At 37.7% G+C, this 68,275-nt stretch overlaps 9 protein-coding genes across 20 annotated transcripts; 5 read left to right on the top strand and 4 right to left on the bottom strand.

The window, feature by feature from the left end:
- The first annotated feature begins 4,688 nt into the window (after positions 1–4,688).
- LOC131301373 (6-phosphogluconate dehydrogenase, decarboxylating 1) lies at positions 4,689–8,341 on the top strand. Of its 2 annotated transcripts, none has more exons than XM_058327618.1 (2): positions 4,689–4,832; positions 6,578–8,341. In XM_058327618.1, exon 2 carries the CDS (start codon positions 6,587–6,589, stop codon positions 8,042–8,044), a length of 1,458 nt encoding a protein of 485 aa, XP_058183601.1. In that variant the 5' UTR covers positions 4,689–4,832; positions 6,578–6,586; the 3' UTR covers positions 8,045–8,341. The 2 variants fall into 2 exon arrangements, with proteins under 2 accessions (XP_058183601.1, XP_058183600.1); XM_058327617.1 differs by having other exon boundaries at positions 4,727–4,924.
- Positions 8,342–10,150: 1,809 nt separating this feature from the next.
- LOC131301374 (protein SOB FIVE-LIKE 4-like) lies at positions 10,151–11,384 on the bottom strand. Its single transcript, XM_058327619.1, has one exon. The coding sequence runs from the start codon at positions 10,884–10,886 to the stop codon at positions 10,431–10,433; it is 456 nt and encodes a 151-aa protein (XP_058183602.1). The 5' UTR covers positions 10,887–11,384; the 3' UTR covers positions 10,151–10,430.
- An 8,753-nt stretch (positions 11,385–20,137) lies between these two features.
- LOC131301372 (ceramide synthase 1 LOH3-like) lies at positions 20,138–26,154 on the top strand. 2 transcript variants are annotated; one of them, XM_058327615.1, is made up of 8 exons: positions 20,138–20,275; positions 20,369–20,516; positions 22,622–22,851; positions 22,942–23,097; positions 23,294–23,479; positions 24,728–24,912; positions 25,401–25,468; positions 25,732–26,154. In XM_058327615.1, the coding sequence occupies exons 2-7, from the start codon at positions 20,379–20,381 to the stop codon at positions 25,430–25,432; spliced, it is 927 nt and encodes a 308-aa protein (XP_058183598.1). In that variant the 5' UTR covers positions 20,138–20,275; positions 20,369–20,378; the 3' UTR covers positions 25,433–25,468; positions 25,732–26,154. The 2 variants fall into 2 exon arrangements, with proteins under 2 accessions (XP_058183598.1, XP_058183597.1); XM_058327614.1 differs by having other exon boundaries at positions 20,156–20,516.
- A 762-nt stretch (positions 26,155–26,916) lies between these two features.
- On the bottom strand, positions 26,917–29,433 carry LOC131301371 (F-box/FBD/LRR-repeat protein At1g13570-like). Its single transcript, XM_058327613.1, has 3 exons — positions 28,451–29,433; positions 27,943–28,101; positions 26,917–27,346 (listed from the first exon to the last, which is right to left on the bottom strand). The coding sequence occupies exons 1-3, from the start codon at positions 29,288–29,290 to the stop codon at positions 27,026–27,028; spliced, it is 1,320 nt and encodes a 439-aa protein (XP_058183596.1). The 5' UTR covers positions 29,291–29,433; the 3' UTR covers positions 26,917–27,025.
- A 4,507-nt stretch (positions 29,434–33,940) lies between these two features.
- On the top strand, positions 33,941–35,579 carry LOC131301369 (uncharacterized). The gene has a single exon (XM_058327612.1). The coding sequence runs from the start codon at positions 34,544–34,546 to the stop codon at positions 35,339–35,341; it is 798 nt and encodes a 265-aa protein (XP_058183595.1). The 5' UTR covers positions 33,941–34,543; the 3' UTR covers positions 35,342–35,579.
- Positions 35,580–41,920: 6,341 nt separating this feature from the next.
- LOC131301365 (F-box/FBD/LRR-repeat protein At1g13570-like) lies at positions 41,921–45,741 on the bottom strand. Its single transcript, XM_058327599.1, has 3 exons — positions 44,728–45,741; positions 44,040–44,201; positions 41,921–42,401 (listed from the first exon to the last, which is right to left on the bottom strand). Exons 1-3 carry the CDS (start codon positions 45,628–45,630, stop codon positions 42,096–42,098), a joined length of 1,371 nt encoding a protein of 456 aa, XP_058183582.1. The 5' UTR covers positions 45,631–45,741; the 3' UTR covers positions 41,921–42,095.
- Positions 45,742–47,963: 2,222 nt separating this feature from the next.
- LOC131301368 (uncharacterized) lies at positions 47,964–54,131 on the bottom strand. Of its 3 annotated transcripts, XM_058327610.1 has the most exons (5): positions 53,946–54,131; positions 51,120–51,346; positions 50,545–50,703; positions 48,785–48,858; positions 47,964–48,668 (listed from the first exon to the last, which is right to left on the bottom strand). In XM_058327610.1, the coding sequence occupies exons 1-4, from the start codon at positions 54,109–54,111 to the stop codon at positions 48,844–48,846; spliced, it is 567 nt and encodes a 188-aa protein (XP_058183593.1). In that variant the 5' UTR covers positions 54,112–54,131; the 3' UTR covers positions 47,964–48,668; positions 48,785–48,843. The 3 variants fall into 3 exon arrangements, with proteins under 3 accessions (XP_058183593.1, XP_058183592.1, XP_058183594.1); XM_058327609.1 differs by lacking the exon at positions 48,785–48,858; XM_058327611.1 differs by lacking the exons at positions 48,785–48,858; positions 53,946–54,131 and adding an exon at positions 52,006–53,511 and having other exon boundaries at positions 51,120–51,830.
- A 2,089-nt stretch (positions 54,132–56,220) lies between these two features.
- Positions 56,221–61,755, top strand: LOC131301366 (F-box/FBD/LRR-repeat protein At1g13570-like). 8 transcript variants are annotated; one of them, XM_058327607.1, is made up of 5 exons: positions 57,563–57,724; positions 60,028–60,162; positions 60,631–60,862; positions 60,960–61,118; positions 61,201–61,755. In XM_058327607.1, exons 2-5 carry the CDS (start codon positions 60,035–60,037, stop codon positions 61,492–61,494), a joined length of 813 nt encoding a protein of 270 aa, XP_058183590.1. In that variant the 5' UTR covers positions 57,563–57,724; positions 60,028–60,034; the 3' UTR covers positions 61,495–61,755. The 8 variants fall into 8 exon arrangements, with proteins under 8 accessions (XP_058183587.1, XP_058183584.1, XP_058183585.1 ...); XM_058327603.1 differs by adding an exon at positions 59,053–59,201 and having other exon boundaries at positions 57,592–57,724; positions 60,028–60,862; XM_058327604.1 differs by lacking the exon at positions 57,563–57,724 and adding an exon at positions 56,221–56,372 and having other exon boundaries at positions 60,028–60,862.
- Positions 61,756–62,973: 1,218 nt separating this feature from the next.
- LOC131301367 (F-box/FBD/LRR-repeat protein At1g13570-like) lies at positions 62,974–65,148 on the top strand. The gene is made up of 5 exons (XM_058327608.1): positions 62,974–63,039; positions 63,598–63,732; positions 64,166–64,433; positions 64,523–64,678; positions 64,754–65,148. Exons 2-5 carry the CDS (start codon positions 63,605–63,607, stop codon positions 65,054–65,056), a joined length of 855 nt encoding a protein of 284 aa, XP_058183591.1. The 5' UTR covers positions 62,974–63,039; positions 63,598–63,604; the 3' UTR covers positions 65,057–65,148.
- Positions 65,149–68,275: the final 3,127 nt, after the last annotated feature.

Raw genomic sequence — 68,275 nt, 5'->3', positions numbered from 1 at the left:
CCCCAAGTACTTCAACAATAATTCAATCCTTGGCCTCACCAAATCCTCACATCCGTCCCAGTCTCTCTTTCTCTGAAAAAGCTTGTGAATGATTGAAATATTGAGTTTTTCAAGTACAAACATACCCTCCCCCACCTTGTTCCCTCTCTCACTCTCTGTATCTCTGATTTTATGATAGCAAAGCAACGCCACAACTTCAACAACAACCAAAAAAAGCAGCAGCAGCAACACCATTTTCATTATCGATAAAAATAATTCATGGCTCTAAACCAAAATTAGCCCGTGGCAAAACTAAAAGTCAAAGTAAATTTTGCGCTTTTATTTGGTTTCCATCTTTCAAAAATATTTTTGATATAATGAATAATAGTGAGTGGATAAAGATAGATAGAGAAAGTTGCATAGCGTAAAATGAGTTTCTCCAAGTTTCACACAAGATTAGCTCTAAGTTTTTGGAGAACCTAGAGTTAATTTTTTCAAATGAGACCCTTAACATACTTCACAAATAAATAATTTAAAAAGATAAAATCAACATAGAAATTGATATTGCAAGTACTTACATATAAAATTTGATCCCAGTGTCATGAATTTCTAGATCCGCCACTGGATACACATCCAAATAAGGGTATGTATGTAGCCTTTCCTGTAGGAGTATATTAAAACTACGGATAACTAACCCATAAAAACCATAAGTAGTAAAAAATCACAAAAGTGTGAAGAATTACAAAGCTAAATTTTGTTTAAAACTTTACGGGAGACTTAAAAATCCATCCTCAAATCTCATTCTACGTAAGTATTCATCCTGCACTTTTTGAACAGTTATGTTTTCATCCTTTCAGATGGTGAATTGCCTATCTTACCATTTTAATAAAATATTCATATATATATATATATATGTATATATTTGCTTCATAAATTAGTGGAATTGTAGCAATTACAATTACCTAAAATTATGGGATCATTAATGGGATAAGAATGAGAGAATTTTGAATTCTCAAATTTTCAAATCCTTAATGAATATATTCTAAACCATTCTCTCTCTTTAATTTTATGAATTTTTCAAATTCTAAATTTTGTGAATTTTTGTAAATCGGTCATATCATATTCTCGACCGATTTCATTCATAGATAATTCATGGTTAATAATCCATTTTTTCATGAAAAAAGATAATTCATGGTTAATAAACCATGAAAATCATGAATAAAATACACAAACCATAATTCATGGTTAATCAGCAAGGAATGGAGCAGGCAGTGTGAGATGGGATGGGCGGTGTGAGGTTGACGGGATGGGTGGGGAGGTCAATGGGTGGAGGGCAATGGGTAATGGTAATGTCGAAATAAGGGAGAGGGGTTTCATCCCCTTCTTGGATATATACAGAAGAAGTTTAATCAGCAAGGAATGGAAGGCATGATTTTGGGGATATGGAAGATCCGAAAATAATGCTAGAGGACTCCTACAACCAAATCCCATTGAATTAGAAAAATAATCCAATTCAATCCTAGTAATTGGAAAAACAATCCAATCTAAAATCCCACTAAATTAAGAAAGCAATATAACATAATATATGTATATCATAGTGAAAAGGGTAAGAAAAGTAATTCATACACTAAGAGGATGAAAACATAAGCATAAAAAAAGAGCAGAATGAATTCTTACATAGCATGTATAAAGAGGATGAATATTTAAATATTCCAAACTTTACTAGCTCAAGATGATCTTAGAAATTAAGAATTACAAAATGTTTACCTATAAAAACTAGTCAAACATTTATAAACTGGTCATGTATTGAATATTTCACTTTAGGAACATCTATGAATCCAAACAAAATTTTCAATATATAGTTAAAATTTTCAACACAATTAAAGATTTTTATATTTTATCCAAATATATGTTTTCTTAATGATAAATTCATTGAGAATAGATAAAATGTAGATTTGCATAATTATCAGAATGATAATCTTTTCAAAATGATGATAAAATTGTCTCTTACATCTATCTGTGAAGTCGTACTAAAAGACACTAAAGCCGAATATTTTTTCAGAGCCGTATGACAACTTTCAACAAAAAACTTGCCGACTCATTGAAAAATCAAAAAGAAAAATGATGGATTATGAGAAAGTGATACATTTACTAGTTTAAGACAATAGAAAATATCAAATACTACTTAAAATCTAAAATAATGTGAAAATTCAAGTGCATCTCTTATTTTACGTTCATACGTTAAAACATTGTCACCACTTGAGAGTTGAGACCAATATTTTGAACTTTGCTTTCTCTGTCCGAAGAAAAAACATTAAACGGTTACTATAATCCTCAAATCTACTCAACTTCATTGATTATTGAACTTTTATTTTCGTCGTTTTTTCGGATGGTGTTTGATCTGAATCTCCTCATCTCCTCAACTATATCTTTGTTGGGATATGGGTTGAGCTACGTCTTCTGACATAGTCCTATAAGGCAGAGAACCACCTTGATCGCCTAATCGGTCAGTGACAACTAGGAAGACACTCCAATGGTTAATCCTTGATCGAGAATGCAAAGTACAGAGCTCTTAGATGAATAGTAACAATAAACCTTTTTAGGTTGTGAGACTGTACTAATATAGCCAATTTTGATATCAAGCCCGACCCATGCCATAACCTTCTGGTGTGATCGATCTCATGGATGACGTACCAAGTCAGGTGCTTATGTTGACATGTCTGAACGGTCTGCCTACAAAATATGCAGTTTGCATAGCTGGTCTGTACCCATCTTGGATTGACTCGGTTCGGATCATAGATCAGGTCGGATAATCGGGGGCGGCGGCCTGATGCCAGCCGATATATCATATGTGGTCAAACACTTAGCCTAATGAACTACATAAGAGATTCAAGCTGGTCCGGACAACTGATTATCAAAAAAAAATATATGAGCTAAGTTGGGGATCCGCTAGGCCTAAAGAGAGCTTGAAATATGTTGTCTTAGGTAACGTGACGACATGTTTTCTTCACCTACCATCCCACCAACCCAGTTGTGCATCTAAAAAAGGTCTCACCTCATTAATCCATTAGATCATCATAGACAAAAACTATTTAAACTTTTCCATCCTGTTTTGACCAAATTAATTAGGCAAATTAATGCGAAAAAGTTAGGCTTCCTTTGCTAGTAGTAAGTATTTGTTATCAAGGCCTCTTAGGTACATTGACTTATTTATACATGGCCTAAATTAAAATTTTCAAAGACAGTCGGTACAATTGATATTTATTTAGTTTTTCATCAAAAAAATTACAATTAAAGGAAAGAAACCGAATATGTAACCCATATAGTAGCATAATTAATCCAATGAGTTCTACTGAGAGATTATTTTTGAGGGAAACTAATATGGTTTAGCCTACCAATGAATGATAGATGAGATGTCGTAAAGGCGATTAGGGAATGTACAAAAATCCACTGGCACAATAATAATACAACGAACGAATTCGGGATCAAGCACCGATCAAAAATAAAAATAGAAGAAATCTGGGATCACATACAGTCATACTAGTAGAAAGTGCTCCTAGAACACAATAATTTTCAGAAGGGAGGAGCTACCGATAAAAGGCGGGTTTGGTATAAGTTTTGCTTATTGAATTGTTTTTTCATAAAATGTTTTTTCTATTCTAAACTTTTACGAGTTTTGGTTTATATTTTTTAATTATTTATTCATTTTGACGAGATAAATTACTTTATAAAACAAATATACGATCCTGTCAGTAAATTTGAACCATTTAAACCACTTTACGAGATGAATATGCGATTATTTTATTGCTTCCTATGTCTACTGAAGTTTTAAATATCGGAGCCGTGTTGTGATATTATTCGCCTCTTCTTTTGAAATTTCGCCAAAACAAAAAAAAATTGCCGTATTTGACCGGAGTGTCTGGGGAGCAGCTTTCAAGACCCATCCCCACCATACCCCTCAAGACCTCATTTTATGGGCTCCACAAGGTCAACAAAAACGATCTGAACCGTTCACCTCGTATATCTTGTTGAGACAAAGTAGGATGAAAGAACTTTAATTTGATGAGGCATAGAAAAACACAGTAACTAATCGTGTCTAGTTTTATAAAATGGACAGTAAATAGAATTTTTAAACTGATGGTCCAATTAGTAACAAAATGACATGAACAATTAACGTACGTAGATCAGATTAATTTCTACATACTTCTTCGTCTCGACGAGACATACAAGGTGAACGATTTGGATCACTATCGTTGAACTTGCGGAGCCCTCGAAGTGGGGTCATGAGGGGTATAGTGGAGGTGAGTGGTCCTGAGGGGAGCTGCTGCAGAGTGTCTGAGAGCATCTCCAATCCATCCAAAATAGAAGATGGATGTAACACATTGAGGGGAGATTTTGTAATTTATTCCATTTTTTCTTCACGTTTTGTACTTTTTGGGAGAATCTTTGAGGGACCCATCGTCCTTTTTAGAGTTTTGGAGGAATTTTGTACTCCAAATTTACTTTTGATCCTCCATTTTTAGAGGACCAAATTTACTTTTAGAAGACCAAACTCTAAAAAAGACGGTGGGTCCCTCAAAAATTTTTCCAAAAATTACAAAAAGTGAAGAAAAAAGAGAATAAATTATAAAATCTCTTCTCAATGTGTTACATCCATCCTCTATTTTAGAGAAATAGAGGTGGATTGGAGATGCTCTGACTCGTGATACATACATATTACATAGAGGGTTCTTTTGTTTTTTGATCCGCACATATATAGAGGGTTAGAAAGACAATTTTCCCACTCTCTCTCTCTTCCCCTCAAAGCAGCCTTTGGTCAGTTGGTGGTACCGTGGTAGGTGTTGAAAAAGAAGGTAATCCTTTATAATCCAACAAATTAGTCTCAACACCCAGATCTCAAAATTGATCTGGGCTTGTATCAGATTCAAGATTCGCAGTTCTGAAAGTATGTTAACATTGAATTGTTTGGATTCCGTTTGTTTTCAGTTTTGTTGATCATTGATTTCACTCATGCTTTCTGTGGTTAAAGTCTGGATTTTTATGAAAGAAAAGTTGTTGTTCTAAGGAATCTGGGGTTCCAAATTATCCCAACTTATATAAGAGAGCAAGCTAAGATATTTGTTAAGCAGTGGTTCTTCGTTGTACACTTAGAAAATTAAACCAGATGATGATCCAACTAAGTGGTAATCAATAACAGTCCCTAATCAATGCATCTATAGTTACTTGATTGTCAGGGCTGGCTCCACTGGCCTTTGTGGGGGGTTCAAGCGAACCCCGTACGTTCAAAAACTGAACTAAAAATTTATGTGATTTTGCATATAATTTGATTTTTCTTGATATTGTCTGCAGTGGATCATTCGTAGAAGTCCGGAGTAAGTGAAAATTCGATTAAATTTGTAAGAACGTAGATCGTATAGCTCAATTAGACAAAGTAAACTAGGCCTGATATGTTTTCAACCAAAATAAAAGTACTTATTTTACACAGTTTTTTTCTACAAAATGTTTTAATACGTTTTGTCACCGCAGAGTTAAAATCATGCGGCCTCCCGTGTTGATTGTTCTTCATTACTGTCATTCTGTTGAAATTCGCCAATCAGTCCTGTTTTCTCTTATCAACTTGGTGCTTTGATGAGTTTGATTCCAGCTGGTTCCATATTCATAAACAGTACTATTACAGGATCTTAAAGTTAGTTTTTTTTTCTTTTTCATTTTGTGTTTCATGACATACCCACTGATTTTCTTGAAGAATCTGCCCCTCTAGGCTCTATGATGTGTTGGCTTAAGATTCAATTGTGTTAATATCCTTGGGATGGGGATGCTACTAGGTTTCCTTTTTGGACCCATTTGATTGGCCGGATTAGGCATGTGATAGAATCACATAATTATGGTGCACTTTGTGGCGTTCAAATGCAAAAAGTTGGTGGAGGTATTGCATATTCACTGGAGTCACTGGACAACCAATCCCACAAAACATGAAAGAATGCCTTGGGGACTTGGTGTTTGTCGATGAATTGGTGGCTTGCTCTTTTATTTCCGTTCTGTAGAATTGGAACTAATTTGGAATCCCAACTTTATATAATAGAGGATTTTCCAGTCCCCATGGAATTGTTTCTGAATTTTTGTGGATCTGTTTTGCGCAGAACTTGAATTGGATTATATTGCAAAGAAATGGCAGTTTCTGAGAATTGTCTCTCAATTAAATTCCAATTCCTTTAGTGTCCTAGTTTGTATCTTCCAAATTGAATGTTCTGCTTCCTGTTGTAAGGGACCAACACTAGAACCTGCTATATGTTGAAGTTTCTGTTAGTTGTAAATGTGTTAAATAACCATGGTGATGCTATGCTATTTATTGATTTGTCCCACTCTCTAAAACCTGTTCTGTTGCCCCTGCCTGTTAAGAAATCTAGTACGTTATGGTCTGCATTACTTGGGTTCATTTGTAAGGGAACCAGCAAATTATTATACCCTTCTAGGATTCGTTCTTTGATGGTAAACAGTATTAGAACACTGCAATTTCGGTGTTTTCAATAGTTATTGTATCGTTATAAAGAAAAAACAGTTATTGTATCTGGCCATTAATATAGTATACATTTCGCAGAGAAAAGAAATGACTACCCCAACAAGAATTGGTCTAGCTGGCCTTGCTGTCATGGGCCAAAACCTCGCTCTCAACATTGCTGAGAAAGGATTCCCTATTTCCGTCTACAACCGGACCACTTCAAAAGTTGACGAGACAGTTGAACGAGCCAAAAAGGAAGGAAACCTTCCCGTTTTCGGCTTTCACGATCCTGAATCCTTTGTTCACTCAATCCAGAAACCCCGTGTCATAATAATGCTGGTTAAGGCCGGTGCACCTGTTGATCAAACCATCAAAACCCTTTCTGTTTACATGGAGAAAGGAGATTGTATCATTGATGGCGGAAATGAATGGTACGAGAACACTGAGAGGAGAGAGAAGGCCATGGCTGAGTTGGGTCTGCTTTATCTTGGAATGGGGGTTTCAGGTGGTGAGGAGGGTGCTCGGAACGGGCCCTCTTTGATGCCTGGTGGTTCCTTTGAGGCATACAAGCACATAGAAGATATCCTTCTTAAGGTAGCTGCCCAGGTTCCAGACAGTGGCCCTTGTGTTACTTACATAGGGAAAGGTGGGTCCGGCAATTTTGTTAAGATGATTCACAACGGGATTGAATATGGAGACATGCAGCTGATTGCGGAGGCCTATGATGTGCTGAAATCAGTTGGAAAGCTCTCTAATGAGGAATTACACAAGGTTTTCTCAGAGTGGAACAAGGGGGAACTGCTGAGCTTCTTGATTGAGATCACCGCGGATATTTTTAAGATTAAGGATGATAAGGGAGATGGTTATTTGGTGGACAAGGTTCTGGATAAAACTGGGATGAAGGGTACTGGCAAATGGACAGTCCAGCAAGCTGCTGAGCTGTCAATTGCTGCACCCACCATTGCTTCGTCTTTGGATTCAAGATTCCTAAGTGGGTTGAAAGAAGAAAGAGTAGAAGCAGCCAAGGTGTTCAAATCTAGTGGGGTGTCTGACATCCTCAGCGATCAAGCCGTTGATAAGCAGAAGTTGGTTGATGATGTGAGACAAGCACTTTATGCATCCAAAATATGTAGTTATGCTCAAGGAATGAATTTAATCCGTGCCAAGAGCGTGGAGAAAGGGTGGGACCTAGAACTTGGGGAGCTAGCTAGGATTTGGAAAGGGGGTTGTATTATCCGCGCTATATTCTTGGACCGCATTAAGAAGGCATACGATAGGAATGCTGGTCTTCCGAACCTTCTTGTGGACCCTGAGTTTGCAACGGAGATAGTTGAGCGACAGTCTGCTTGGCGAAGAGTTGTGTGCCTTGCTATAAACGCTGGCATTAGCACTCCTGGTATGTCTTCCAGTCTTGCTTATTTTGATACGTACAGGAGGGGACGGCTGCCTGCTAATTTGGTCCAAGCTCAACGTGATTACTTTGGTGCTCATACTTATGAGAGGGTTGATGTGTCTGGTGCTTTCCATACTGAATGGTTCAAGCTCGCTAAAAGCTCAAAGATTTGATTTCTGTTTGGTTGTCTTTTACCATCAAATCATTGGTGTTAAAGCTAATAAGGTTCCTTTTTCAGACTGGATATGGATATACTCTAATATATTGTGTGGTTTTGTCTTAGGTTATTTTCAAATTTGGGAATCATTATTATATTTATGTTTCTGTTGGAGGGTCTATTCGGGATATCTTCACAGCTCTTTCTTTCTATAATGGGTTTAATCCTATCAGTGATGTGAACTTCCATATAGACATTCTCCTTGGAGTTGAGGATCTATTAATGTTCATGTAATGATTGTTGAATTACGAAATCTTGGACTTTCTGCTTTTCGTACTTAGGTATTCGTTTTGCTGTCTTTCTATTTTTCAGTTGTGCTGATTGGTTTATATTTTGGACTCTGATAAATTTTAAAATTCTAAATCTTGAAATCTTAATCTGTGATGCTGATTGGTTTTAGACTTTTGATCTGTTGAATTTTTCCTACCTTGCTGTATGAAAATTGTCATTGTTTCTCACCTCCCATGTCCACATTGTCCCATGGCAAGAATTGATACCATAGGAATCTCAGGTGCTAGGTGCCCCTAAAATTTCTCTCATCCAGAGAGAAATGGTCTGGCCATATGCTTGGTGATAGTCCGGTTAGCAGCCTTATTTATTCCAATATGTAATTTCTTGATGTTGATCTTATCCTTTGTATTTTACGTGTTAGGTGAGTAGTAACTTTCCCTCAATGGAGATTTGTGAAGGTTTGAGAGATGACTCTTAAGTTTGGCATTGTTAGGTGAGTTTATTTTTGTGGGTTGTAAAAGCAGTTCTGCCCATAAGAAAAGATGAGGTTTGTGTCGGATTAAGTGATCAGAGTTTCCTAGAAAATATGTTTTGTGGACATAAACTGGTGGTGATGGCGTTGACACCTTCTAAGTGAGATGTGGAAGGAAGGTCATGGGTCTTATGGCTTGGACCCTGATGAGTTATTCATAGACCTTCAGGTTAGGTTTCCTTAAATGAGGGTCAAGCTTTTGTTAGATAGCTTGATATACATTGTTGGGCCCATTTTCTAATAGCTTGCTGTGTTTGGTTTGGATTTTGAAATTTTTTTTGAAAAATTGTAGGGGTAATAAGTGAAGAGAGATAGAGAGAGAAATGTTGGAAGTAGGAGGAATCTAGGGGGAATTTTTTGAAAAAGGGAAGAGAACAAGGCATTAAGCTTTTGGGAGAGTTGGTAACTTAACATGGTATGAGAGCTCAGGTCGCAAGAGGTATTGGGTTCAAGTTTCTCTATTTGCATTTGTTCCCCGTTTGTCTTATGTTTCTCCCCTTTGCGTTGTAACGCGATATGTATGGATGTTTGCATCTCCATGTGCAAGACGGGTTTCACGAGGGAGGGAGGGTGTTAGATAGCTTGATATACATTGTTGGGTCCATTTCCTATCAACTTCAGCTTTTGGGAGAGTTGGTAACTTAACAGCTTTCATCCACCATTCATCCACCAACTCGGCAAGTCCTTTCTATGTCTAGGCAAACTGCTAGCGAGCAAGAGAGGGTGCTATCTATAGGTGGGTTTTCGTTGTTTTAGGTTGGTTCAAATTTTAGTAGAGAGGCATATCTCTTATATCGCCTTCGACTATCTGGGTAAAAACATAGAAACACCAGACTCTGGAAAGTGTAAACTGTAAGATAGTAGGCAAAGAGTTACCACACCAGTGCATAGTTACAAGGAACCAGTTGAATAGGAGGACATTGTTGTAGATCAATGGCATGACTACTTGCAAATTAGTTTCTATTCTCTCTTATAGTTGTGTTCCCTGAAAATGAACATCACAAAAATTGTTGCTTTGGATTTTCAGTTCAAAATAACTTTAAGGACCCTCGGAACATAGAGCGTAGCTAATGTTGTTTCACCGGGACGTGGTGTTCTCATCTGATCAACACTACTATTATGATTAACTGTAAAATTCTGGTTCCCCTCTTGTTTTTTAAGTCTATGCCTTTTATAGAAGTTTTTCGAACCAATTCCACGCGAAGATAACATACCCTGTATCTTCCTCTATTCCATAGCTAATACAGTAATACCCAGTGAGGCTTGTAACAAGTACACATAGTCGCACTGCACGAGTTGTGTTTTGGAGGCATATACACAACAGAATATAATTGATAAGCAAATGTGCGTAATAGAACACATGAAAATACAGTTGTAGGTGCACATTCTTGATGCATAGATGCATGTGCTAACAAACTGTCAAACTACATTTTCTTGATCCAACACGGAAAACTGAGACTTTAGGACCACAGCATGGATGGCCCTTCCTTTTTGTAACCTTTTTCCGATATTGTAGGATGAGATAAAGAAACTATGCAACCAATCTTGGACGATATCCGAATGAAACCTTAGAATCCTTCTATTTTCCCGCCGTTTTGTTGTTTTTTCTCACCTTTGCTTCACCCTGACCATAACTAGCAGCAGCACTATTTGCATTATGGCCTGGCACTTCCTTCTCTCCATTTATCCTCTTTTCATTTCTCTTCTTCTCCACCTTTTTGTTAGGTTTCTTGCTTGAGGAATACTTACTCTGATCTTCACTCACTGAGTGCTTGGAATCACCCAATACACGACTTCCTTTATTACTTAGGTACGGAAGCTCTCGATGGCTCGGACCAGACGAGGCATCTGAAGCCATAGAATCATCGCTTCCATCGTCATCTTCATCTTTGTCATTGTTGTGCACTGTTTTATCGGTGCTGTGGCCATCATTGGCGTCGCTATCATCGTCACCCGGAGAGCCAATATACATTGTCCAACCGGACTCACTGCTGCAACATTCTTCTGAATCTCCAGGAACTTTGGAAGACTCCATTACAAGTAATAGAGAAACAACCCAATACAACTGTGAATATCCCAAGAAAAGACTGGAGGGAACCCTGAGTGGGAGGCTTTAGTTTCTGTTTGTGGACTAGCAAAACCCAATGAATAAACATAGAGCGAAAAGACCCATCTCAAACTGAACATAAATAGCGGATCAAAAAAAAAAAAAAACTGAACATAAATAGCTAGTATCACCACCTGGAGCTCAACTCTCTGGCCTTTCACTATCAGGACAACTAGTGTGTGTGCAAAATACAATCCAAAATAGTTCAGACCGTGCTCTTAAATATGAGTCTGCCTACCAAGAGTTGCTCAGTTGTCGATTAGACCTCACCACCTGAGAATACCCTTGTCATTTTGTTTGTCTTTTTGCTTCATAAATACGAAGCAGCTTTTGAATTTGTAGGACAGGTGAGGCCACCTATGCAAACAGGGAAGAATATCAGACCCCTCGATCTCAAATAGTTAAGGGGAAAGGCCACTTGAGATCCGTCCTTAATTATGAACCACCACCCTTGAATTTCCGTTTGACCAAAAAAAAAATAAAATGAACCACCACCCTTTACTTATCTGTCTTGTCATCAACAAAAAAAAGCAGCTTTTTCTGTGAAATTTTACAGTGGGAAACCAACTGTGTTTTTTGGCGTTTTATATCCCATCGGGTCAGATGGGCATGAGGGGTGGCAAGAGGCCATCTGCTCCTGCCCTACCTTTCTTTGTTAGGTGTTTTCTCTCTCTTCATAAAGCATTCTTGTGTCTTTTGTGTTACTGAGGGTAAAAACAGACAATATGTTCAGTGATTATTTGATCTTTCAAATTAGTCTTACTTGTGCTTCATTAAGGCTCTGTTTGTATAGATGTGAAATTCCAGTGAAAGTGCAGCGTTGAGCTACAGATGAGTTGTAAGAATAGAGTGGAAGATGGAATAGAGGTGAAGAGAAAAAAAGGAGGTTGGAATCCATACAACAAATTATCAAATCAAATCCTTCATTTGAAATGCACGTCCATCCAAACGGAGCTTAACATGAGTATCCATTGTAATTTCATGACTGCATGCCCTACTGCTCAGCCAAGACCTGCCCTATTTTCAGTGGTGATGTGTGCAAGTTTAAAATCTTGTCATCCCTGTATATTGATATTGATTTTTTCCCTCTCTCTATTGGATTTTGTGATGTAGTTGTTGAATAGGGAGTGAGTTCCTCCTTTGAAAATGCTTTGTGCATCATTTTTGTAAGTTGTTTGGTTGTTCCCACTCCTACTCCTTCGCTTTGACTTACTATCTGTTTCTGAACAAGGACAAGATAGGCCACAGCATCATTCTTGGTGCTTAGCCCCTTTGATGATTGCAACTTAATTTGCACATGGTTTTTGGCCTCCATGTGGGACATAAAATGTGATACCCATATCAGAAGCTACATGAGTGATCCGGCTATATATACAAGGAACCATGTACGTTACTACTAGTAACTTGAGTTTAAGTATTTTGGTCCATGTGACTAGGCTTCAACAAGTTATTAGGCCAGTGGACGTGAGGCGTTACAGGTGGTATCAGAGTAAGTTGTGTACGCGATCGTGTGGGTTCAGGCCAAGGAAAGGACTCGTGACATATCGCGGTGACTAGGCCCAGGGTGCATGTGGCCAGTAGGGAAAAGACTCGTAAAATATCATGGTGACTGTAGTTCTCAACCCCTCGTGAGGGCGCGAGACCGTAAAGGTGGGAGATTGTGATACGGTGATACCCCATCTCATTTCGGAAATCTACATGGGTGATTCTGAGTATAGAAAGAATAATGTAAGCTAATACTAGCAATTTAGGCTTGAGTATTTTGGACCATGTGATTAGGCTCAAGTCCGGTGGGGCGCCTTACGTAAAACCTTGAAAGTTCTTTTGGCAATAAACACAAGATTCCCTCAGCTGGAGCCTTGTCTAGTTGCAATTCAAATGGTTATCCACAACCCAATTAAGAAAGAAAAGGCAAATAAGATAACAATGTGTGGGTTTTGAGATTGATCATTCACATGTGCAGTTTGTTTTGTCTCATCAAAGTTCATGTGTGTTTTCGTGGTGCTATATTGGGTCCACCTGAGCTTGTTCCAGTGTATTTCCCCAAATTGAGGTGGCAAGAGAGTCCTCTTCTTTTCCCATCATCTATACCTTCCATCTCAAAGCTTATGAGATTGGGACATATCATATGGAGTTAGGACAGGTAATTTGGTGAAGTGAAAAAAGGACAGCTTTTGTCCTTAAATGTGAAAGCAAAGCCATGTACCTACTAATTCAGCAGAACATGAAAAGTTACTGAAATGGGTACGAGGTTAGTTCACCAGAAAGATGTAAACATATAGTAGTAATTTCTTCACTGTTAAATTCTCTTTTATAGAGGGTGTGATCTTGTAGGATTTGTGAAGCAAATTATTCCTGCTAAAAAGCATGAATTATCAAATGGCATGGTATGAAATGAATATTTTGTATTACTGTCTAAGTTCTAAGACAAAAATAATATTGCATAACTCGCCATCAATTTGAGTTTTTTTTTTTTTTATGGTTAAAACTTAAGAGGGAATTGCGTAAAATTAACATCATAAAACCAGTTCTAGGCAATTTCTTCCATAACGAATCCTCATACACAGACTTTCCAAGACAGTAGCGCAAAGTCGGAAAAATAACTAAGTTGTCTTGCTGCAAATTTAAACTAGCTAACATATCCGCACAAGAATTGGCTTTCCGGAAAACATGTTTCACTTCACTCCCGAGCATTTGAAGCATTGACCTGCAATAAAAATACGATGTTGAGTTCATGATTACCCAGATTCTCATCATGGAGGAGTTGGGTGGTCGCAAAAGAGTCCGTCTCCACCAGAATTCCTTTCATATCTAACGCCATTTTTTCAGGAAGATCTCAGCTCTCAACCACAGTGCTAAAAGTGCAATTTGAGGCTTTCTTTTGATGGACGATATGGCAGAAGGACACCACGCACCTACAAAATGAACTTTACTAATGATAATGGTAGGCCCAAGGTGGGCACAAACTACACCAACTAGAGTTGTACCAAACAAGAAGAAAGGAAACTAAAACCCAGATGATTTGGAAAATTAAAAGGTGGAATTCTATGACACATTTTTTGAATGTTGTAAATTTAAGTACTTGCTAGGTCCGCTTAGCCACATGATTTCATGTACTTGCTCTTGCACATAAACTACAGTTTTTCACAACATTACTTGTTAAAACAACATATTCTCTATTAGTTGGCCCATTAACGAAGTTTTCTTATAAACCACATTATTAGGAGTATCTACTCAGGGTCAGGGCTCCGGGGAAATCACGCGACATTGTTACTTGATGCTCCCAATCAATGAGGCGGCGATGGGTGGAACATGATAAATTCCTTTGTTGAAGAACATGATAAATTCCTTTGTTGAATCATACTCTCTCCTTCCCAAATTGCTTGTCCCTTTTGGAAAATTCAACTTATCTATATTACATTACACAACGGTTTTGCAAAATGTTCCTCTCACAAATGTCCTCCGTGGCATATTGAAGGGCTCTAATTAAATAAATGGTTTGAGGGCTAAAATTCAATCCATCCAAGGGTTATCATTTGTCTGGGTTCGAAATTTGAAAACCCATTATTTTCCTACCTTAATTTCCAATTCTTTCATTTTTCTTTGGCAAAAAATATGGAAATTTGTTTTCTATTACTTCCCCTGCTTGATATTTCATTTCTCTCCCCCTCTCCTCTCCTTTTCTTCTCCTCTATTCTCTCTCAGATTTCTCAGCAACAACAAAGGTTGCTATAATATTGGTATCATTCTTCTTTTTTGTCATAGACTTTTTATTTTTATTATCACAGCCTCTTTACTTTGACTTAATTTGTTTTCTGTTTTTCAATTGCTCAAGCTCGGTCTCATAAGATTCACCAGCTTTTCTCACCTTTCTTGATCGTGACCATCTGCCATAGATGAAATAAGTTTCCTTCTTTTCTTCGTGTTCAACAAAGTCTACTTTTTAAAATCCACAATATCCAAAACCCAAATACTTCTAATTAGACTATTATATATTCATTTTTTATTATATTTTTTTTACATTATTGCTTATGTATTTTTACTAGATGAGAATTGAAGCGTCATTCATTTTTTTATAGGTTGCATTGGCTAACCAATGAGTTAGATACCGAGTTGGTTGGAGCTTGAAGCTTACATTTTTAGATGTTGACATTGCCTATGTATTTTTACATTCTCATGAAGCTTGGTTTATTTTTTTGCCCATAAAGTGTTTTTTTGTGATAACAGTGGTTTTTTGCAATTGTGATCAGTAATTGGTAGCGTGATCAACATACTGTGAATTCAAATGGCTGGCTATAAATACCCCACAAGCACGAACACTACAACTGTTAGTTTGTTTGTTTGTTTGTTTTGTCCTGATTCAAGTTAACCGGTGGATATACTTGAACTATTATTTTTTTGTAGTTGGAATTTTGCGAATGGGGCGTTGGCCTTCAAGAGGTTAGAGAGACAAAACTGGAGAGCCGTACCTTCAGGCACGGGCATGCACTATTAAGTACAGTACATCAATACAATTGCTTTATAATTTACTTTTCTATATTATCCATTCTTTACGGTACAGCGGTACAATTGGTTAACGAGGCAGTTTTCACACAAATATGCTTCCTTCATTATCTCTCATCAATAAATAATACCTACTTTGTCCCAAATTGCTAGTCCCTTTTTTTATTTTAGGATGTTCCAAAATAAATGTTCACTTTTCCCAAATTACCAATAGATTTTAAGAAGATTACTGTTTTGCGATTTCTCTCTCTACCATTTCTTAAAGGGTCAGATATTCATGGGCAAGAATAGCTGGACGGTTGCCTTCTAGTCCAGAACCCAGATTGATGGGCTCATTCATAACTCACACCGAATGTGTTCTGACACAGGCCCACACGCTATCTTTTTTTTTTGGCAAAGCACTATCCCGATCCCGCTCCACCTCCACCTCCCGATAGTAGTCACAGAGTCGATCCTGAGTTAAAGCTTAGGGAAAGTCTTCAATACACACCACTTTAAGGTGTGTACCATATGCACCTATTGTGTGGTTCATATTGTGCCACCTCATAAAAAATTACTTGTAGGACCGGTCATTCATAACATTTTATTTCGTATCGTAACTTTTATACTAAAAATTCGTAACTTTTCAACAATATGATTCGTAACTTTTTAGCAATAGATTCATAACATTTTGGGATTCATAACATTTTGGTATATTTTAATAAGGGTGCATATGATACACACCCAAATAAGGGGTGTGTATTGTAGCACTTCCCTAAAGCTTATATTGCAGCCGCTTGAAGTCTCAAAAAAATCTAAATTGTAAGGGTCTTACACTTTTTAATCCTTTATTATATAGTCTAACAAAAGAGGCTTCATTTTTAATTTTCACTTCAAGCCCTCGAAAAATCAGATCTAGCCCTTAGGTTCCTCTCTAGTAAAACTAGGATTAGATGATCCTATCCAACGCTTTCATGGGTCCTTCTTGGCTCCACTTTGATTGTGGAAATCATTCACTTTTTAAATTTTTTTGAGAGTTGAGACTATCAACCACATCATCAATCGATTCATATATTTTTGAAACACACATTTATGCTGCAAACACCAAAACAAAATCGAGATTTGAAAAAACTGAATGTACGTGTTTTGAAATATATCAATCGACGTACGATGAACATGATTTTGGACGTGATCTTGACGAGTTATAAAAATAAACGATTCCGATCGTTGAGTTTTGACCCGAAAAGGACTCATAAAAAGACGGTGAAGAGACCCTCCAGGCCCAGAGAGGATAAAAATATGCTTACAGGGAGGTGATTTTATTTTGTTCTTTCAGCCAATCGCGGGGCAATTTTTTCCCCCCTTGGGAGGTTTTCAACATTGCTTCAGGGTTATAATAGTCAATTTATCCTCTCAGGCAAGCCCCAAACGATAACCACATGACACCAAGTTTCTGCCGCTAAAAAATAATCCAAATAAATAAATAATCACACGACACCCATTAAAGAAATATAACTCCGTTGGACCGCACATGAATTTTGTACTAGTCAATTTCAAACAAACAAGTTGGATAATAAAAAAAACAAGAAGAAAATTCAAACTATGCATTTCTATCTTGAAGAAATTAAATAGTCATCATGTTTACAAGACTTATTTATGTGTCTATCCTAATAGATTTAAATACTTATGTTCTCATCCTTAAATTGTCATGTTACCCCATTATACCCCTTTCTATATATTAATATAAATAAATACTATTTTCTTTAATTACCATGCCCCCACCCCATTTCAATCCAGTTACTTATGTTCCTATTTTAGAGGAACGTCCAAATCCGATACTGGGCTCCGTTCTTCAACTCACTTCGGCAACCCTCTTTCTCAACATTAACTCCATCGCTGGTAACCATCTATCTCTCTCCATGTTTCTCTTTTAAAAAAAAAGAGAGAAAATCTTGTACTGGTAGTTATGGCAGCAGCTGCCATGGCCGATCACCTCCACCGTCTCCTCCTAACCCTATCCGGTCAACCTCACCATCACCGTCAACCCCATAGTTGCTGATCGACACCTTCAAACCCATCATCCATTCGGATCTCTCTCTCTTGATCGATGACCACCGTCACCATGAGGTAGTTTCGGAGGATCAAGAGAGGTGGTCGTGCTGGTGTTGGTTTTTGCATCAAGCAAAAAAAAAAAGGTGAAAAGCTTGTACTGGTAGCCATGGCCGTCACCATCTTCGCCTATGGAAGCGGCAGATAGGATTCTTCACGAGGTCATTTTAGGAGGATCGTTTTCAAGGATCAAGAGGCGGAGGCAAGTGGTGTGGGGTTTTGTATTTGTCGTGTCCCCAGTGACTCCCCATCACCACCGATCAGTCCTCTACCCAATAAAGTGGTGTGGGGTTTTGTACTTGTCGTGTCCCCAGTGACTCCCCATCACCACCGATCAGTCCTCTCCCCTTTTATTGGGTAATCAATATGGATCTCAAATGTTGTCATGTTTGTAGCCAATAAAAAAAATTGTTATCATGTTTGTTCATAGTGTTTGCAAATTAATCATGTTTAGTAGTGTTATGCAAATAAGAGTTATCATGTTTGTCACTAGTGTTCGCAAATTCATCATGTTCAGTAGTGTTATGCAAATAAGGGTAACATTGATTTTAGAAATTTGTGTTTGTTTGGGGTTGTTCGAAAGTTATCAAAATTTCTGAGTTTCAATGATCGAACTTCAAAAATCCTTTTTGTATTCTATTTAGTTTGTTTGAATTTCATGGTAGATTGGTGTAACATGAAATAAAATATGTCATGATAGTACATTTGAATATGTGGTATAATTTTTTTTCGAAATATGTCATTATAATTAAAGGTAGATTATTATATTTGTAACCTAATTTTATCATTTTTGTAATCTCGTTATCATGTTCGGGATACTCTAGGTTTATTTGTTCGAAAGTTATCATGATGTCTGTTTTTTTAATAGTTTGATATTTTATGACTATGTACTATTAAATTTTAATTTTTTTTAGATTTTAGAAAATAAAAATTTGAAAGGTGAGAAATTTTTGAAAGGTTGGAGAGAGAATTGTGATAATTAGAAAAGATAATGAAAGAGATTTGAAAGATTAGGAGAGAGAAATGGTAGTTTATGATTTATTTGAATTTAAGGGTGGAAAGATAAGTTTTTAAACTCATTTGGATGGGGACTTAAGTATCTATGTGGGAAAGGATTCCTGTTTAAGTTCCCCTCATTGAATACATGAGTGAACTAAAACTATCAAGATTTAGACGCGAGTACATACCGAACTGAATGCTACTGCTCCATGGTCCTGCCGAGGCAGGCCAACAACTAAGTTGTTGAAGCAGCTGAACTACGCATTTCATCTCAATCAGGGGCAATTCAGCAAAACAGAAAAGGCCGTTCCTTGAAGCTTTCTAAATGCACACCAATTTGGTCTTGATACACCCGCCTATATACTGTACAACACACTGATCGAATTTAGAATTTTATCCATATTGTACCCTTGTTTAGCCACCACCCATCCCTCTCGCTCGGGGACAGAGTCAGAATTTTACCTTAGTAATGGTGAACATTACACTAAAAGAGGATATATAGGGCTTGTTTGTTTGGAGTACTCAAAATTCCTGCGTACAGTCTCTAATAAATTTTCTATATATCTCTCTTTTCACTTATTATACTTTAAAATCTCCCTCAAAATTCAAATTGAACATGGTTGTATTGACTTTAGAAAAAATTTAAATAGCATACCGAAAACTATAATCAACGATGTTTTGTCATATGCGTGTATAGAACCAAGAAGAAATAATTTTAATTGAATCTATTACTAAAGTAAAGTATCCAAATGACAAAAAAAAAGTATTTCTACTACACACATTGTTAAGAATTCATACCGCAATTGAAAGAGAATCAATGGATAAATAATATAATGCTTACCTACACAATGAATAGGAACCTTTAATAACACATCAAATGTTTATACCTTTTATTGGCTCAAAGTATTACATGTCCTCAGAAGTTTTTATAAATTAAATTTTCTCCTATTAATGAATATGTAAAATCGTGTATTTATGATATTTTATATTATCATACATAGTATAACCCATATTCGTAGCTCCGCCTGTGAGTTGTACGTGTGCTCCCAATTAGTCTATTTCCTCTCATCTTCAAATCTATAACCACCTCTACAAAATTGCTTCTATCTCAACCACTGCAAATTCACCACCACCATCACCACAAATTTGCTGTCACCGTCGCAAACCCAAACCACCACCGCGGCGACATAGCAATATCTTTCTGTAATTTGAACGGGAAGACCAAATTTGAACTCAACCTGAATTCAAGAATCACTCTTACTCAAATCAAAACAATAACGAAATCTGGGTCAACCTACAAAGATAAAATGTGTAGTTGACCTTTGAATAGGAAATTTTTTTATTGGGTGCAGTGGGACCATATTTGTGTGCATTTAGCATCACCCCCGAGTTTCAACCCCTAACAAGCAATTAAATAGGGTATTCACTTTACCACTCCCCACTCAATTTTGTTTCATGTAAAATTATAGGATTGCCCTTCATACATTCTTCTCTGCACATGAAAAAGGCTAATCTTGTAATTTCATACCCATACAAACAAACAGAAAAAGGAGTGCATTTAGAAAATGTGAGTGTAAAAATCAACTCCCATTAATATTCAATTAATCTCTCTTTCAATCTGGTTTTCTGAGCCCAGATTCGACTTGGAACTTTCCTTCATGTGGCACTCTCCTCCTGAGCTAGCCGAAGTATAGAGACTAGAGAGAGAAACAAGAAAGAGAAAAACTGTGCGTTCCCATCTTTCTTCGGTATCTCCTGATCCAATCTTTTGATTTTATTCAAAAATCATATCTTTCACGATTCTTTTGATTTTTATTCAGAAAAACAGTAATGGGTATTGCTGAATTCACCCGGTCCATTGATTGGGAACAAGAATCATACCCAGAATACGGAGATTTCGCTGTCCTCCCATTCTTTGCTCTTCTCTTCCCCTCCGTTCGTTTCTTTCTCGACAGATTCCTATTTGAGGTACAATTCAATGCAGAATTTATTCTGGGCATTTGGTTTTTGTAGTTTTGTTTGACAATTAGATCGTTTAACTCATAAACAAAGCTATCTATTAGGGTCACTAGAGGTTTGCCCAGTCATTTAACTTTCAGGGTCCCGGGATTTGTCGAGCTGGCCGGACGTCCGGTTATAAATATAAAACACAAAAAAGAGAGCTATGTATGTGATTTTGTTGTAGAGTAATGAATGATTTCACTCTGTGGGTTGACTCTGATTCAAGGTTTATAGAATTTATGCCTGTACCCTTTATTTTTTCTGAACATATACTTGTACTTGATGGTTTTGGTTTTATTAAGTCACACTCTGTACGCATTGCATGTGGCAGAAAAATTGATACTTGTACCTCTGAGTACCTCTGGGCGATTGATATATCAACATTTAATGTGCTTTTGGGAGAGTTGGACAGTTGGTGAACTTTTTGGGATAGAGTGCTGAGTACCAATTTTGATTTTTAACAGTTTGGTTGTGGTTTTTATCATATAGGAGTATTTGGTTTGAGTGGAGGTTAATATTGAAGAAAAAAAGCTTGTAATTACTAATTTGATCATTCTACTTAGAATTAGTGTAATTCTTAATCATTGTTGTATTGGTTTCTTGAATACAAGAGTGAGTTTGATTTTTCAATCTGGGCGCTGCTTGTTATGTGTAACAATTGCGTTTCATAACTTATTTGGTTGAGGTTATACCTTTTCATTCGTTTAACCAAGAAAATAGGCTTGGTAGGACTTAATTTCAGCTGGTTAAGTGCACTTTGATATGATTATCAAGCTTATAAATCAACCCGTAAAACGAGCAAAATATCGTTCTTTTTGGACTTACTTTATTTAGAAATTCAGATTTGAAAAGGTATCCAAACAAGCTGAAGAATGAGATTTTCTTTAGGTAACAATACTTGTTCTGGAAAAATGATCTAAAATGGCTTCTATTTGTGTGATGTCATTTTCTATAAGCAAACATTCATATTCGTGCTTTACTACTGGTGGGAGTGCCATAGAAATGGTCTAGGAGAGTAAAGTATATCCTAAAACAAGATTAGACCCGAAGATGGACAGCCCCTTGATGCACCTAGTAAAGTCCAATGATGGCACAAATTTCCCTCAATTCAAACACACACTAAGTTGCAGTTCCAATAGTTATAATTTGCTTGACCACAAAGAGTAGCAAACCTCAAGTGTGACTAAAGTAGTGATTGAAGAGAAGAGGAAGTACGGAAATAAGAGAGAATATAATGCACGAGGGAACTTTTTGGCAAAACACAAAACTTGAAAAGAGCGCATGGCAGGACATTTGATAGGCTAAAGGAAAGAGGGCTCTTAAAGATTAAAGGGGTAATTCATAACATATTCACGGCCATGAGCAAACAAAGATTTTTTGACACTGGAGGAGGGGCAAGTAGATTTCTGGCTTATATATATCCCTCCAATACTGCTTACTACCTCTTCAGCGTCTGAGGCAAGTCGGCTGATCTGGCTGAACATCCGAATTTCGCTATTCTTTGGTCTAGGAAGTTTTCACTAGGGTTATGTATGGTTTTACAAAAATATTTGCATTTGTGATTTGACATGGTAAACTTCAAATTTTATTATGCTCCCATATATCAAGAACATGCTTCATAAAATTGAATAATATCACGAAATAAAACTTCAAGTGAAAGAAGAATAGGGGATGTGCCATTGTGGCCAAACCAACCAGAGACCATGGCAGTAAGGCCACTAGTGATCCATGCTTTATCATGGTCATTCTAACCCTTGTGTTTCATTCAAAATTGTAAATTCGTGTTTTAGGAGAGAGTAATTTAAACGCTTCTTCTGATAATGACAAGACTTCATGTTACATCACAATTAAGTTATCTCATTTTAACTTTCCACCGAGGGATTCAATGAAGCTTATCTTTCTGCACCACAAAGATACGAGATACCTTTACCCGTGTATCCATGTATTATGGTGAAATGCAGAGAATATGCTCTTGAAGTGCTCAGAATCATGTTCAGCTTCTGCCAGATTTTCCCCTGATTCCCCTAGCTCTATAACTTTACCTCATTTTCGAATGAATGTACATATTACAGAAACTGGGTAGAAGATTGCTGTTTGGGAAACAACAGCAGAAATTGGATGTTGAGACAGATGTGAAGAGAAAAAAGCTACGAAAATTCAAAGAATCGGCATGGAAATGTATTTATTATCTTTCAGCAGAGCTTTTGGCGCTTTCTGTTACTTATAATGAACCATGGTTCTCTAACACAAGATTTTTTTGGGTGGGGCCAGGAAATCAGGTCTGGCCTGACCAGCAGATTAAGTAAGATTCCAGGCAGCCGTATTTTCTAGCAACGTCCTCGATTTTTCTGGCTGTTATATTATTGAAGTTGCTGTCTTTTTATATATTCAGGTTGAAATTGAAAGGACTCTATATGTTTGCCGCTGGGTTCTACGCATACTCTATATTTGCTCTGATTTTCTGGGAAACGAGGCGCTCCGATTTTGGAGTGTCAATGGGACATCATGTTGCAACTCTCATTCTGATTCTGCTTTCTTATATATTAAGGTTAGCATGAAGCTCGTTTATTTTCTTTGGGCAATAATCACAAGAAACTGCATTGAATTCACATTCTGTGTTATCTTAGGTCATTAATATGAAAAGCCTTTCTAGAAAACAAGTGTGGCTCCCTTTTCATTTACTATTGAAATTTGGATGTTATGCTTATCACATGATATTATTTTCTTCCTGTGCCTTATTGCAGGTTTGCTCGTGTTGGCTCAGTTGTTTTAGCTCTTCATGATGCTAGTGATGTACTTCTGGAGATGGGGAAGATGTCCAAGTACAGTGGTGCAGAAGCTCTTGCCAGCTTTTCGTTCATTCTATTTGTTATATCTTGGCTCCTACTTCGCCTCATTTACTATCCATGTTGGGTCCTCTGGAGTACAAGGTCAGCATTTGTTGATGCGTTCATGTAATTGGCTAGCTGACACACTAATTGCTTCAGGCCCATACATTTCCTATGGATAATGTCGAAACCAAAGCCTGATCCCCATATCTTGGTTTCCGTTTGATTTGAAGTGTTAATAACTAGGATGTGTTACGAGGAATGAACTACTGAAGGAAGAGACTATGATTTGAGTCAACGTTATATTGGCGGTGTTTGATAATATCAATGAACTCTGGATCTATCACTCTTGGTATTATTGAATACCTCTAGTGAAGTCTGTTTTCTTTTCATACTTACAACAGTGTTGCATTCGCTTGCATTCACAAAGAAATAAGTTTATTCTTTCTTTCTTGAGTTCTGGTCATAAACTCTACTGCCTTATTAGCCATGAGCAATTGGTTTGGAGGTCTATGCAAGCCTTCGAACACGATATTCTAATGACTATTTCAGATGTTCAGTACCGAGCTTAAACAGGTACATCGTATTTTGTAGTTCAATTAACTTTTTGGAACATCTAATGAGATTAAACATGCACCTTTAGTTTTGGTGAAATCTAGCATTGCCATCTGTGAGCTGCCAGCAAATGATTTGAGGTGTAACTGTAGGACGATACATATATTAATTATCACTGGAAATTTCTCTGAGCAACAAAGATGTGATCATACCTCATGGTTGAAAAGTCAACACTAGTATTTGTTTTACTGAAAGCTCAATGACTCTTTGGTGCGTTACAAAAGATGTGATGTCACATGCCATTGATCTTCCATTTTTAGCGGATTCTCAATTTTTTTTCGTTTTCACTGATGAAAATCCCTTATTTTCTTAAGCTTGCTGGAGAGCTGGCTTGATCTAGGACCATGCTTGACTTTGATTGCCATTTAGCCATCGTTTCCCATTTGTCCTTTTATACTACTTAACAGTCAAAAAGAGCGTTTGTCTAGATGACACCTGAATTTTGTCTAGATGACACCTGAATTCGCTTTCTGCTTTTTAGGTTGGATACAGGTTTGTTGCAGCCTTGACTGTTAAGGTTCTTACTAATAGCAGTTTCATGTCTTGGTTCAGCTGTATCTTTTTTACTTAAGTTGCTCGGATCTCCTTTTGGTGGTTTCTTTCTTTGTTCTAATATTTTTGTCTGCATATTATTATGACATATGTTTCATTCTACGACTACGCAAGCATTATGCTCAAGGACTTATATCTTTCTTAGCATTATTTGTTTATTAGTCTTGTCGCTTCTTATGGCAGTTATGAAGTTGTAATTACCTTGGACAAGGAAAAGCACAAGGTGGAAGGACCAATTTACTACTACGTGTTCAATACTCTTCTTTATTGCTTGCTTGTTCTTCACATTTACTGGTGGGTGTTGATGTATCGGATGCTTGTCAAACAAATACAAGCAAGAGGCCATCTCAGTGATGACGTTCGATCTGGTAAGTGAAGCATACCAGAGTGACAAAGTCATTCTTTACCTTGTAACTTAACATGGTTTTGTAACTTGAGTGGTTAATACTGCCAAATAAACGAGTAAGTCACCTTTCCGTGCTGCACACGTTAGGCATATGGAAGTCAGGAAGCACAATAGGCTTTGCGGTATGCTGAATAAGGATCAATAAGCATACATATCTGACAAGTGATTGATTGCATTACTCAATAGCAAGTAATGTTGGGGTAGTAGGTTAGTAACATTGGTTTAAACTCAATTTGATCTAGTAATGGGCTTGCCGGATATCAGGTCACGTCCCCATAAAAAAATCGGATAAGATACCAGGTTATGTAAAAAATTGTCTTACCTGATTGGGAAGTTTGGGTGCGTTTGAATGGGTTGGTGGAAATCACTGGATATCTAGATCATGAACTTCTTTGAGTGCGTATGTGTATTTTTTTCGGTTTTCTAATTGGTGGTTCTCACTTTATGTAGATTCCGAAGGTGAAGACGATCATGAAGACTGATTTTACAGTTGCAGTTGCTGCTGGATATGCGCGGAGGTGCTCTAAACTTTTGAACATTCTATGGAACAAATGGTTTTTTTGTTCCTAAAGTCATGTTAACTTTAAACTGGTCAGACCGTGAGATTGACATACATGTTTGAGTGCTGTGAAAATTTTCAAGGGACTTGTTTCTCAGGCTAAATCCAACATTGAAATGATCTATTTTCCTTGGAATGTTTGACTGTCCCCAAATTGGTTTGTACTTGCATCCTTTTATCTTTTTACTAGGACTGAGACAAAGTACTCTTATGGTTTTGCAGGTAAAGAGCACTTGTGGTTTGCATGTTCCAAAATGCACGCTGAATGTTGCGACCAGATGCGTGCATCAATTCGAGATCAGCTGCAAAATCCAGGTAATGAAGGGTCCATTTCAAGATTCGGATAGTTTGCTCACATTATCATCATGTAAGCTTCCATTGAGTGCTGCCTCAAAGAATAAACTGTTGCGAGGAAAAGTTCATTTCTGTTTTGCAATAAAATTATTTGAGGCGGTTTTTTATTTTGGATCTCCCTTGTCACCCAATGAACCTCAGTTTAGCTGTTTTTTCCCCTTCATTTTTACTTGCTAGAGTACCTGCAGTTTTGTTTTTTTTCGCTTACCGAGGGTGTCCGAATCCGAAACATTTTGTCTCGACTAATTGTATGTTGTAGCTTAAAGAACCTGCTCTCTTTTTTTCTTCTAAGCTTCATGTTACTGTTAAGCATTTTGTGATCTTTTCTTTTGGTGGTAGTATGCAGTTAGCAAATCTGCTATGAATCAAACTTCCATCTTTAAGGGCAGTAAACATATGTGGAACATGACTGATTTCGGGACTCGGGATTGTAGAAGATGCAGAAAAATCAGAATTGGAAATGATGTGGAAAAATCAGAGATTTTTTATACTTTGGTCCCTGAGAAAGAATTTTACATGTATGTAAACAATGTTGCACCGTTCAATAAGCGGTGAAGAAACTAAAGAAGTTTCGCAGTTTTATCCTGGGCCACACTATTACTGAACAAGTTGCCCAACAAGTCCAGAGATAAGAGAAAAACACACTGCTGAAGCATCCCTCAGCAGAAATGCCTAGGTCTCGTTTTTTCCTGGGTTCAACTGTAAAGTCTGTAATGGAGAAAACCGGCCCGGACGACCCTAAACAGTTCTCCTCCAGAAAAATCGATTTTATAAGTCCAAACAGATTAGGGGACCCTCTACCAAGATTTTATTACTTCATCATGTCTGGCAGTACATATTGAGAAGTGAGAACATAGGCCATTTTGACAAGGCTTATATAGAAAAGCACTTTGCCTTTTCATGTTTTAAGTGGGCTTCCTACAAGTTGTATGGGTAGAGTTTTCTCAAATAAGTTGCAGTTTCGAAGTGGCTCAAGCCCACTACAAAATTCAGAAACGATGCATCTCAATGTGAAGAGTGCTAAGAGTTGGAAGTAAATTTAGAAAAAAATTGGAAAAACAAAACATAGTCTCCGTCCATTTGTTTCCATCTCCAATTTTCAAAGGAGACTTACTGACAGATATGAAGGAATCAAAAAATGATATGGACCCATTATCTTTCATCAATCAGTCAAGTATATGATATCCACTCCAGGGTATATGATATTCGCTCCAGGGGACGATCGGTAACTCCGTATCAACTCTATTGCCATATCCGATGCCACTTTGTTTTGACCCAGTGAATTCTCCGGATTGATATAGATCTTCTCAAGAAATGGTGAATTGGCAAGTAAAAACTCGACCAACTCTAGCTCAGGCTTGAAACCCACGAGAAGTTCTATCTTCACAACTTGAAGCCTGTTAAGGGTGCAACCGAAAGGGGCTCCAGCCTCCATATAGCCCAATTTTCGTGGTGGTATATTTGTTAATCTTGTAGTCGAGGCCTGCAGAAGCAAATTAGAAGATTAAACATCGTGACAAAATGGGAACAGGTGGTCCTGCAACAGTATGGTACGCTTGGCTTAACGGGTAAGCCAGCGAAATCCTTACATTAGGCCTCACAATTTTCTACAATTACAAAAAGATGATCTCTAATTGAAATAATGCCACAATTACCTTAAAAATTCTGGGTAACTTATGTAAATCTTCGAAGGCCACCTGTTTAAAAGTTTTGCCAAACGCAGGTATTGAGCGGGCATTGGTAATGACGCAAAAACTTAGGGTGTTGTCCGTTGGAATCGCACAATATTTTTTATAAGCAATGACAAGTCGGTAAGAATTGTTTGGTGTTTGAACTAAAATAAGAACAATACCAACATACTCTTTGCTGAAGACACTACACAACTCACAACTTCTTGAATAGATCACAGTTCTTGTTTTGAAAGTTTTACCAAATGTACGGAATTAGGCTAATGGCAAAGTCAAGCGGCTCCACTATTAGCAGTCATAACACCCAACACAAATCCCATAAAATCAGATCACAGTGGAAAAACATATAGACATGAGACAAACAGTACGTTAACTTGTTTGGAGGGCTTACCTGAATCTCAAGTTGGTTCAAATTGGGGGTGTTTCTAATCAAGCAAAGAGCACAAGAAATCTGATCAAAATCAGCAAAATCCAAGCTATTCAGTTTGAGATAATTCAGACCTTCAACTGTCGTTGGAAGCTCTTGGGGAAGAGTGTCTCTTGCTAAGAGCTTCAAAGCAAAATGGAAACAAAAAGCTATAGATTAGTATGTTTATATGTACTTCCTGAACAACTTAACCAAGGAAAAAGACTTCATTAATTGCGTACTAGAATTTATCGATCATTCCACCCGAGCAAAAAAGCACCCCAACACTAGGTGCAATGATATGCAATAAAAAGTTAAGAACTTCTTAGAATTTGGAAATCTGAAGCAAGAAGACATCCACAAAAGCATCGACAGTATTGTGCTAGTATTACTGCAGTAAACCGTCCGAGAATAAATTCTATCGGTAGATTCAGTACGAATGCAGTACTATTGCCACATTCCACTCAGGATTCAACATTGAACCTGTACTTACCTTTAGCAAATTACCATTCACGGAAAGCCGGGTGAGTTTAGGCAAGCTAGTGAGAAATTCCAACAGAGTCGAGCTCTTCGCGAAATGACCTGCCTCTGTGTCCAATGTACTAACTGTGACATCAGCCAGCTTCGGGACATCTTCGAAACAGATTGTCTTGAACTTGCGGGGGGGTTGCAATTGGAAGCTCTCCAAATTAGGAGCAGAAACCTTGATACGATGGAAGCCAGAGCAATCCACTAGGATCAGCTTCTGAAGCAGGGGGCTCCCGTGTAAGAGACTCTCCAACTTGTAGGCCTTTAATTTTACTCTCCTAAACTTTAACGTGATAAGGTTTCGAAAACCATTGAAATCCGGAGGAGGTGCAAAAACGGTACTGCGAAGCTCCAAGTGAGTCAAGTCGAGGCACGAAAAGAAGCAACGTGGCAATAAGTGACGCCTGTTGTATCTGTAATCAAGGGTGAGTTCCTTGATGTTTTTCCTAGAGAGGAGATCAATCCATTGATCTGTATCCGGAACCCGACGAGAGAGTTCTGGAATGTAGAGAGTGACCTTGACAAGGGGACCATGATGAAGCACGAAAAATTTGCTGATGGTTCTTTCGAGCTCGTAGTGAAAGTTCACGAGTCTACCCCAAGTTTCCTTGATGGTTAAGTAGAATTGGTAGCCGAAATCCAGGTGTGGAAGAGTGGCCGAGTAACCCCTCCACTTTCGTGACAGTATACTTGTTCTTACAGCGTCTCGAAGAGGCAAGCGACTCAAAACGCAGTCGATTATGTGCCTTGGGAGATTGCTGATCAAATCCAGATTGCGCTGTCGCCTTCTATTACGAGTTTCCATTGTTTCCTGTGCGAATTCAAGAAATGGAAGGCGAGCAATCAGTCAAACACAATCGTGCACTTTGAACGTGCTTCTGCTCAGATTTTTTCTTTTTCTTTCTTGTAACAGGTACACACATGATTTCACGTACAATAAAAATGGTATACATTAAAGTATACTCAAGGGAATTGATATTCGCGCTTCCTTTTTTGATGCAGGCCTACTTTCAACGTTAACTTCATGAACAAAGTAGAGCGTCTGTATAAAAAAAGGGAGTGCTAATATCCATTTCCTATAATCAAATCACAATTCACAACTATAATTGGGGGGGGGGGGGGGGGGGGGGGGGGGGGTGGTTGGGGGTGTTTGTTGGTGTTCCACTAAGGCTTTTTAAAAAAAAATGCATTTACGAAAATAACTTTTTAATTTGTTTTTGTACTCTTCAAAAGATCTTATCGAGATCTATACAAGATCCATATTGCACAAAAAATTACTCCTTTCATTCCCATTTTGATTGTCCATTTTCGTTATTCGTGCCGTTATTTAAACGTTTATATCTCCCAATCAATAATGTTTTTTATAATTTTGAAAACTTTGTATAATAGACATAATCGAGAACTATCAAACAAGATTCATATTGCATATTTTTAGAGATTTATATTGGAAGATATAAGCAATTGAAAACTGACACAAACATCCAAAAAGGACAAAGTAAATGAGACGGAGGGAGTATTTCAAGTCCATCATTTTTAAGTTTGAAAATTACTAATAAGTATTTATTTTGTAAGAAGGCTTAGTGGAATGGTTGTATCCAAAAGTCTCTTTTTTCCAATGTAAGCCCCAGCGTGCAATCCTGGGGTGAAATTGTCGCATGGGAACAGAATATGCACTTTTTCGGTACAGAAGACTTAACCACAGAGAGAGAGAGAGAGCTCTTACCAGAAAATGTTGTTGCAATTTTTCTGACCTTGTTCTTTCGAGCCTGGAAAAAGTTCCAGAGTCTTTACGTGCTATGGCTTCACGAATTCGCTTTAAGTAGAAGCCTATCTTTGTCTTAGATTTCTAGTACTCCTCTACCAACACATGAGAAACGCACTCCTAAACTAGGAAGAAGTCCTCAATTCCCTAGTGTCCTAGTAGTAGTTTATCCTTTATAGAGCAGGGCAATTTTAAACCCTAGTAGCCTCTTAACCCTTGCGCAAGGAAAGATGGCTGCAAGCAAATACTCCACAATTCCGAAAGCAAATAGTACTATATTGAGCTGGCTACTCCGTGAATAAGTTTTTTCCAATAAAGAAGCTAGGAAAATTAAATACGGAAACCGTTTCGACAAATATGTAAATTTTAGACGCGTAAATTAGGCAATGACAATCAGTCAAGAGGAGGGTTTTAAATCTCCGTATCGGTATACGTAATGGTATCAAGAATACCAATGGTTCGGAGGTCTGAAACTTTGTTATGTAACGGCCGAAACCGAAACGATAGCGTCCTTTATCTAAAGCCCTAGCCTTGTCGAGAGTTACTTGGGACCAAAACGTGATGATCACATGGCTTTTATGTTAAGAAATTTTTTAATCCGGTCTTATTTATGAAACTCTATTTTGTTTAAATCTCGTGTTCGTAATGAATATTCGTCCACATGTCTTTTTGTTTCTATAGATTATTAAGTGGTCATGTGCCCTGATTCATTCTATAATCACACATTTATGCGTTGGGTTCATCAATACTATGTGGGTTTCACAATATGAAAGTGCAGAGGAAGTTAAACGGACTTCGGGTTGGTGCTGTGCAGTGAGGTGTGCATCACGGTACTGTGCACACCACTGCACATCGCCATCCCCAATTCAAGTTAAACGCATGTGTGTTAGGGCTCAGACTTACTGAAATACTCCTAATTACACCTAGAGAAACTTTTGTATATATCGGGGATAGGAGGGGTGGTGGTGTCTCTTCTGATCCGTTTTTAATTTTTTGACTGTTTTTCGAGAACACTTTGATAATCGGCTCTGTTCATTTTGTAGAATTCGGCTAGAACATTAATCTTGTCAAAAATCATATTTATCGGATTTTATTACATACATGATAAGCACACGTGAAAATTGAAGAAAAATAACAAATAGATCCAAAAACACACTGAATCAGAACCCAGTTTTTGTTTTTCTTTAATTTTCACGTGTGCCGATCATGTATCTCCTAAAGTCTGATGGACATAATTTAATGTTCTCACTGAGCTCTACAAAATGAACGGAGCCGATTATCAAAGCGTCCTTAAAAAATGGCCGACAAATTGAAAACGGACCGGAGAAGGACACCACCACCCCTCCTATCCCCAATGTATACAAAAGTTTCTCTTACTCCGTGGGGGTAGGGTCTTCTAAAAGAGAGGTGATTTCTCCTGGGGCACCATCACATATCTTCCCAAGCCCATCCACAAGCTCACTCATTCTGCGGCTTATATGTATTTTAAGTCTTAAATCTCATCCAAGGGCGGAGCCAAGGGTGGGCTGGCCTAGACTATAGCCTTGGTGAACTTAAGAAAAACAAAAAAAAAATTAAATGTAATATTTTAGCTCATCAATTTTAGCCCACCTCACTTTCTTGTGCATTCTATGATTATTTACATTGAAAGAGAACTTGTTAAAGATATCGACTCAGATTTGGATAATAAATGATCTCTACTCATTAAAACATCGTAGGGCACAACTTCAGTAGGGTGCAAATTCAATAGTGTACGATTTCTTGTATTTTTCTTTCATTCTTTTTGAACATTTACATATCTATATATATGTACAAGTTTGCTGGACATTAATTATAAAACTCTTCTTAGTTCATGTATATAAATTTTGTGTTAGCCCAGGAGAGATTAAATTTCTGGTTCCGCCATTGATCTCATCACAATTATTATGGGGTAGTAAAGAAGTCTGAAACACTATTTAACAATTTTTTCTTTCAATGAGCCCACGGCTGCAAACCATTTTTCTTATTTTGGTTCCATAAATTAAGGTTTATCTAATTCAATGCCAAACAGTATTTTATACTATTCACACCTTTTACAATCCGCACTTTTCATTTTCTGATCAAATTTTAATAATTCGAACTATTAAATGTGTTTAAAACGTGATTTTAAGAGTATTAGTGAGAAATTTGCTCAACAAAAAATCAAGAAGGGCTTGATCCGTGCGAGTTTTCATAAAACGGTTTCTCGTCAGCACTTATGAAAAACTCTTAGATCAAGTCGTTTCCGATCATTTTTTTTGCCTATTTATGTTTGTAACTTTAAAATCACGTTTTAAACACATTGGACGATTTCGATCATCAAAATTTGATCTGAAAATAAAAGTTGCGGGACGGTGCGGACCGTAAGAGTGCGTGGACTTAGAAAATTTGATTTGGTTGTACACTTCGGTTCCCACGAGGGATCCCGGATTTTAGTGTTGGTGCGGGCTTCTTTTGTGAGCCGTTGGATCTCATCCAACGGCTGGCGTTTTAAAGAGCATCTCGCGGATCCTAGGCGGTCGGGTCACGGGCAAAAAGAGTTCTCGTGGGTCATGGGCACACAAATAGATCCCTTCGTTCTTTCTTTTCGTTTCACGCTGAAACACAGAGAGACAGAGAGAGAGAGAGAAGCGACGAAGACGAAGAAGAAGTGGGACGACGAAGAACATCAAACCTAGCAGAAGAAGATCGAAAATCATCACCACACCACAAGGTTTCTCTCTCTCTCTCTCTCTCTCTCTCTCTCTCTCTCTGGAATCCGTTTATTCTAAACCCCCAAAATTTTCTGGGTTCAAAAAATTGGGGAAAGTACAGATTTTTGTGTTCTCTCTCTGGCTCATTCTCTTTCTCCTCATTTCGATTAGGACTTTTTCCATGTCGATTAGGGATTTTTTTTTCTGTTACTCGAAATCTATGACTTAGGGTTTGAATCTCTCGTTCCAAATCAACATGGGGTAATCTGTAATTCAGAAAATTTACTTGAAAAGTGTCCATACATCATTTTGGAAGAACTCAAATGTTCATTAACCATCTGTTTGTCCGGTTGTGACATATTTTCTTTTTTAGAAAAAAATAAAACTTTTTCGTATTTCTGGTATTTCCTGCAGCGAAACCTGAAAGTCGAGAAATAATACAACGGCTCCAATGGGAGGCCCGCACGAATTGGAAAAAGAGTCCTTCTACTGCCACACCCATTTACACACCCATTCACACACTCACACTCACAACAGTATGGAGCCCGCACACACTACACACCCAGTGTGAGTGGGCCCACCCTTGTTGTGAGTGTGGGTGTGTGAATAAGTGTGGAAAAAATGGGATCCCTCACCTGAACCTAAGTGTATATCACTATATATATATATATCACTATATATATATATATTATACGAGTTTAATGTCTACTTTTCATCTTCATTATACACCCAATTTTCAAATTATTTTGTTCTCCCAAGTCCTTAACCGCCCGTCTTCTTTGTCCAGCGCGAATAAACCACTTATCAATAGCTTTTCACTCTTTGTTTCTTTTTCTTTTTTTAAATTCATTAAATTTATGCTTTATGCACCATGTACTAATCATACAGATTCCGCTTCCCTATTCAAAGGCTGAAAATAAGCTCCAATTTCACAACAAGGGAAGCTATTGATAAGTGGTTTATTCTCGCTGGACAAAGAAGCGGTTAAAGACTTTGGAGAACGAAATAATTTGAAAGTTAGGTGTATAATGAAGATGAAAAGTAGCCATGTGATTCATTGAAAATGATATGGTAGAAGAGCTAGATTATACGAGTTTAATGTCTACACTTGCTTCTAAAAATGCGAGAAGAGTGATGTTTGTGTGATTCTAGCTTGCTCTGCAAACCAGCATATCTCTCCCTCCAAAGAAAACGGCTTACAGATGTACTGATGGTATAGGTATTAGACTATGCTACTAACTGGGGAGATGTTAATGTAGCCGTAGGTATCTTTAAATAGACAATGAAACATGTGAATTTGGCTACTTTTGGTAATATGAAAGGATCTCATCTCAATGTAGTTATTCCTCTGCAGGTTTGTCCAACTAATTTAACTTCTTATTATTAACTAGTTATCTGACCAGTGACTTTCTAAATTATAACACTTTATCTCGGTATAGAATTTGGTGATTGCAAGGGTGCTCTAGTTTAGTTTCCTTTTACCTCTCAATTTGGTTAGTTATAGTGTCATACCAATTGCTTAGCTCATGATGACATATCTTCTTCCATACTTTGCTGTATTTAACTTGATAGATTTATTGAAGAGATGGAAGATGTTATAACGGCCATTCCCCCACCTTCAAGGTTCTTCCTAGAAGATCTCAACAACTTTACTCCTCCATCGGCACCTCTTCCACCTCCCTTCTTAGTATTCTCTAACTCTAAATCAAATGAGCCTATCTGCCCATCACTTCTCATCATTGCCATATCTTCTCCGTCTCTCCACTTTTTCCACCACTTATCCGCCAAAACCCTAATAGGAACTGTAATCCTCCCTGAAATACCCTTCTCCGGAAACACTATCAAACCCTCTCTCAGGGACAAGTCCTGCAACATTTATTCCCTCAACGAATATGGTAATTCGACACTCATTGTATCCGTACAGTACCAGGTCACTCCAGAAAGATCTCATGCTGTTGCAAAGTTGCTTATTGGTGAACAGATTATTCCAGAAAAAGTGTTGGTATTGGATTCGGTTCAAAGCAGGAACTTTCGTGGAAAGCTCTCACCAGATGAAACAATTGCCTTCAAACTGGAAACATCGCAGCAGAGAAAGGGGCTTGGTGATGGTTGTAGAGATTCTTCACTGCTAAAGGGTTTAGACTACTATCCTTCGGGGAGCGTAGTGGACGGATTGGGTGCTGCTCTATTGGGTCGATGCCAGATGAAGAAGATGAAAGGAACGCTCTGTGTTTCGTGGCCTGAATTTGGTGGTTCAGTGGCAACAGTTGTTAAGACACTACTGGTCAACAATTTACCAGAGTTAGAATATGGTTTCAACGGTGAAGGTGAAGATGTATTTGGGTTTGGTAATAAACCTCTTGATTCTGAGTTATATACCTAATAAGATGGTTTTTGGATGGTCGGATATGTTCTCAAATTGTTTTCGGGTGAGGGAGGTGGTAGGTTTCTAACTGTTTTGTAATTTTAGGGGGCATGTCCTTGCGCATTCTATGAAAACTTTAGCACAGTCTGTTTTCTCAACTTATCCGTCTACCATTTTGATGTGTTAAAACATTGTATTATACAGATCGGAATTCTACGAATTTTGAGGAGTAAGATGATACACATGTTTGTGGCAATTCTTGTTCGTCTGTTGGTATGATCATAGCCACTTGGCCATCTTCTACTTGGTGCATTATTAGCACAAAAGAAAACGGCTGATGGAATTTGTGTTTCTCAGTAATGAGTTTGCTTTTGCATATTTTGGTTGACAACTTTGTCTTTAGCACTCTATTTTGTGCAGATAGACAACTCGTCTTTAGCACTCTATTTTGAGGCCATCATTCCGTAAACCTTTTTTGATCAAAGATAATCCCATTTTTTAAGAAAGTTGTTGAAAATCGAAGGAACCAGAAGCCAATTAGTAGAATCACAAAAATAATATGAACATCCATTTTAAAGATAATAACTGACCGGTATACACATCTCTGTTATCTTGCTAAGCATTTCATCTGTGTTTCATCACCCAACTTTCTCAAGATGAGCAGCAGTCATTATTCGTTGGTCATGCCATTGGTAGTCTTTGTTCAGGTTCTTTCTATAGTGAGAAATGAGAACGTAGGCCATTTTGAGAAGGCTTAGGTAGAAAAGCACTTTGCCTTCCATCTTTAAAGTGGGCTCCTTTGAACTTCAAGGACTTGTTACAAAACTGACATTTTTTTATTAGAAATTTAACTAGTCCTTAGGGTGCCCTGAATTTGGCTTCCTAGAAGTTGTATGGGTAGACCTTGTTAACGCTGCAGTTTCAAAATGGCACGAGCCCACCACATAAACAAGGCGTATCAATGTGAAGAGCTAGTAGTAGATTCAGCAAAAATTTGGAAACACAAAACCCAAAAAGCTATAGCTATAGCATTTTGCCAAACGCTGCTTGGTACATTTGTAAGTAGAGAAAAAGCTATGAACCCATAATCTTTCATCAATGAGTCCAGATGTCACGCAGAATCAAGTATCTGAAATCAACTCTAGGGGATGCTCGGTAATATCGTAGCAACTCTATTGCCATATCTAACTTCTGAATACTCTGGGTTGATATACATCTTCTCAAGAAATGGGGAATTGGTAAGTAGAAACTGGATTAAACTCTAGCTCAGGCTGGAAACCTACGATGAGTTCTATCTTCACAACCCGAAGCCTGTTGAGGGTACACCCAAAAGTAGCTTCAGCCTCCATATAGCCCCATTTTGGTGGTGGTGGAGCATCAGCCAGTCTTGTAGTAGTAGAGGCCTGTACAATTTGGAAAAGACATTAAGACCATAAGAAGGCTCGCCTGTTTAAAGTGTTGCTTTAGGCCTCTAAAGCTATTGACCCGGCCCTTGTTTTGACGCACAACACTACGTTGTTGTTTGTGCTAGAGCCAGGAATCACACAGTGGGGACAACTACTGAATGAAACCTAAACTTCGAGTGAAAAACATGACAAGTTAGTAAGAATTGTTTGGACTAGATCGCAACTTTTTGAATAGATCACAACCCAAGAAGTACAGAATAGACACTGGATACAGAGATGACATGATAGGGATGCGCGCATACTTTATTTCTACAAAATGTTGAACACAGTACATGTACATGGGGATATGCTCAATTATATACATATAATATATATATAACACTCCAATATTGTGGTGTATTATTTCACCATAAGTATATGTCCCCAGTAATTGTAATATACAATTAGTTATGAAGAATTGAGATTGATGTGGGACTAAGAAATCCTTTACCATTTCCAGTTCAATTGAAATATGGTAAATCCAACGAGTTGCTATTTTTCCAACTTTGTAAACCATAGTGATATGTCAATTCCGAAATCATTGATAATCATGCCAGCAAATGTCCAAAAAGTGTCAATCAGATTTTTATTTCTTAGTCATAGACACCATAGAAGTGTCGGACACGCTACAGGGGACACATGTCTGAATTAAGATTTTCACAGTATTATTATGGATACGGAAAAAAAATATCGAACACATGTCTGTGTTGGTGTCCGTCGGACACGTATCGGACACGGACACATCACCTTCTATTAAGTGTTTGTGCTTCTTAGATCTCAACGATTGTTCTTGTCTTGGTTTTGCATAATGTAACCAATTAGGTTATCGCATATCCATTCATCACCTGTTCGGTTTCCGCGATGACACATGATGTTTGAGGGATACCAGAGGATCGAGAAGAAAGTGTTCATTGGGAGAAAAGAAACGAGACTCAGTTGTTATTTCATTGGAGGGATTACCTGAATCTCAAGCTCCTTCAAATTGGGAGTGTTTCTAATCAAGCAAAAAGCACAAGAAATCTGAACAAAATCGGCGAAATACAAGTTATTTAGTTTTAGATGCTTCAGACCTCCAATTGTTGGTGGAAGCTCTTGTGTAAGAGAGTCTGCTGCCAAGAACTTCAAAGCAAAAAATGGCAACAAAATACTCAAGGTTAATATGTTTATATGTACTCACTGGAGAAAGAAAATCAGTAAACGAGTTAACTGAGATGGGAAATACTGCAATGATCTACCAACGTGTCCAATGTACAATTAATTGTGACATCAGACAGCTTCGGGACATTATCGAAACAAATGGTCTTAAACTCGAAGTTGGCATGCAATTTTAAGATTTCCAATTTAGGAGCAGAAACCTTGAAATGATCGACGCCGGAGCAATTCACAAAGATCAGCTTCTGAAGCAGGGGGCTACCATGTATGAGACTCTCAAACTTGTAGGCCATGAAAGCAACTCTTGTAAGCTTCAACTCGAGAAGGTTGCGAAAACCCTTGAAATCCCGAGGAGGTAACAAACCGAGATTATGAAGCTCCAAGCGAGTCAAGTTAAGGCACGAGTAGAAGCAATGTGGCAAAAGAGAGTCTAGTGCAGTTCGTAGTTAAGGGTGAGTTCCTTGATATTCTTCCTGGAGAGGTGAAGAATCCATTGATCTGTATCCGGAATTGATCGATGCCCTAACCAAATTTTGGAATGTAGAGATTGACCTTGACAAGGGGACCAAGATGAAGCAAGAGAGCATTGTAGATGATTCTTTCGTACTCGTGCTTCAGCTCATGCTCCAAGTTTTTTTTTTTTTTTTTTCACAGCGTTTCTGATGGTTTGATAGAATTGGTAACCGAAATCTAAGTGTTGAAGCGTGGCTCCGTAGTCCCTCCACTTTCGTGACAGGACTCTTGTTCTCAAAGCGTCGTGAAGAGGCAGTCGATTCAAAAAGCAGTCGATTAGGTGCCTTGGGAGACTGCTGATCAAATCTAGTACGCACCATGTACCCTTATGCAAACTTCACTGTGCGTTTCCGCTACATCATTATTGGGTTATGAGTAATTATTCAGTAGTCCGAAAGTATCACCATATGGTACTCCGGACCGCTTTACAACCACGCATTCTTGTGGAGTCCATACAAATAGTTGTATGGACTCCACAAGAATGCGTGGTTGTAAAGCGGTCTGAAATACCATGTGGAGGTACTTCCGGAGTATTGTATAATTTCACTTGGATTACAGGCTAATGACAACTAGTTGTTTTCGCCAAATAATACTCCCTCCGTCCCAAAATATTGTGTCTGTTTTCTTTTTGGGACGTTTCAAAAACTTGTCTATATCTTTTAATTTATAATATTTTATACATTCACCTCTCTCTCTCTCTCTCTCTAAATATATATATATATATATATATATATATATATATTATTTGATAGATCTCAATTAATTTTTTTAAACAAAGATTTCAAAATTATAAAAAAACATTATAGATTGTCATATATAAACAATTTTTTGTGATGTCCAAAAAAAAAAAAAAAACAGGCACTACAATTTGGAACGGAAAGAATATTATTTTAGTTGATATACGTGAGGAGAATGATCTGCCTAAAATTTGTGAAAATATGAGCTTTAGTCTATTTAATTCGTTTAGTTTAGTGGAAACGCCCCCTAGCTATAACTAAGACTTTCACTGAGGCCAAAAAAAATGATGTATTCCCGACAATGCTCAAGCCGACTAAATAATTACTCATGTGTGGCTATAGGGTCTTCTATGCAGAGGTTTTGGCTCCTAGGACACCGCCACATATCTTCCCAAGCCCATCCACCGCAGTGGTGTAGCTGACTTAGTCCTATATCTCATCACAAATGTGTGGTGGTAGAGAGGTCTGAGACACCAAGGTCGACATTGAATTAATTTTTCTTTGGATGACCCCCCGGCTACTCCTTTCTCTTATTGCGGGTCCCTAATTTTAAGGTTACCTAACTCAAAGCGACACATATTGATCATTGGATACTCTTCCTGTCAAGGAAAGATATCAGGGAATTCACAATTGACAATTCAATCAATACCCCTTATGAGATGCATTCCTGTATGTATTCTTGTCGAGAGTTCACTGAATTGAAGCTTGTAAACTGCATATTGAAACCTGCAAGTGAATCTAGTGGCTTTCAGAATGTCATTAGACTTCACTTTGACAGAGTCCCATTTGGAAACAACATGCTTAGGACCCTGTTATTATCCACGTCCGGGCCTGCTTAGGAGATTGAGTACAAGACTTTGCAGTGGTATTGGCCATTTGAATGTACATGCTCCGAACCTCAAACTGTTAATTATCATCTGGAATAATGGGATAGAATCGACACCCCCCAAAGTGTAGTTCTGTGTCATCGCACTGGGTAAGAAAATGGCAAGTCTAACGAGGGGCAAAACACCACAAGTTTGGTTGAGTTTCTTGTCAAATTGCCTAGAGTTTCACATCTTCACTTGGAAAACGTTTTTCTTCGGGTGAGACATATTTTGTTACTTGATCTGTTTCATCTATATGAAAACATGTTGTTTGGCACTATGTATTTATTCTATTCTGCTATTTGTCTCGAAATCTTTTGGCTGCAGGTGGTGGTCTAGGCAGGCTTCCAACAAGATTTACTCTTGTGAACTTGCTCTCATTACATACTATGGTGTTCAGCGACGTGGATGTTATTTTATGCAAACTTTTTTAATCCGAAGTTTCCCCAACTTGATGGAACTTCACATTTTGGTATGAATGGAAATTGAAAAAACTTGTATGCTGTAAGCCATAACTATTGTTGTCAGGCTAATCTGATTTTTTCAACTCCACATTTTTGCCCTAGTACGAATGCTTTTGTAGAGCGGGTTGTAATTAATTGGAAGTCCCCTCCTGCATGGATCAAACGCTCACCAAACTAATCTTTGTGATAATAAAGTACCTTGTGGGTTTAAATCCTCACAGCAACTTCTCAACAAACTTCTGCTAGCATGTTCACCAAAGCTTGAAACATTGTTCGTTGAGCTAAGTTCCCAACTCAATCTAAACGAAGGATTCAAGATTTCAAAAGAGTTGTTACAGTTTCCTTGGTTGTCACTTAAAGAGCAGCAGTTACATTCTAGAAAGCGATTTTGTTACCACAGATGTTTTGCCTTATCCTCTCTTGTCCTCTTCCGCTCGTGTCTGGTCCCAGAAATTTTGTAGACCTTTTCGGAGCACTAGCTTATGAAATAACTAAAACCTTATAGCAAGCCAGTTAATTATATATCTGCAGCCTTTTACACAGGTGTTAATGTGAACTGTAAAGTTTTAACACCTATTCATGCACTAAGTGAATTTTGGTTTGAGTCTGATGCGTAAATGGCGCTGCATTACATCATGACTTCCCTAGAATGAAAAATGGACTGATGATGCAATCACCCCCTAAAATACGTACTGGTTTCTAACCTGGTCTGGTGGGGATTAATCGATGTGGGTTGATTTCAATATTAATTGGACTCCGCAGGTCATGTTTATAAAAGGTTGCCACGTGTGTCATTCCCCACTTTCCAGGGCTTATTTATGCGCATCTTGGTATGCTCAGTTGGTCATTTTGAGGGATGGTTCCCAGGCCATGTGGTCTATTACCGTTTTGCTAGGCCATCTAGGCCTGTTAGATCTTAATTGTCTTCAAAAATTAAGCTATTAGGTAATGACTCTTAACAATGTGTGTTTGAAATTAACAATGCATGTTAAAAAACTATTGTCCATGAGCTATCTATCTTGTACGTGAAAATCCAAAGATTTACTCATCGAAATGATATACTTAAAGGAAGAAGCAGAATGCAAACGGAACACTCATGCATATGGTGGGACTAATGCAAATTCTTTCATTGAAAAGCACTTTAGCTTTCATCTTTTAAGTGCTCTCCTTTGAACTTCAAGAGCTTGTTGAGATCTCAGGCAATTTTTTTAACTAGTCATTATTCATTAGGGTGCCCTGAATTTGACCCTTTTGCATGAGTAGAGTTGTTAACTTAAAAACGCTGCTCAAAGTGGCACATGCATGCCCACCATATAAATGACTCATCTCAGTGTGAAGAGTATGAACAGTTAGAAGTAAATTTAGCAAAAATTTGGCGTAAAAAAAACATAAAAAGAACTATAGATAAAACTGGCTAGCATAGGTTTACTTGGATGTGACCGTAACTGCTATCCCACTATTTTACCATACGTTACTTAGAACATTTGTTTCAATCTCCAATATTTTAAAGTAGAGTACTTATAAGTTACTGAAAGCACACAAATGAAAAAAAAAAAGCTATGGACCCATAATCATACGGAGTATTTTCTCACCAATCAGCCTAGAGAGATATCCAAGGTAGGGGATATTGCTCGGTAACACCGTATCAACTCTGTTGCCATATCCAATATCAATTTCTGTTGGGTTTGTGAATGCCCGGTATAGGGAGACCAATCGATAGACATCTTCTCAAGAAATGGTGAATTGGCAAGTAAAAACTGGACCAACTCTAACTCAGGCTTGAAACCCCTGATGAGTTTCATCTTCACAACTCGAAGCCCGTCAAGGGTGCATCCGAAAGGGCCTTTAGCCTCCATATAGCCCCATTTTGGTGCTAGTATATCTTCTCTTGTAGTAGAGGCCTGGAGAAGCAAATTAGAAGATTAAAATTCTTAGGTTTACTTTGTATTATCTTTGGAGGCTATTCTTATGCTTTCTTTGTATTATCTTTGAATGCTCACCTGTTTAAAAGTTTTGCCAAAGGCCTCTAAAGGTATTGAAAGTTTTGCCAAGGCTATCCTAAGGTATTGAGCCGGCATTGCTTGTTATGACGCAAAACACCAACACATTGTCTGTACTAGAGCGAGGAATCACCCAATCTATCAATACTATATTGTAAGCAAATGTAGTTTTCAAAATTAAAATCAAGCTATGTCCTTAATTCTTTCTCCTATGTGCCATTCTTTTTTTTTTCTAGGCAAAAATAAGTTTCATTAACTCATAACACGAAGTATAGATAATAGGATTTTGGATACACCGGCCTGACCATCCAAGACCCTTTTCTCCAAGCCAGAAAACTTACTTTCTACCCCTGGCTTGCACCAGAAGCAAATGGAATTTATGGTAAATTTTCTAAATTACAAGTCAGTCTCCCCGACAAATAACAGGACTGTTCTCACCCTCAACTAATCCCGGGAAAAAAAAATCAATCAAATAATTTATTGCGCGATAGAATTTCTAAAGAAAACAACCAAATGAAATTGGTGCCAAACCATGTAAAGCAAAACTCAGAAGATTCAGCAGGCTGAGCCCAAATCAAAAGGGAAATAACAAAAACATGAAAAACAGAAAAGAAAAAACTTGTTGGCGAGACGCCAACAGGACACCCACGGGCCAAAGCCCAAACACCTAATGGGCCAAAACCACCACCTAATAGGCTAAAAGCCCAACCCCAAACCACAGCCATCAGCCCAAACCAAAGCCAAACGGCCCAAACACAAACCTCACCTAAACAAACCCTAATCCTATGTGCCATTCCTTTAATAAAATTCATTTGTTCTTTTTTCACTACACTTTGCAAAAGACTAGAAGTTAAAGATAAAAAGTTACAAATTAAAATGCTTTCAAAGTTCCTTTTATGCTCAAACACATTCTCTCTTGAATAAGTATTTCTTAGCGTTGATCCAACAACAGCTTCACTTAACAAACAAGACCAGTAGCTAGCCATTGATCTTTTAAAAATAATTTAAAAAGACTATACCGGTAGCTATAAATAACAGTATGCATAAGATTTTTTTATTTTTTATTTTGCCTCCGTGCATAGCATGGATACGACACTTGTATTGTCAATGTGAAAGTTTTACCCCACAAACAATGATAAGTCAGGAATTGTTTGGACAAAAATAATTACAATTCCAACACACTCATTGCTATGGTCTAGACAACTAACAACTTTTTGAATAGATCACAACGATTACTCTTGTCTTTGAAGTTTTACTCAACTAGTGCTAACCCGTGCCTACGGCACTACGCATTCCGGTTTGAAGGGGATGACAATTGTGTGATTTAGGTAAAAACCATGGGCACTTAACCGAAAAGTAGGATGAAGCACTACAGTCTTTGGATCAAATGAATCTAAGCCGTTCCAATAATTTATCTCCACACCCTTCTGTTTTATAATAGAGTTTTATAATAGAGATGTACGCAATCAGATTATTGCAAACCCATTCATCACTCATTCAGTATCCGCGATGAAAAATGATGTTGTTTGGAGGGCTTACCTGAATCTCAAGTTGCTTCAAATTGGGGGTGCTTCTAATCAAGCAAAGAGCACAAGAAACCTCATGAAAATTGGCGAAATCCAAGCTATTTAGTTTGAGATACTTCAGACCTTCCACTACTGTTGTTGGAAGCTGTTGTGGAAGAGTGTCTCCGGCCAAGAACTTCAAAGCAAAATGGAAACAAAAAACTATAGGTGATTATGTTTTATAGTGCTACCTGAACAAAGAAAATCAATTTTAAAAAAAGACTTGATTAAGGTAGGCTATGATGTATTAGAATTTTATCTCATACCACTCAAGCAAAAATGCACCCAAATACTAGTTGCAATGATATGTAATACGAAGTTAGAAATTTCTTAAATTTTGAAAAGATGAAGAAAGAAAAATCCGAAAGCTCTTCTCCCTGCGCGTCGTTTCTCAGTCCCAGATTGACTGATCAGTGTAGAAAAGTGTGTACACTATTGTGCTAGTATTACTGCAGTAATTGTGAACAAAAAAGTCTAAAAAAAAAAAAGGGTTTTAAAACACAAATGCGGACACAACTACGTCCGGAGCCGCCATCTGATGTATGTGACTCATGCACATCAAACGGCTCTGGACGCAATTGTGTTTTCAAGTTGTATTGGTTGTTGGGCATTCTATAAGCAGATTTAGTACCAATGCAATTCAACATTCAATCCGTACTTACCCTTAAAAAATCACCATTCAAGGAAAGCCGGGTGACTTTAGGCAAGCTAGTAAGAAATTCCAACAGATGAGAGCTCTTCGCGAAATGATCTACCTCTGTGTACAATGTACTAATTGTGACATCAGCCAGCTTCGGGACGTTTTCGAAACCGATTGTCTCAAACTTGCGGTAGTCTTCGAAACGTAAGATTTCCAAATTAGGAGCAGAAACCTTGAAATGATCCATGCCGGAGCAATCCACAAAGACCAACTTCTGAAGCAGGGGGCTCCCATGCATGAGACTCTCAAACATGTTAGCCTTGAACTTAACCCCGGTACACTGTATCGCGATAAGGTTACGAAAACCTTTGAAATCCGGAGGAGGTACAAGAAAGATATACGAAAGCTCCAAGTGAGTCAAGTTAAGGCACAAAAAGAAGCAACTTGGCAATAAGTGACGCTTGCGGTTTTTGTAAGTAATGGTGAGTTCCTTGATGTTCTTCTTGGAGAGGTGAAGAATCCATTTTTCTGTATCCGGAACCGGATAGACTGGATAGTCATCCGCAACGAATTTCGGAATGTATAGAGTGACCTTGACAAGGGGACCAAGCTGAAAAAAGAAAATCCTGCTGATGATTCTTTCGTACTCGTACGGAATGTATTTATCATACTGCTTGTATCTATCATAACTGTATAATTTATTTTCCACAGCGTCCTTGACGAAGAGGTAGAATTCGTAACCCAAATCTAGGTGTTGGAGGGTGGCCCAGTAGCCCCTCCACTTTGGCGACAGTATACTTGTTCGTACAGCGTCCTGAAAAGGCAATCGATTCAACACGCAGTCGATTATGTGCCTCGGGAGATTGCTGATCAAATCCAGATCGCCGTTGGCGTTGAGATTTCTTCTTTTACGAGTAATTTCCATTGTTTCGTATGAGAATTCAAGAAAAGGAAGCCTAGCAATCAGTATAAACAAAATCACTGATGTTGAAGCCTATTTTGTTCTAAACCTCTAGTATTCCTTTAACACATATGAAACAAAAAGAATTCCCAGCCTACAAGGAACCCTAGAACTCCTCGATTCATAGTACCAGTAGTCGTAAAACTCTTTGTAGGAACAGAGCAGCTTTAAACCCTAACAGGGGCTGCATGTTGACGAGGAGTAGGAGAGAGACAAGGGGAAAGATTAGGGTTTATTTGGGGAGCCGAGTTTTGTGTGGGCTACCCAGGGACTTTACTAACGCTTTGTTTTGGACCGTTAGTACAAAATGTCAATTCACTAACGGTTTGACAAAAACCGTCGCTGAGTCCAATTTCTAGTAACGCTTTCAAAAACTGCTATTATACCCTTCTATAGTAACGGTTTTTTTTACCGTTGCTAAAAAAACGTTGGGAGATCTCTATTTTCTTGTAGTGGTTTTAGATCAAAGTATCGATCAGCGAAACGTAACGATTTTAGGGATACGGCTATATATCGATTGATAGTGGAACGTATCGTCCTATACGTAAGGGAAAAAAGGTATGGGAGGTCTGAAATACCATTACGGTCGAAACTATACGCGTAGCGTTGTTTATTTAAAACCCTGGTCAAGAGTTTTTTGGGAGTAGTGTGATCACATGGCTTTTATGTTGGGAAATTCTATAATCCGGTCTTATTTACGGAATTTAGTTTTGTTTAAGTTTCGTGTTCAAGTCTCATGTGGCTGTAGGGTCTTGGAGGTTAATCAGTGCTCTTAAGTCACCGTCACATATCATCCCGGGCCCATCCACCAGCATTGTTTCTAGTTGATATACTTAATTTTAAATTTCATCACAATATGTAGTAGCAGAGAGTTCCGAGACACCAAGGATATCGAATAATTTTTTGTTGCGAAGATTCCCCCGCTACAAACATTTTCTCGTATTTTGGGTCCCTAATTTAAGGTTATCTAACTCAGAGCGACACAAAATTCTATACAAGTATTTATGCATGTTATACATGTAAACTTTAGAACCCATTATATGGACACACACAACAATTGTTCACACATCACGATGTGGGTCCCACTCGGGGTCCTACACAAATAATCCGATCTAGTTCATTACATGTAAAACATTTTTTCGAGGGCCTCCGCTAAAATCATCTCAATCCAATACCTATAGACAGTGACAGATCCAGAAATATACCCTAATGGGGGCACTGTTAATCATAATGGCGAAAGTTTATTTTTTAAATCAACCATAGTGAGATCGTACAAAATTAAAGCATGCATTACTAATTACAAAAGTTTATAACACGTACTTTAAATTAAATTAGGTAAAAATAAGCACAAAATCTCAGACAAAATATTTAAAGTACATTTTAAATGAACATCAACAAATTTTAAAATAATCGAGCTAGTATTGTTAATGTTTTTATTTTAAAATATTTTTCCAAACGGTTAAAAATAAAAAGAATCAAGAAAAAATAGCTCCAAATAGACAAACAACTCGTAAAGTAACAAGTATAAATACACTATATGATGAAATTCAGGCACTAATTCTATATGTGTATTTTCGGGATATATACAAGTGTGTACGTTTATATATTAATACACTTTCATAATTATGCTAATTTATACATAAATTTTTTTTAAAATATTTTAATTTTGAGTGGGGCACGCATTCAAGTGAGAGCACGTGCCCCCGTGTGGATCCATCCCTGCCTATAGATAGGGCCGACCTAGGGGTAAGCCCAAGGGCTTGGGCATCCCTTGGGCTGGGGCATCCAAAAAAAAAAGGAAGAAGATATAAATTAAAAAAAGTTTCCCATATTTGGCACAAAGCATGTGCTTCTTCTTGTTGTTCTCGCCACTGCATGCTGTGAAAGTTCTATGCAATCCAGGTTCGAATCAATCATTTGACTTTTCAGAATCCTAAAATTTGAATGAAAAATTAGATAATTAGATCGAACAACCTATAGGTATCAGATTAAGCACCTATAGGCCATTTGATTATCCATTCTCCGAAACTCAGAGAGTTTTAATTATCACCTACAATAGTGGGAAAGACTCGCTCTCTTTTGTGAACACCGCAAAACTGAGGTACTGTGTCATTGCACTGGTTATTGGTTAAGAAAATGGCAAGTCTTACCGGGTAAAACACATAGCTTGGTTGATGATCAGGTTCATCTATAATGTAGTTCGAGAAAATTCTCTAGACCTTTTAGGATCACTAGCTTTTGGAATAACTTAAACGTTATAGTTAATCAATTATGCATCTCAAATGATACATGGAACATTTCTTCCAATCTCCAATATTTCAAAGAAACTTGCGAGTTACTGAAAGTTTTCCCAGTTGGGAAAGATACCAAGGAATAAAAAAAAGCTAATATATGGACCCATAATCTTTCTCACCAATTAGGTTAGAGAGATATCTACGGTTGGAGATGTTTTGTAACACCGTATCAACTCTGTTACCATATCCAATATCAATCTCTTTTGAGTTTATGAATTTATACTTGATAGACATCTCCCCTAGAACGGTGAATTGGAAAGTAAATACTGGACCAACTCTAACTCAGGCTTAAAACCCTTGATGAGTTCCATCTTGACAACTCTAAGCTTGTCAAGTGTGCATCCAAAAGGGTCTTCAACCTCCATATAGACCAACCTAGAAGAACTCCCAGGGGTTTTGTGGGAGGATTCCATAAATTCTCCTCGAAGAGGAGAAGGAGGTGTCTTCATCTTGGAGTCTTGATCGTACCGAACTGTTAGCGTTGATCGTACCGAACTGTTAGCGCTACGATCATCTCTTTGATTTGATTGACCGAATCCTCCTATCGCTCATCAGTCTCCTGGAGTTGGGTAATTGTAGCGGCTAGCTTCTCATCGTTCTCACTGAGTTTGTTGGTAGCGTCCCGGAGCTGGCGAAGAGCATCTTCAATTCGCTTCTGCTCCTGCGCACACGTCTCTGCCATGGCCGAGGACCTCTGCTCTGATACCACTGATAAGAAATCAAAATCAAAATTGGAAAATGCACAAGAACAAACAAGATATTTGGGGAAAGTTGGGTGGATTGTATTCATGGAGGGAGTGAATTACAGGGAGGGGAACTCTCGCCCCAATTATCTTTGATTGCAAAAAACATGCCCTCATCTCTCTCTTGCTCACGATATATACTACGGAATACAGGCCTGTAGAAGCAAGTAGAAGCAAATTAGAAGATGAAACATTGCGAGAAAATGGGCAAAGCCCGCTAAAGTTAATGAGCCGTCATTTATCACGACACAAAACACTATGGTGTTGTTTGTACCAGAATCACGCAATATTATCAAATAAGAACAATATCAACATATTGTTTGCTAAAGTCATTACACAACTCACAACTTTTTAAATATATCACAGCGTAGGGGACAAAGGCGGAACCAGAAATTGATTTTGCTTTGGGCTAACCCAAAAAATTCTTTGGCGGACATTTTTATTTCAATTGTATAGATTGTATCAGAATACGCATTGCGTATCTTAAAATACTTTTGTTAGAAGAGTAAGAATTTCTACTCCCTCCGTCCCTAAATAAGTGTCCGGCGCGCAAAACTAGGCTTTACAAAACATGCATATTTTTTATTAAAAAATTTAATTATTTTTCACAATCTAATAGAACTCATTGCTATCTATTGATTTGTGAAAAAAAATTAATTTTTTTAATGAAACAAATGCATCTTTTTATAAGCCTAATTTTGCGCGCCGGACACTTATTTAGGAACGGAGGGAGTATTATTTAGTTGGAAAAGATTTTCGGGAGTGGGAGAATACTAAAGACAATGATGGGGACGAAGAGTATTTATATTAACTCAAATTTTTTTTCAACTTGGTACAAAATGGCTAGAACCTATCTCTATTTATATTACTCCATAGAAGGCTCTAGTACAAAGATATTGTCATACAAGATAAACTTTGTGGTAATTCTAAAATTACACATGTGACTAACTCTCACAAAAAAAAATCTAGATATTTTACAAGGATATTCTAGAGCTTCCAGATAGCTAGATATTTTAGAATTTCTAAAAATTAGATATTTATATTTTCTTCAATAATATCTTCTATCCTTGGATTTTGTCAATTGGACTTGTTTGGACTTAACTTTCTTGTGTCAAAATACTAAATTTAGTTTATGCTTCAACAACATTAATCATAATTAATGTACAATTAAAAAGTAGATACACCTAAAATCACCAACAAACTATACTTGCATTTAAAAATAAAGTTCTTAAGATTCAAAATTTCAAGTCACTTAGCTGCCTATTACATTAAGGATTTTTGTTCCATTTGTTAGTGAAAGAAAAGTTAGGCAAAGCACAGTCGAAGTATTGTTCTTTTTCCATATAAGTCCTACATTAAAGTTGAATTTCTATCATATGATTGAAAGATGTCATAATTAAATCAAACGGCTTATATTAATGCATTTGGGGATCTGCTTCTTGATCAACATCTTGACCTACGGGCAGCTTAAAGTCGATTTTAGGGCTTTCACTGTGACATCCGAATTAGAAGATCGAGCACCTGAGGTTTCCTTGAGTTGATTTAACGAGGTTTGTAGCTCTGAACAATCAACAAGAATCCCAGCCCTTGATGGTAGTAGAGAGGGGGAGAACGAGAGAGACGCTGAAAAAAAAAAAGAACCTAAGAGAGAGGAAGAGAATGTCTGAGAGGGCTGGCCCAAAATGGATTGGCGGGACGGGTTGGCCTAAAAGAAAAAATGAATTGAGCTAAAATTATTTGAGCTAAACTTTTACATATAACCAACACAAATTCCATAAAACCAAATCACATGGAGGAATAGAAACAAGACTTTCAGCCCTTAACATGTTTGGATGGCTTACCTTAATATGAAGTTCCTTCAAATTGGGGCTGTTTCTAATCAAGCAAAGAGCACAAGAAATCTCATCAAAATTGGCGAAATCCAAGCTATTTAGTTTGAGATACATCAGTGCTTCAGCTGCTGTTGGAAGCTCTTGTGGAAGAGTGTCTCCTGCTAAGAACTTCAAAGCAAAATGGAAACAAAAGACTACTGAACAAAGAAAATCAATAAAAGTGACTTAAATCTAAAGTAGAAAAGAAACCGAAAGCTCTTCTTTAAGCGGGCCGTGTCTAAGTCCCTGAGAGTGACTGATCACCATCTTACATATTGTAGTGTGGAAAATAATTTTTGGCCAAGTGGACATGAGAAAGCTAATAAGTGTTTGTCTCATCGTTAGTTCAGGGCCTAAGAATTAGTGGAGGTGTGCGCAAAGTGGCCCCGGCATCCGGTTATAAAAAATACAAGATATGGTAGTGTGCTAGTGCTAGTGCAGGACGTTCTAAAATTGAATGTGGGCATTCTATCAGTACAAATGCACTATTACCACATTCCACTTTGGATTCTACATTAACCATTCAATATTGAACCTGTACTTACCTTCAAAAATTTACCATTCACAGAAAGCCGGGTGAGTTTAGGCAAGCTACTGAGAAATTCCAACAGAGTCGAGCTCTTCGCGGAATGATCTGCTTCTGTGTCCATTGTACAAATTGTGACATCAGTCAGCTTCGGGACGTTTTCGAAACAGATTGTCTTGAACACGCTAGTGGCTTGAAAACATAAGCTTTCCAAATTAGGAGCAGAAACCTTGAAATGATCGATGCCTGGGGAATTCATTAGGATCAGCTTCTGAAGCAGGGGGCTCCCACACATGAGACTCTCAAATATGTTGCCCTTGAATTTAACTCTGATAAACTTTAACGCGATGAGGTTACGAAAACCTTTGAACTCCGGAGGAGGTTCAAGAACGATATTATGGAGCTCCAAGTGAGTCAAGTCAAGGCACGAAAAGAAGCAACGTGGTAATAAGCGACGCTCGCAGTTTCCGTAAGTCAGGGTGAATTCGTTGATATTATTCCCGGAGAGGCGAGAAATCTATTGATCTATATCCGGACCGTCTAAAGCCGAAATGGACGGTAGAGATCGCGCGGCTCCGTGAGCCAATCTCGTTTGACAAATGTATGATTTTAGACATGTGTTGTAAATTAGGCAATGGCAATCAGTCTAGACTAAAGATTTACTCGGGACTAAACGTGATCACATGGCTTTTAAGTTTGGAAAAATTCTAATTCGATATGAGTCCTTCTACTACCACACCCATTCACACACCCAATCACACACCCACACTCACAACAAGGGTGGAGCCCGCACACACTACACATTCAGTGTGTGTGGGCCCCACCATTATTGTGAGTGTGGGTGTGTTAATGGGTGTGTGAGTGGGTGTGGTGTTAGAATTATTGATTCGATATTATTTTAAAACTTGGTTTTGTTTAAACCCTTTTCCTTTTTGAAAATTATTAAGTGGCCATGTGCCCCAACTCACTCTAAAACCACACATTCAATACTTACTCCGGTGTGGCTTTACAGTCTTGTGATAGAGAAGTTATTCAGTTCTCCTAGTGTACTGTCAAACATATCTTGCCAGTCCCATCAAGGGCCGGAGCGAGGAATGCAATCTCTTTTGGTCTAAAATGGGTTCGTTGGGCGAAAATTATTTGGGCCAAACTTTACATATGAAATTTTTTGCTTTTTTTCAAAGTTGAATTGCTATAGTCCAACCCACTATGAGTACACATAGTTCCGCCCTTGCGTCCCATCCACGAGCACATGTTGTGTATATGAATACTTGGTCTTAAATCTCATCACAATGTGTGACAGCAGGGAGGTCTGCACACATAATTTTAACGTTACTCAGACTCTGTTCTTCTTTGGGATTTTTAGGGTTGTTTGTCTATAAGGTATAGACATCTTGTTCCTCTTAGTTTTTTAGGCTATTTTGCGCTTATTCAATTTTTCGATTCCTCTCGACAGAAAGAATCAATAACCAAGGTCAAAGCCTCATAATCTTATATACACACTATCGCGACCCAAAACCGACCTTGGAAGTCGTGACCGGCCAAGCGGATGTTAAGCTGCCGAAAGCCTGCTCATATTCTAGTTTAGGGATTTCCCGCATCATTGTCATTTTAAACCATATAAATAAACAAAAGCATGCAGAAGTGTAGAATAAATAACATAATCCTAGAGTGTACAGGTATAATAAGTACAAACCATCAGAGAACTTATGAATGACCACGTAGCACAAACAGGCATTGAGCAGTTGATTGCTATATATGCTATTCCCTGGAAAAAAAAATGAAAATATTTGCATAAGCAGAAGCTTATGTGAGATGCGTAATACCAAGTTTACAGGTTTGACCATGGAAACATTTTACATCTTATAATGCTTCACTTTCAATAGTAGCAAGATAGAATAAATTCATAAAAAAGCAACATCGACATAAGATCCTTTCAGCTCATTCATAATAGTCCAAGTAGAAGGACTCTTCATGGTTTTACTGATAGATTTAAAGTAGTACTATTATTAGACGGCCTTGAAAGAACATAAGGGGAGCGACCCCTAGGTCAGAGGGAGCGACCTTATGATATTGATACCACTTAGGGTGCCTGGCCCACACCCCTCTCTTACTTCTGTATGTCACTAGTCTCTTTACTGTCCCTTACAACTCGGGACACCGTACGAACATAACATAGAAACATAAGCCTCAGCAATTCATAGCATTCAAGTACCAAAATCATACTCCATGTTCTACATCCAGCCATAACAAAACACACATGAATAGGCCACTTTTCGATAATTCACAGTTTGCTAAAAATATCAAGTTTCATAAATAAGCACATGATTCACATTTTCCAGCATTTGAAACCAAGTACCATTTTGCACCAAAACACTTGTATAAAATGCATGTAACTAAGGTATTGCGTAACTCACCTTTAACTCCTTGAAAGCTACACAAGGCTTTGTTCGTGTCATTTGTTACATCTCAGACTCGCCTATATACCAATCAATACTTGTCATTATTCGTTCAATGTAATCAGAATACTTGTAGGCCTTCTCAAGTGTGAGTTGGCCTATTCGGCTTAGCAAGGGTTCGGGAGTTCAAATATTAATTACTCACTTCGATCAATACACACACTAGTTCCAGTTTCATAAGTATCGATATTGTGAAATCAACATAGTTAGGTAGTTACCTAAAAAGGATTAACTAACCCAATTCCCTGCTTTAAACTCAGTGATAATTCAATTACTCAATTGATCCAGCAGTGTCTTGATTAATGATTTGGGCTAATACACGTACAGATATACCCTTACAAATATATCACACATTCAGTAGACACATATAGAGTAGGAACATATACCCACACAGTGCACAAATACATACGATACTGCACCAACACACCGCTCCTCCAGCGGCGGCCCTGTTGTTCCCATCGCTGCCGCTGTACAGAGAGGAGGGGGATGGAAAATATAAGAATAAGGGCCAGCGATCATGGCCACCAACGTGTGTTGCGGTCTCGCGTACATGGTCAGGAGGAGGGAATAGAGAGATTACCCAAAGGATTTTCTGGACGGTGCGCAGGTGGGAGGAGAATCGGCTCGCGGCACGGGTTGCTACCCGTTTCTTCTTTCTTCTTTCCCGTGCTCTCTCTCTCTCTCTCTAATTTTTCCTTTCCCTTTTCTTCTTTCCCGCGCTCTCTTCTCTCTATTTTTCCTTTTCCTTTTCCTTTTCCTTTCCTTTCCGTTTCCTTTCTCTTTCTTCTTCCCCGTGCTCTCTTTCTCTCTAATTTTTCCTTTTCCTTTTCCTTTCACTTTCCGTTTCCTTTCTTTTTCTTCTTTCCCGTGCTCTCTTTCGCTCTAATTTTTCCTTTTCCTTTTCCTTTCCGTTTCCTTTCTTTTTCTTTTCCTTTTCCTTTTCCTTTTCATTTCCTTTCTTTTTCTTTTTCTTTTCCTTTCGTTTCCTTTCATTTCTTTCTTTAATTCCAAATTTACCTACTAAGAGCATCCGCATCAGCCTCAGCTCATTTTGGATCAAATTAATCCTCAAAAACCACTTTTCTACTTTAGCTATTCAGTTTTTCACAATTATACAGTATCAGATTCTTTACTCCCACTTTCTACTCACTCTCTACCATATTTTTTAATATTAAAACTAATGTGCACAGTCTAATGAAAATATTAAAATAATTGTAAACATTAAAATAAACATGAACAGTGAAATAAAAACTAGTAAAATATTAAGTAGCAAATGAACAGTTGCTCTGGACTTTGCATGAGGCACCGTAGCATTTGTAAAAATCTGGTTAAAGTAAAGAGTTACAAGCGAGACTGATGAAGGGATATTTTTGGGATTTGACTTGCTACTTTAACTTAGAGGAGAGAATAGAGAGAGAGGTGTGGATGCCTGAGGGTATACTCCACAAGAAACTTTATGTACTTTAATAGTTTTCCCTGGACAAATAATTGCTCCACTACAAGTTGTTGATGTCAGCGATGCACCCAAAAAGAAGGAAACATTTTTATTTCCTTGTGCTGCTAGAAAATGGTGAAAGATGAATTAACTGAGGCCACTACAAGTTGTTGATGTCAGCGATGCACCCAAAAAGAAGAAAACATTTTTATTTCCTTGTGCTGCTAGAAAATGGTGAAAGATGAATTAACTGAGGCCTGAGGGTGTTATTCTTCCTTTACACCTTTTTGACAAGTGTAAATCCTTTTCCCTTGTTACGACACGTGAAGCATGGGGTAGCCACGCACACGCACGTCTTTCAGGAAATTATATCCGGTTCACTTATTTCTATTCGAATCCGATACCAGGAAAATATGGAAAATTTATCATAATTAATTTCAATGCGAAGTTGACTACAATCTTATCACTGATTTCATGGGTTAATCGCATCAATAGATACTACGAAGTCAAGTATTTAGGCATTTACAATCGGAATTTTACACAAACATTCATGCATGTTCATGGGACCCCATTTTGTGAAAAACTTTAAAACTAGTCTCCTGAAAAAGGTTACTCGAATTTTTTTTCCTTATTCAAACTTATTTCACGTTTGTTAGTTTTGTTCCAAATTTTTGTAAATTATTGGTTCTCCACGAGAGGAATCGAAAGAGTATAAAATTATGACTTTTAACCCCTTTTTTATTTTGGAAAATCCAAGAAAAGACCAAAAAGTCCAATTTTCTATCGAGAAAAATCAATACTCCAAAATAGTTTGACAAAAAATAAGCAAACGAGAAAAAAAATTTGAATAAAGACGAACAAAAAGCCAAATTGGCATTTTTTTTTTTTTGGAAACTAGGTAGTTTGGGAAGTCATCACAATGTGTCTTGTCCCCTCTGCAATCGGACAAAAGTAACTCTAAATAGTACTAAGAATAATTGGTCTTTTTTCGTGGTTATTTTCATAAATATTTGAAAAGAAATCGTAATTTTTTTATTTTTTCGATTATTCTACTTGGGACGAATCTATAATTCATAAAAAATTAAGTATGTTGAATAAGGCATTAAGAACAAACAAAAGAAAAAGGGCCAAAAATTCCAAAAAGCTATAGAGTTATATACAGTACAAGTTATAAGCTTGATCGTTTGGGGTCTAAAAACTTTGCACACGGTTTCATACATATTCTCTATCCATCTCTTTATTCAAACATATTTCAAAATCCAAAACGAACCAGCAAAACCCAATCTTTGAGAAGCAAAATCACGTGAAAATAAATAACGAACGATCGTGGAAGCAGAAGGCAATACGACTGCGGAACCTGCTTTAAGGGCTTGCGTACGTACGAACTTTGCTATGTTTGCTGGTTCGTTTTCATTGCACTTAAAAAAATTTGTCTTATTGATCCTATTAAACTAACAGGTTCAATTCACCATTTAAATTGGTATTCGCGTTTGTACGTGTTGGCACGGATTGTTTACTCTTATTTCATGGTTAAATTTGTCCTTAAATTCACGCCACGCAAAAAAAAAAATTTTTTTTGACCTAATGTTCAGTTTAGGTAATAGTTGTTGCGGAATTTCATTGGGGTATGTTTTGTTTGGGATAGTTTTTATTTATTTTGCTCGCGTTTATATACATTTTTACATGTTTAGTTATTAAAAAAAAAGGGATCATTTTGACTTGGGGACTGGTAAAGTGGAAAACAAAAATGTGGACTTGAACTTTGAAAAACGTTCATAAGCAAGAATGCAAATTTTCAATTTTGTTTGGTTTCAATGGAACTGTTTGAAATTTGGTCCATGATTTTACTTCTTCGTATTTCGATGGAATTCTATGTAAGTGTCTGTGGGCTAGGCTTTTGTTGAATGGAAATCATTGACCTTGATTGGAAAAATAACAGGATTCATCTTTCTTGTATTATTACATGTAAGTTAAGCTGGTCGAAATTTGCAAACTCCCAGTTGTTATTGAACTGGCCGGCTTTGTTCTACTGATTTCTTTGAGTGAAATATCACAATGTTGGTTTTTTCCGCGTGAATCGGGTCTAAGATGACCCGCGGTGGTGAAATACCTAGGGCTTGGTTGGATGCAGTATGAGTTTTAGATGTATATTATTTATGAAGGGAATAAGATAATAAGCGGTATTTGTTAAGAAGGGAGGGTCCACGTTAATGTGACATTTATGGAGGGAGAAAAAACAATACTCTTTTGCCCTTTTGCAGTATTAAAATACAAAATTTATTAAATTAAATATTTAATTGCAAAATTCAATAAAAATTAATTACTTTGTCATAATAAAGTAATAATAATTTAGTTTATTAATAATTTAATTATCGTAATAATTTTAAAATTTTAAAACTTATTTTAAAGTGTTTTTTAATTATTTTTTACGATTTAATTATGTGTCCGTTTTAATTTGGCATATTCTCCCTTCTTCTCTTTTTCAGTCTCTTGAGCATGAGCATAACCACTCACACATGCACTGATGCACATAAGTATTTTTACCTCCCCTTTTTTACTTTTTACACCGTCTCCCACTTTCCCTTATTTTATATCGAGAGATTTTATATATAGAGGGAGAGAGACGGACAGAACCAGAAGAAGAAGCAGCAGCTGCTACACCCATCGATCGTCACTCCCTCCGATCATCTCTCTTTACGATCTGTACAGAACTCACCTCTAATTGAACTGGTACGTTTCTCTCTCTACATATGGATACATATTTTGTGTGTTTGTTTTTGTGGTGGTGGTGGTGATCTGTTCTTCTTCGTTCTCTATTAGCAGAGAGAGAGAGAGAGAGCCGTTGGGGAGGGGGATGAGGAGGGGTGTTTTGGTCAAAAACCAGGCGTAGACACCCGGATTAGTTATTGCTACCTGGGAGGGTAGCAATAATTTATGGCTGTTTTCGGTGTATTAGTGAAGCAGGGGATTAGTTAATACAGGGGAAAAAAGGGATGTCAAACGGTGCAAAATCATTCCCATCAAGCCTCATCCGGGTGTATTGTGGGACCCGGGGACCCTGCCGAGCGGCACCCCTGCCGAGCGGGTGCCGAGCGGCCAATCCGGCCGTTCATCTCGGAATCAACGGCCCGAATCGAAACATCTTTTTCCTTTTCTTTTTCTTTTTTTTTAAATCCGTTCGGTACCTTTACATCCGGGCCATCCAAAACACTTTTGGACGGCCGAGATGCGCTCGGCACCGCTGCCAAGCACCTCTGCTTGGCAGCATCTCCCAATCCGTGTATATTGTGTAATATACCCATCATATACATCATCCAATCAAGCCTTAAAACTAAGCTGAGCTTGCTCTTGTATAATCCTAATAAGCTATGAAGCACGGGTACTTCAGAAATGTCGCCGTACCCGTACCCGTACCCGTACCGGGTACGGGTACGGGTACGGCGCCGATATGGGCAAAATTTGATCGGGTACTTTTGATAATTTTGGGCACGGGATGGGTACGGCAAGGGCACGGGATGGGTACGGCATGGGTACGTTTTAGCCCAAAATGATTTTTTTTTCAAAATTTCAGGAATTTTTTTGTAAATAATTATAAAATATGGGCTTATTGTGTAATTTTTTTGTCTTTTATATACACATACACGTTTACTGAGTCACTGAGAGAGGCAGCGGTCTAGGGCTCCAAATCGGAACAGAAGACGTAAGTTCTCTCTCTTTTATATACACATACACGTTTACACTGAGTCAATGTTTGTAAGTACTGTTGGTATGTAAGGAACAAGGAACTCGTCTAGCTTTGATCTAAGCACGTTGAACTTGATGTATGAACTTCGAACTTTTATCTATGTTACTTTTTGTTGGTAAAATGGGTTTATATTTCATTTAAAGCAATAAAAAATAAAAAAAAATTATATATCTATTCGCCGTACCCGTACCCTACTTTTTTGGGATTTTGCCGTTTCCCGTACCCGTACCCGTACCATACCCGTACCGCGTACCGGTACCCGTGCTCCATAGCTAATAAGTGTATATTCTTTGCCTATGTCTTGTTTTGCCAGGGATAATATCATTATAGCTTCTACATATTTTCAAGCTTCTGTATAACAGAATGCTGCTTGCATAAAAAAATGGAAAAATGGTTGAAAAATTGACCCACAGGAATATATTCCAATGTTCTCTTCAAAACTACGGTACTACAATCCTGAGGGTACGTATGATGGTGAATCAACTAGCTATTTCTAAGTTTCACATGTGAAAATTTAGCGTAGAAGTAAGTCGTTTTCGTTTTCTTGTTTGAGTAGTTTAGTGGCATGGGGAGCCTCTGATCCGCATGCCTTCATCCTCCAATGGTTAGTGGTCTTTTTTGCCTCCATCGCAATACTCTGATTCCCCTCTTTTACTTCAATTTCTGTTACTTTTTCTATGTCATTGCAATATCATGTTTGAAGTCTGAAAATGGAAGACTTATAGCACCACGCACGTGACATTTTTAACCGCACCTTTTCAAATGCATGCGACAAACGGTTTTTCTGCATATATCTTGCATAAGATGACCTACAAAACATGTTTTAGCCTGCTTGTGACATCCACTCAACCATACTTGAAGCTATCTTCTTCCTAAGCTTTACTTGTGCGAAGTCGGGTTCATGATACTCGATATAGGACAGTGTAAGTTATGTGTTTCTTCATTTTGGTCTGAGCCTCCTACGATTGAGCGTCTTTTCCACTGGACCATGCCACCACTAAATCATCCAATGGAACTCTTCAAGACAGACATTTTAGTAAGCCCTCTTGAGATAAGGAGGGTAATATTGAGTGCTTGAAAGTTCAAAATTCTCGTATGTAGACAAAATCAGGAAAAAAAAACGTTCACATGTTGCTTGAATTGATTCTAGATTGACAACATGGGATTCTATTCGCAAACCCCAAAGTATTGGGGCAAGGCTTTTATGAGTTTAAGTTGTGAATAAATGCTCTCTAGCTATTTAAATATGCGGCAATTAAATTAATTTTTCCTCCATTTGAATGTTCAGGTAAACAATGACTAGTTCCCATTTCGAAGGAAAAGATATCATCAGTGACCTACCAAGAAATATCATAGAAAGTATCCTTCAGCGGATGCCCGTAAGAGATGCAGCCAGAACTAGTATTTTGTCATCTAAGTGGAGGTATTTTTGGACTACGATTTCACAACTTGTGCTTGATAATCAGTTTTTCGAAGAAACCCTCAGGATCAAACCAATAGTCCAACTTGAACTAGCAAAAGCTGTTGAGAAAATTCTCTTGCTTCACAATGGCCCTATTCAAAAATTTGTTCTCTGCCTTCCAGTGATATCGTTTAATGGCCGCTCTGATATTGATCATTGGATACTCTTCCTCTCAAGGAATGGTATCAAGGACTTTACACTTGACAATTCAACCAATACCCCTTATGAGATGCATTCTTGCATCTATTCTTGTCGAGAGTTGACTCGATTGAAGCTTATCAACTGCATAGTGAAACCACCACGTGAATTGAGTGGCTTTCAGAATGTCGTTGAACTTCACTTTAAAAGTGTCGCATTTGGAAAAAACATGCTTAGAACCCTATTATCCAGGTCCGGGCTTCTTGAGATGTTGATTATATATGGTTGCAGTGGTATTGGCCATTTGAATATCCATGCTCGGAACCTCGAGTTGTTAGTTCTCAACCGGAATAATGGTATAGAATCTCTCTCTTTTGTGGATACCCCCAAACTGTGGTGGTGCTCCATTTCACTGGGTATGAAAATGGAAAGTTTATTGAGGAGCAAAACACCAAGTTCGCTTGATTTTCTTGTTGACTTGCCTAGAGTTTCAATTCTTCATTTGGATAGCTTTTTTCTTCAGGTGATACATATATTTGATATTTGATCTGTTTCATCTATATAAAAACATGTACTTTGGCAATTTTGTACTTAACCTATTCTGCTATTTGTCTCGAAAGCTTTTGACTGCAGATGGTGGTCTACGCAGTCTTCCAACAAGATTTACTCTTTTGCAGTCACTCTCATTCTATACTATGACATTCAGCGACGTAGTTGTTATTTCATGCACTCTTCTTTTGATCCAAAGTTGCCCCAACTTGATGGAACTTAACATTAGGGTATGGGTGGACATGAAAAAACTTGTATGTTGCGCAGCATAACAATTGTTGTTAGACTAATCGTATTTTTTCACCTCCACAGTTCTGCCCAACTACGAACACTTTTGAAGAGCTGGTTGTAAATTATTTGGAAGCACCAGCCTGCATGGATCAAAGTGAACAGACCCTTGCCAAACTTATTTCCGTGAAAATAAATTGCCTCAAGGGTTTGAAGCCTCAGCTACTTCTCATCAAGCTTCTCCTAGCGTGTTCACCAAAGCTGGAAACATTGTTCGTTGGTCTAAGTTCGCGACTGAATGAAAGCGAAGGATTTAAGATTTCGAAAGAGTTGTCACAATTTCGTCGATTGTCACCTAAAGCAGCAGTTATATACTAGAGAGCAATGTTGACACAGATGTTTTGCCTTTTTGACCGTTCTCCTTTTCTTCTCTAGTGTGGTCCTACAAAATTATGTAGATCATTCAGGAGCACTAGCTTCTGAAATAACTGAAGCCTCATTGCAAGCATGTTAATTACATTAATACATCATTTAACATTGGTGCAGCAGATTGGATTGTGAAATGCCATGAGGAACAGGTTTTAAAGGGAACTGTAAAGTTTTAATATCTATTTATGCTCTTGTGAATTATGGTTCGAATCTGATGCGTAAATGGCGTTGTATTTCAAGAAAACCTTTGTGAAGTAAATAGTTGTAAGCTGTGTGGTGATTGAAAATATATACATTGTTCTTCATATATTCACCGGTTCTTCCAAAACCAGGAGGAAAGTTGCAACATATTTGCCGATCAAAAATTATTTAGCCGATCAAAAAATCGTAACGTATTTGTCCGTTCATTATATCATGACTCCCAGGAATGAAAACTGGGTTGATGATGCAATCAACCCCTAAAATGCGTACTGGTTTCTGACCTGGTCTGGTGGAGATTGCTGGGGATTGATTTCAATAGAGGACTCCGATCACGTTCCCGAAAGGTTGCCCCAAGTGTGTTGTTGCCCGCTTTGTGCGGCCCGTTTATGCCCATCTCGGTATGCTCATTTGGTCATTTGGAGGGATGGTTTCCAGGCCATGTGGTGGAGGTTTATGCACTTAGTGGTGGAGGCCTATTTGTTAACAGAATGATAAGTTCATGTGTGTTTTTGTCAATATTTAAAGTCCTTGTGTTTTTTTTGAAAAGTAGCTTTTTTAAAAATTTCCCAATTTCACTGGTACACCAACACCTCCCCACAAAATTTCTCGTGTTTTATGCACCTAGTAGAGTTCCCACCACCCAATAATTTTCACTACACAGTATTGTATAACAACAATAGGGGAGCATGCCTGAGCGTTGGGCACATCTGGGCCTTCCGTGCTTAGCAATTAGCAATGGATGGCTTAGATTTCGTCTCAGCCGACGGCTCAGATCTGTTAAGCCGAGATGAAATCTTAGTCATCTATTGCTGAGCAAAGACGGCCGAACACGCATGCTGTCCTTCCCAAGGCAGCAGAACAAGTTACTAAGGAAATAAGAAGGCGAAGAGACCCACGGATACTTAAGTATCCCTTTTAAAAGAAAATTCATGTTAGAAAAAAATACTCCCTCCGTCCCTTATTTATTTAGAGTCCAGTATTCCATTTTGGGCTGTCCCTTAATAAATGTCCATTTTGTAAAGTTAGTAGGTAAAAGTTGGTGCATTGTCTATTTTGTCCCTAAAAGTAGATTCTATTTTGAAAAGTAAGTAAGTAAAAGTGTAATAATAATGGGTAAGTAAGGAAAGTAGAGGAAAAAGTTGATGTGAAAGGTATAATGATGATGTCTTTTTTAATAAGTTGGAGTTGCGGAGTAGGACATTTAAAAAGAGACGGAGGGGGTAATGATCGTGGAAGCAGAAGGCAAATACTACAGCGAAACTTGGTTGAAGGGCTTTCATGCGAACTTTGCTGGTTCGTTTTCTTTACAATCAATATTCAATTCACAATTCTAAATTGTTATTTTCTTTTTGGGATTTGATTACTTTTCTTCTTTTGTAGGTATACTATATATAATTTCGTGATTAAATTTGTCCTTGAATTCATACCGTCTAGTTTTTTGTACCCAATTATTTTATCCGAAATTTCATTAGATTAAGGGGGTTTTTTTTTTTACAAGCTTAATGAAAGCAAATCTTTCCGGCGAGGGTAACTAGTAAAGTTAAAAAATAAAAAATAAAAAAATTGGACTTTAACTTTGAAAAGTTTCATTAGGTAGGAACAAAAACGCAAAAATTTCCGATTTTGTTTGGTCCATTGGTTGTTATGAATGGGCCTTTAAAATTCGGTACGCAAATATTTCATTATCATTGTATTTTGGAAGGAACTCTTTGCAAGTGTCGTTTTTCAGTAACATATGGTTAGAAGTGATTCTAGATTGACAACAGGGGATTCATGTGGCAATCTGCAAACAGAGAGTTTGGGTTAAGGCTTTTTCTGCGAAATTAATTTTCCCTTCGATTAAATGTTCAGGTCAACAATGACTAGTCCCCGTTTCGAAAGAAAAGATATCATCAGCGACCTACCAAGAAACATAGTAGAAAGTATCCTTGAGCGGATGCCCGTACGAGATGCAGCCAGAACTAGTATTTTGTCATCTAAGTGGAGGTATATTTGGACTACGATTTCGCAACTCGTGCTTGATGATCAGTTTTTCCAAGAAACCGTCAGGATCCAACCAATTGTCCAACTTGAACTAGCAAAAGCTGTTGAGAAAATTCTCTTGCTTCGCAATGGCCCTATTCAAAAATTTGTTCTCTGCCTTCCAGTACTACCGTATAATGGCCGCTCTGATATTGATCATTGGATACTCTTCCTGTCAAGGAATGGTATAAAGGACTTTACGCTTGACAATTCAATCAATACCCCTTACGAGATGCATTCTTGCATCTATTCTTGTCGAGAGTTGACTCGATTGAAGCTTATCAACTGCATATATAGTGAAACTACCACGTGTATTGAGTGGCTTTCAGAATGTCGTTGAACTTCACTTTATAAGTGTCGCATTTGGAAACAACATGCTTAGAACCCTATTATCCAGGGCCGGGCTGCTTCAGAAATTGAGTATAACGGTTTGCAGTGGTATAGGCCATTTGAATGTCAATGCTCCAAACCTCAGAGTGTTGGTTATCATCTGCAATAGTGAGACAGACTCGCTCTCTTTTGTGACCACTGCCGAACTGAGGGTCTGCATCATCGCGATGTTTAAGAAAATGGCAAGTCTTAGGGGTAAAACACCTAGTTTGGTTGAGTTTCTTGCTGACTTGCCTAGAGTTTCAGATCTTTATTTGGATAGCTTTTTTCTTGAGGTGAGACATTGTTTGATACTTGATCTGGTTCATCTATAATGTATTTTTGGCAATTTTGTTTTTTTAATCTATTATGCTACTTGCAAAAGCTTTTGGCTGTAGGTGGTCCATGCAGGCTTCCAACAATATCTACCTGTGTGAACTCGCTCTCATTATATACTATGGTGTTCAGCGACTTGGATATTTTTTCATGCACTCTTCTTTTGATCCAAAGCTGCCCCAACTTGATGAAACTTAAGATAGAGGTATGAATAGAAATCGAAAAGGTAGTACGCCATAACTAATATTGTTGGACTAATCGGATTTTTTCACCTCCACAGTTCTGCCCAATTACAAACACTTATGAAGAGCAGGTCGTAAATTATTTGGAAGCACCAACCTGCATGTTTCAAAGTGAACAGACGCTCACCAAACTTCTTTCGGTGAATATAGACTACCTCGGGGGTTTGAAGCCTCAGCTACTTCTCATCAAGCTTTTTCTAGGCTGTTCACCAAAGCTTGAAACATTGTTCGTTGAGCTAAGTTTGCAACTCGATGTGAATGAAAGATTCAAGATTTCAAAAGAGCTGTCACAGTTTCCTCGGTTGTCACCTAAAGCGTCAGTTATATACTTGCATACTTGAAAGCGATGTCGTTGACAAAGATGTTTTGCCTTTTTCACACTTGTCCTCCTCTTCTTCTGGTGTCTGGCCCTGGAAAATTTTGTAGACCGCACTAGCGTCTAAAATAGTAACTGACAAGCTTTTATTTATTACATTTATGTATCCTTTTACATTGGTGTGTGCGGTGTTGCTAAATGCCATGAGAAACAGGTATTAATGGGAACTGTAAAGTTTGAACATGTGTTTATGCTATGGGGAAAGTCCACAATACACACCCCTTAAAAGGGTGTACCATATGCACCTATTTTGTGGTTCATTCATAACATTTTAGAGAATTTCGTAACTTTTGTTCTAGAATTCATAACTTTTCAGTAGTACAATTCGTAACATTTTCATTATAATTCATAACATTTTGGAGTATTTCGTAACCTTTGTACGATTCGTAACTTTTTAGCAATACAATTCATAACATTTTCTCTATAATTCATAACATTTTGGGGGGTGTATTTGATACACACTCAAATAAGAAGTGTGTATTGTAGTCTTTCCCGCATGCTATAAGTGAATATTTGATCAATGCGTAAATGGCGCTGTATTTCAAGAGAACTTTTGTGAACTACATATGCGTCCCTTCATTACATCATGACTCCCAGGAATGAAAACTGGACTGATGATTCGATCAGCCCCTCTAAAATACGTACTGATATCCAAACTGGTTTGGTGGGGATTGATTTCAACAGTGGACTCCGGTAACGTTCACGAAAGTCTGCCACACCTGTATTGTTACGTTTGAACACCAACGTTAGAAATCCACATGAATATGTGGTTGTAGAAAAAATTAAGGCGCTGTATGGCGGCGCATGCTCACGACTATTGGATAATCATGCAAAGTTTGCCCTTCATGATTATGTTTTTTTCCCCTAGGAAAAGCGTAGCGTGAACAGTTTTCTACCGTTGGGTCAATTTAGTTTTTCTTTTCTTTTTGTTCAATTGATATCTGAAAAGGCTGCTTTTATTTGCATCCGTACAAGTAAAATGATTTCGGTTGTCATAAGTTTAGAACAGTATTCACGCTGATCTAAACTAGACTGGATTATAAAAAATTGAGGTATGCTACTAATTAGTTACTAACGCAACACTTTGCACAATAATCATGTGAGGAGGAGCACTGCGCTATTGGGGCACAAAGTAAATTTTGGTCACACGTGTCTAGTCTCCTCTGCAACCGGACACAATGTTAGAATACACTCCAGGGACAATTGCATCTAAACTCGTTTCTATGCACGTTTGTTACTATGAATTACAATGAATTGAACAGCTTTGGACATAATTAAATTTTAACGGAATAAAATGGTGCAAATGAGTAATTATTCAGCGATCTAGGGACGATTTCATACGTCTCAACACCGGAGTCACACTTGGGAGTGTGAGAGTGAGATTTTGAGGTGGATTCGCTACCTACATAGGAGGTTCTGCAACTAAGATTATACCCATGTGCATGTTCATCATTAGGTAATTCAAGTCTTAATAAGTTGGGGTTTGCACGCCATTTTTGGTCGAGGTAAGTTGAAGAATAGTATTTGATGCTCTACTTATATATGAGGTTAAAAGGAGCTGAATGGGTTGGGTAACTGAGTCTTCTATAATTTTGTTCTGTCATATCTATACCCAATAACATCAAAATGCTATCAAATCGGAACTCAAAACCTGAAAATCGACGGATTCCGCCTCTGCTACTGTGCTTATAGTTTGCATTGGAACCAATTAGAGATAGTACACGATCGACCATTTGAGTTTGTAAGGAACGGCTTACAACCTTACAAGTTAGTACAACTTAGGGCAGTACTTGACTCCCGTTGTTGAGTAGTATTCCCAGATTTTAAAGTTTTGAATTGTATGAAAACTCCATAAATCAATAGTTGATTCATAAAAGGAGTAAAGAATAGTATTTGATGCTCTACTAATGTATGATCATTGGTTAAGTCACTGTTGGTAACTGTATTTCAGACTCTGTTAATTAATTGTGTTTCATTCAGATTTTATTAATACCATCTATTAGAACTCTGATTTTTTAGAATTCAAATTGGGTTTAATTGGCATCTCCTTTTGGTAGTTTGTTAAGTTGCATGGTCCAAATTGGGGTGGTTCTTGTAACCGACTATTTCAGCATTGGGGTGGTGCTTGTATCCGATTACCCCGGAAAAGGTGTGGTGCTTCATGCTTGTAACTTGATTATCCAAAAATAGGGTGGTACTTGCACCCCATTACATAAAGAGAGATGGGGTGGTACTTGCGCCCGATTACTCTTGGGTAGAACTTGTAGTATTTATAAATGAGTTCTGCTATGAATAGTTTACTGCTATATATGCATTTTCAATTCTGACGCAGCTTTGAATATGTTTGAAGCTTTCAGCTTTGATGCACTTTCAGTTTACTGCACTTTTTTAAAAAAATTCAACACTTTAGTGCTGTCTTGCTGGATCATAAACATAATTTAGTTCTCGATCCAATATATTTTGGAAATCCAAGTCAAGCCCAAGAAATAAGTCCAATTATGGAAGATATTTTTGGAGGAGTCTTAATATCTAGCTTCTAGAAGATCTAGAAGCTCTTTGTCAAAATATCTAGTTTCAGAGTACATGTATAAATCTACTAGAATTCTCTATAAGAAATATTTTTAGACTAGAATCATGCATAGAGTAATATAAATAAGAGTCTAGTCATTTTTGTACCAATCCAAAAACATTTGTGCGTTATATTATAATACAAATACCCCTTCATCCATCCTTGTCTTCAACATTTCTTCATCTTCAAATTACTAGAACCATATGTGGAAATTAACGTGCACTCATTTGTAAACCTGTTGTCTTTGTTGTCTACACTTTGGTTGTTGCATAGTCTTGCCAAGCCTACCCTTCGTGTATTTGTAGTTTTTTCCCCGATAAATGTACTCTTTTAGTTATACTCCAAACAGAGATAAGAGTGCATTTCTTGTTTGGCCTCAAATTTCTTATCTTTCAAAGATAAACCAATAATATTGGAATATAATCTCTCACACTGAAACTGTGAGAGACCAGTTATATGTATACATATAATGATACAAGATTGTGATATACATGACCACCACTGTGGTATACCAATACAAACTAATAGATTAGGATCATCAAACTAACAGATTAGGATCATTATCTAATATGCCCCCTCAAGTTGAAGGTATCCTCTCGCAAAAATATGAAGCGT

Source organism: Rhododendron vialii, chromosome 9a, assembly GCF_030253575.1.
Source record: "Rhododendron vialii isolate Sample 1 chromosome 9a, ASM3025357v1".
In the NCBI taxonomy this organism is placed as follows: Eukaryota; Viridiplantae; Streptophyta; class Magnoliopsida; order Ericales; family Ericaceae; genus Rhododendron; species Rhododendron vialii.
This window is presented reverse-complemented; position numbering and strand designations above follow the sequence as displayed.

What these genes read in the sequence shown, in the direction of transcription:
- LOC131301367 (XM_058327608.1), top strand. Translation starts at nt 63,605, where the DNA reads ATGACTAGTCCCCGTTTCGAAAGAAAAGATATCATCAGCGACCTACCA. An exon ending in ATTTTGTCATCTAAGTGGAG is followed by an intron (nt 63,733 to 64,165) that starts GTATATTTGGAC and finishes CCTATTATCCAG; the next exon opens with GGCCGGGCTGCTTCAGAAAT. An exon ending in TGGATAGCTTTTTTCTTGAG is followed by an intron (nt 64,434 to 64,522) that starts GTGAGACATTGT and finishes TACTTGCAAAAG; the next exon opens with CTTTTGGCTGTAGGTGGTCC.
- LOC131301368 (XM_058327609.1), bottom strand. Translation starts at nt 54,111, where the DNA reads ATGTACGCGAGACCGCAACACACGTTGGTGGCCATGATCGCTGGCCCT. An exon ending in TGTATTTGTGCACTGTGTGG is followed by an intron (nt 51,347 to 53,945) that starts GTATATGTTCCT and finishes TGAATTCCCCAG; the next exon opens with GCATCGATCATTTCAAGGTT. An exon ending in TGAATGGTAAATTTTTGAAG is followed by an intron (nt 50,704 to 51,119) that starts GTAAGTACAGGT and finishes TTTGCTTTGAAG; the next exon opens with TTCTTAGCAGGAGACACTCT.
- LOC131301369 (XM_058327612.1), top strand. Translation starts at nt 34,544, where the DNA reads ATGGAAGATGTTATAACGGCCATTCCCCCACCTTCAAGGTTCTTCCTA.
- LOC131301374 (XM_058327619.1), bottom strand. Translation starts at nt 10,886, where the DNA reads ATGGAGTCTTCCAAAGTTCCTGGAGATTCAGAAGAATGTTGCAGCAGT.
- LOC131301366 (XM_058327604.1), top strand. Translation starts at nt 60,035, where the DNA reads ATGACTAGTTCCCATTTCGAAGGAAAAGATATCATCAGTGACCTACCA. An exon ending in TGGATAGCTTTTTTCTTCAG is followed by an intron (nt 60,863 to 60,959) that starts GTGATACATATA and finishes TTGTCTCGAAAG; the next exon opens with CTTTTGACTGCAGATGGTGG. An exon ending in TGATGGAACTTAACATTAGG is followed by an intron (nt 61,119 to 61,200) that starts GTATGGGTGGAC and finishes TCACCTCCACAG; the next exon opens with TTCTGCCCAACTACGAACAC.
- LOC131301365 (XM_058327599.1), bottom strand. Translation starts at nt 45,630, where the DNA reads ATGGAAATTACTCGTAAAAGAAGAAATCTCAACGCCAACGGCGATCTG. An exon ending in TGAATGGTGATTTTTTAAGG is followed by an intron (nt 44,202 to 44,727) that starts GTAAGTACGGAT and finishes TTTGCTTTGAAG; the next exon opens with TTCTTGGCCGGAGACACTCT. An exon ending in TGAAGCAACTTGAGATTCAG is followed by an intron (nt 42,402 to 44,039) that starts GTAAGCCCTCCA and finishes TTGCTTCTCCAG; the next exon opens with GCCTCTACTACAAGAGAAGA.
- LOC131301371 (XM_058327613.1), bottom strand. Translation starts at nt 29,290, where the DNA reads ATGGAAACTCGTAATAGAAGGCGACAGCGCAATCTGGATTTGATCAGC. An exon ending in TGAATGGTAATTTGCTAAAG is followed by an intron (nt 28,102 to 28,450) that starts GTAAGTACAGGT and finishes TTTGCTTTGAAG; the next exon opens with CTCTTAGCAAGAGACACTCT. An exon ending in TGAACCAACTTGAGATTCAG is followed by an intron (nt 27,347 to 27,942) that starts GTAAGCCCTCCA and finishes TTGCTTCTGCAG; the next exon opens with GCCTCGACTACAAGATTAAC.
- LOC131301373 (XM_058327618.1), top strand. Translation starts at nt 6,587, where the DNA reads ATGACTACCCCAACAAGAATTGGTCTAGCTGGCCTTGCTGTCATGGGC.
- LOC131301372 (XM_058327615.1), top strand. Translation starts at nt 20,379, where the DNA reads ATGGGTATTGCTGAATTCACCCGGTCCATTGATTGGGAACAAGAATCA. An exon ending in TGGGTCCTCTGGAGTACAAG is followed by an intron (nt 23,480 to 24,727) that starts GTCAGCATTTGT and finishes TTCTTATGGCAG; the next exon opens with TTATGAAGTTGTAATTACCT. An exon ending in CAGTGATGACGTTCGATCTG is followed by an intron (nt 24,913 to 25,400) that starts GTAAGTGAAGCA and finishes CACTTTATGTAG; the next exon opens with ATTCCGAAGGTGAAGACGAT.